At 36.7% G+C, this 72,089-nt stretch overlaps 1 protein-coding gene across 1 annotated transcript; it reads left to right on the top strand.

Moving 5' to 3' along the window:
• Positions 1-8,547: 8,547 nt before the first annotated feature.
• On the top strand, positions 8,548-39,859 carry KLHL4 (kelch like family member 4; the record flags this gene model as incomplete). The annotated part of the gene is made up of 11 exons (XM_079541795.1): positions 8,548-8,969; positions 25,057-25,230; positions 25,516-25,652; positions 27,315-27,511; positions 30,110-30,322; positions 30,698-30,884; positions 33,622-33,846; positions 35,454-35,616; positions 37,993-38,205; positions 39,073-39,244; positions 39,800-39,859. The coding sequence occupies 11 exons, from the start codon at positions 8,548-8,550 to the stop codon at positions 39,857-39,859; spliced, it is 2,163 nt and encodes a 720-aa protein (XP_079397921.1).
• Positions 39,860-72,089: the final 32,230 nt, after the last annotated feature.

A 72,089-nucleotide genomic window follows, 5' to 3' on the forward strand; every position in this document is an offset into this window, starting at 1 on the left:
TAAAAAAATAAAAGAAAACTGAAAATGTAATATCAACAGTCCTGTGCACCATTATTCAAAGTATGGACAAAAATGAAATACTTCAGATAAAAAATTCACCACTTTAGAGGTAGGTGAGAAGACAACTGCAGATCATTGCAAAAAGAAAATTGTTATACTGCAATAAGAAAAGAACCCAGAGTAATCTTCACATTTTTATTACAGCTTCTTGCACTCTACAAAATCTGTGAAGACTATGTTATTAAAGATCCTAATATATAAATTATTTGCACTGTCCTTAAAAAGATAAAATATGTGTAATTTTCAGGAAGACTATATACCCTAGCAGTACAGAAATGCCTCTTCTGCAACATATAATTGTTAGTACCTAAGTGAGAGGTCTGCAAGCCAGAATGATTAGGTTTGTGTCAGGCAGAAAAACAATGAGGTATATTCCAGCATACAGAAAGCAATTTCAGAAGGAATGAAACACCTAACGTGATCAGCAAGAAGAATTTATTAAGAAAACAGTCAAATAGCTTTTCTTTTCCCACTGGTTTCTCACATAACATTCTCATTAACATGAACCATAACATTATGAAATAAAGCATTAAAAAAAAAAACAAAAAACACCACGATCAATGATCTACAGGCAATTACGCACCAGACTTTACTGTTTGTTTCAGTGCTAAATTAAACCTTGTATTTTAAAGCAACAGAATTCAGTAGGTATATTTTTCCTGTGTTCATTAATTCCACATTAGCGCTAGCACAACTACAGACTTTGTTATTTAATTTATTTTGCATTTAAATTGTGCTGGTAAGTGATAGTCATAATGTAATCTTAAATGTTGGTTGTATCAAGAACGTATTAAAGCCATCAACTACTCACTAAGGAGAGGTACTATCAATAACTTAATTCAGGAAACTCAGTAAGCCAAAGGGCCAAACATTGTCACTCCAACTGTATCAAGTACAATGAAATGTGGCCCAAAGCAGAGTGCAATTACCTCATGATCCTCGATGTTAAAATTGAGACCTGAAAACAATTTGATATAAACAGCCTTTTAAACTGGTAATAATAAACCAACAGTGGCTGTCTGAATTTACAGTTGTGACATGCTAAATTATACTATTTGGATATTGCCAATTAATTTCAGCAGAAGCTAAATTTCAGGAGGCTTGCTGAGCTTAATTTTTTTTCTAAGAACAGCTCGCTGGTAATGTATTTGCAAAATGATTTAATACACTGCAACAGCTCTCTCTTTGCTATCTCAAGAATTCTTACAAATAATGTATACAACTGGAAGTACCAACTTTATTCAAAGAAAAAGAGGGCTAACTTCCATTTCCAAAGCTCATCTGTGTGCATGTATCTCATCAGTAACAGATTTTTCTGCTCTGCATTTATTTCTATGGTTCAAAAAGGGACTTTTTTGGAAATAATGCTATTTGACACAATCACAGAAATACCCGAAACTCCTGCTAACTGACACAGTGCTGGAGGCTTTCTTTCTTCTGAACATACATTATTGAGCACCTGCATCTCAGTAAAATGTCCACAGCTGAGCTGGAAGTATAAAACAGAATTAAAGTTTTTATTCTATGGGCTGCTTGTCTAAAGATCCTAACATAGCAACTTGGGTTGGTACACCTATAAGAAATGGTCTCAGATAAGTCACTGATTAGTCTCAGATAGTCACTGATAGCAAAAATCACACTGAAATTCACATTCAAGATTAAGAGATAAGAGACTGGACCTAATAAGACTATTGATAAAGTTCTGGAAGAATTAGTATTAAAACAAGAGATGCTGCTTTCTCTGTCCTATTCTGTAGCTTCATTTTTCAACCATCTTTCATGCTAAATAGTAAAGTTTAATGTACTGCTAGGTGTCATTTCCTCTTTCTCTTTTCAACTGTATTTATTTCTTTCCTCCCTTGGGAATGTCATTCCTCTCCCTGCATTATGTTATCACTTGCAAATCTGATCACTGTGTTGTTTAGTACCTTTTATTATTATTAATGAATATATATGAAGGTAAAACATTCTATATTTTACTCTGTTTTCCAGTTTTCATATAATTGCACGGTACTTATATATACAAAATCAACGTGTTTTCCACAGAAAATATGAAAATACTAAACATTTCTAGTATTCCCAAACATTGATGCTCTGTTGTCTATTCTAAAAAAAAAAAATGGAAAACTGACAGAACCTAATTTGTTTGCATGAGAAAGTTGGGATATAGGTAGATTAAAACCACATTTATGTGTTTTTATATTCTGGGCTAGCATCAGAAAAAGTGAAAGAGCAGCCTCAAGGCATCTTGGCAGCTGACAACAGCTGGAGCCAGGCTGAGCAACAATAAGATTGTGATGTGATTCTATATGGCTTTTTGACAAAGTAAGAACTGAGCTAATGTGTGCTCTTGCAGGTGACAGGATCAGAAGGATGCCTGGTGGTAGGATGCTGTGAGATAGTTTGCTATGGAGGATATTGCTTTAAAGCACCTTTTCAGATGAGCTTTCAAAGCGATATCTGTAATCATAAGATATTTAAAGTATTATGTCACTTGCACTGTTATGGCAACACAAAGGACAGATCAGAAGTCGAGGAAAGTTGATAGGAAAACTGATGACAAATGGAAAGGAAAATAAAGAAAGGAAAAAGGTAGACACTATGCTACAAAACAAAACAAAACAAAAACAGAAACAGACGTATACAAGAATGCCTATTTTCACATCCATAGATGAAGCAGGCCAGTTTTTCTGAACCTGAATATGTGTCTGTGGTTGAACCAAAATGTGTACTGCAAGTTAGATAAATCCTTCAGAAATAATTGAAATGACTGCCTCAAACCACTCAAACACCTGTGCCAATGGTTTACGGGCTGGTCTGGCCCAGTTCCATGACCAGTGGGGCAGAGGAATTCATAAATCTGAGCCTATGGGAAGCAGAAACAGCAGACCCCAAAATAATTAAAAACAGCGACAACAATCTGAGGAGAAACAAATTTACTAAATACGGTATCAGAATGCAAGATAACACACTATAATACAATATAATTAGAACTGAAACTAATGAATCAATTATTTGATTTATGAGAGTGTGTCCGAAAGGTTGAAAGGCCTCACTATAATGCTGAGGTGAGATGCGCTGTCGGGTCAAGAAGTGGGGACGAGAGAAAGCTGAAAAAGGGCAGGTCGGGTGATCCACGAAAGCTTATATCCCCCCTCTAAATGCAAAGTCCTCTGGGGTATGTAGTTCTTTTCTGGGACAGGTGCCTGAAACTGGAGCATTAACTCTTTAACTCCCAGTGCACTACATGATGTTGTGATGTGAAACACCAATAACCAAAAATAATAAAACTGTGACAACCTGCCCAATGGCAGGTAATTTTTCCATCAATATTCAAAGAACTCCGAAACCTCTGTTAGTGATTTGGAGGACAGGCAGAGCCACATTCTGAGGATCTTTTCCTGAAGCATATAGTGCCATTCCTGAGTCTCAGAAGCCATTCGTGGGATTGAACACTAAAAGTAGCTAAGAATTATTACATTCTACACTGCACTGAGATGCAACTGCCTCAAGGGCCTCCCTCTCTTAAAATTAAAGACAGCATTTAATACTTTATAAGCAACAGTGAACAAGAGTCACATTCAGAAACTTACCAGGGAAGACTGACCTTGGGCATAAGTCCTTATTCTGTCAAAGCTTTGAGATGACTTATGATAAAGACTTATACTGACAAGTGTCAAATCTAAATACTAGGTTTTTTGGAGGGTATGTCAGATCCTTTCTGTACTCTTTAGTATCTGATGATAATAATTGGTTGGTAAATAAGAGTTGTTAGTGAATAAGCAAAAAATTGAAGTATTTTCTACTTGACAATGGTATCATGATTCTTTTTGCAGTTTTGGAGAATTAGTGCCTGCTTTGATATAGCTGTTATAGAGAATAACAGCAATTAAAAGTTCTGTCAACCATTCTACTACTTAAGATCCTCCCTCCAATACCAGCACAAGACAGCAATAGACTGGAGTGAGTCCAGCAGAGGGTCACCAAGATGGCTGGGGGCTGAAGAATTTGCCCAGTGGATTGCCTGAGGGGAACAGGGCTTGTTCAGCATCACCCAGCAACTACAAGATCCAGAAATCTGAGCCAGGTTGGGAAAACAGGCAGTCAGCATAACATAAAACAGGGGAAGTTTGACCAATGAAAAGGAATACATTTTCACTATTAGGGTGCTCAAACATTAGAACAGTTTTCCCAGAAGGGTTCTGATGTTATTGTCTTAGGACAGGAATTTGGACTACAGAGATTCTGAGGTCTCTTCCAACCTGAATTATGCTATGACAGTTTGATAGAAAAAGATAAGTCTATGCTTCTTGTTTCACAATCTGATAGGCTTGCATAAACAGTTTCGTGTTGCCTTGAATACCTCCACAGTTCTGAACACCACATTTTCACAATTCCTTCATTTTTGATACAGATTATTAGTAAAATAAAAGGTTCTATAGAAAAAATGTGCAATTAAGCTGGCGGTATTTACAATGGCTGCTCTGAAAGTAACAACTCCTATTTTATTATGCTGGCTCATGACATCAGAGGTGCATGTTGGTGATACGGCAACAGTAGAGGCTGAACCTTCCCACCAGTACTCCATTACATTCTATTGTCATATTACAGATGGCAGCAGAGGGGCAGTTTGACAAAATGGCTTTTTACATGGAAACTCTATAGAAAATACTCTTGCAAAAGATAACAGGCAGAGAGAGAAGAATGAACTAGAGGAATACTTAGAGAATAAGCAAAAAATCACACAAGTTAAAAAAGAAAAAAGATAATCAGGCTACTTCTCGACTTGTAAATACATTAGAATTCAATTCTGCATGTATTTTGAGAGGGTGTGACATTTGCGTGCTGCTCAGAGTCAACACAGGGGAAAAGGGATGTTTCCTGTATTTCTAAAATACACAGTGCATTTTTCCTAGTACTTCTGCTGTTTCTAGAAAACAGCAAACCTATTTCTAATCATTTCTGGCCTGAAATTTTAGATTATTAAATCAGTTATACTGTTTTATTACAGCATATTGAAGTTTTAGCCAGTGTGGTAATAAGTTGTGTGAAGAATAATCTGCCCTACCTGAAACATATTCCATGCTGACTCAGGCTGACTTTTTGAGCAAAACATTCTCTTCAGGAAATCTGTACTCAGTTTTAGCTAGATACACTCTACATCTGCCAAAACATGTGCTGAGTTAGTAGGAAACAGAGTTATTTACAAACTGAAGTTCTGTTTTCCCATTCTCGAGTCAAATCCAAGTAATAGGCTTATGATGACATCTGCAAAAGGATTTAATGAAAAGAAACCAACGGAAGCTTTGTGAGATGATGAGAAATGGTGGATTCAATGTATCAGAGCTGTTGCTAAGTGGAAATATCAGAGCTGCTTGGGTTGGCTCAGTGGCCTTATTAAGTTTGCAAGAAACCATGTTTTCTGTTCACCTTCACAAAATTTTATCATAAATTATCATAGAGAGACTGTCTCCTTAAAATAGATCTTGGATTGCAAGGCCATTCAATGTAGATGCAATCCTAAGGAATATATACAGATACCATTAAGTATTTTTACTTTTATAAAAGTGAGCAGTAGAACATTCATAAGCACGTAGCCTAACACTGAAAGGCTAAGTAATATTAAATCCAATATTAAATAGATGTAATGCCAAAAAAACAACATCAAAATCAACAGAAAAAGAACCCAAAAAACCCACAGCCTTAAACATAACTTGTATGTCTCCAGGAAAATTTCAGGCTGTTATAAAGTTGTCATTAAAGCGAGAAAACATCTTACTCTGACTTCCGAAAACATAATGGTCTCTCTTCCCCAACGGCCAGCATTTCTGTTTTTTCCATTCACTCCCTACAAATTCTTTAAAATCCCTGAAATTAGGGAGCGGCTTCTTTATTTGTCTGCATTCTCAGCAAGCTTAAATTGAAACCGCTTATTAAATGAACAATCAGGCCTTTATATACTTCTTAATATAACTATTAAGAAGTTGAACAAGTTTTCTTATTTCTATCCATTCCTGAAAAACTGAAAATGAAGTTTTTAAAAACTGTGTTCCATTAACAACACTTACAGCCTGATATTCTAACAGAGACATCATTCTTTCATATTATTCTTAAGTACATATTATTCAAGAATATAGTTTGTATTAGTGAAGAATTGTTACATAGAGTATTACTCAGTAGTGGATGGCACAGTTTGGAATGCTGAAGTGGCAGTCTTTGCACATGTGCAAATCACAGTGACAGAAATAACAGCGGCACCAGACCTGCTGAGACCCAGAGGCTCATGTCCAAGCACGAGCTGGCCCTCCTTCACTGAATGTTCATGTGTACGTTTAACTTCAGCAGCTCAGGCACACAAGTGAGTTCTGGCAGCTGCTGTGAGCAGTAACCCATAGCAGAGAAGTGGGGTCAGCACTGGAAGCATTTATGCCAAGGCTAGCAGGGGCCTCTATTTTAACTCTCACAAGTAGGAGTACATTATTTTTTCATATGAGAAAGGACTCTTATTAGCAACCAAATTTTGCTTGTTCTGTCCTCCACAAACACCTGCCCTCTTGCCAGAATTACAAATACATTCTGATGTAATAGTTTAGCCTCAATGTTTAGACTGGATATATGGAAAAAAGCTTTTTACAGTATGGGTGGTGAAGCTCTGGAACAGATTGTCCAAAGAGATGGTGGAAGCCCTGTCCTGGAGACAAGCAAGGTCAGCCTGGACTAGGCTCTGAGCAATCTGATAGAGTTGTAGGTATCCCTGTTCATTGCAAGGGAGTTGGAATAGGTGCTCTTTAAGAGTCCCCTCCAACACAAACGATTCTATGATTCTGTATAGATGTATCAGATACATCTCTCAAATGTCCTCTCTTCTCAGCTTTTCCCTTCTTGCCTGTTATGGCCAACTTTTTCTCATAATTTCTTTTGTCTAAAGTCATTTCTTTCCCTCGATGCATCTAAATAGCATAACTTTCTCCAACTATTTTACAGTTTCTCTTTTGCCCTGGAATTTTTCCATCCATTTCATGAGACTGTGTATCATTTGATATAATTTGCTTGAATCTCAGGAATAGGAGAGAAACTTGGCAGCCCAGCATAAGAGCTGATGTTTCTTAGTTCTATTATCTCAATTTGCTGATTCTTTACAAAACTCTACTTCACATTTCACTGTTTGCACTACATGCAGCCAGAAAAGAGAAGGCGGATTTCAGTGTTTGAAGGTTCAAAACCCCATCAGTGGAGTTTAGGAAATAGAAAAAACATCACAACAGAAGTCAAAAGGAGGTCTGAAAAAGAGATGTAAGATGTAATGGAGGGAGGTACCTTCCTTTAATTCTGAATCCTGTCTTACTGACTGCTTTACAATTTTTTGTTTCTGCGTACTGCTTACAGATATATACATCATTAACAGCACACTGTGAAGAACATAACAAAAAAAAATCCTATTTATTTATTTATTTTGAATTGCAAAAACAGTGCACGTACAAGGCAGGGCAGTTCTCACAGCCCTGTCTCTTGATGAAAGGATGAGAATATGCCATCTAATAAATTTGCTGAAAACATGCTGCATTGTACATTATCAAAATAAAGATGTTTAAAAAAAAATAATCACACTCTTTTCATTGTCTGTGTGAAACTAAGAAGAGGATGACAAGAGGTGTTTACACAGGCACTTAGCCAGGAAGCTGTGTTTTCCACAGATACAGTCATTCAGGGACCACATCTCTGATTTTATGAGCTCCCTCTCTCTGTTCTCACACCCCTGCAATCATGACAAGAAATCTATCTATAGGTGAGAAAATACATAGCTCTGCAGAGCATATTGAAATGCTACCTCTTTCCTTTAGGTAAGTGCTACCACACTGAGGCCATTTGTAGGAATTTTACACAGCAAGACAAACAAATGGAAACCTCTTAAGGAAACACATGAACTGCAGGATAGTTTCACAGTGAATCCTCACAAAAAATCTGTGCAAGGAGACTGTAAAAGAATTCTCCATAAATCTTCTGTGAAATGCAGCATTGCTGATTAGCAATGGAAAATGCCGTTAGACAGAAAGCCTTGTCACTTTATTTGTATGTGCTCTTCAGCATCTTAAGTTGCAGCTTAGGATCCCTCAGGATCATGTGAGGCTAGGTTATATATTAGGGAGCTGTGCTATAGTGCTGTGTGTAAGCCTAGCAGCTGGGTACTGTTATGGTTGCTGCTTTCCTGTGCTAAGCTGATTTACTTGTTTAAGGTCTGACCTCATCATCCTGTCAGTATGGATTCCCACCTATACAGTTAGCAGCAGCTTAGCATCGGCTCTAAGAGCTTGCAGTATATTAATCAGGAGAGAGAGCGAGCTACCGGTATTTGTTCTTTTGTTGTCTTTTCTTAAGAAGAGGAGTTGAAACACAAGAGATAACAAAGAATCCATTTCCTTTCTAGAAGAATAGGCTTTTGTCGCTTTTTTTTTCCTTTTTTTTTTTTCCTTTTTTTTTCCTGAAACAATGTCAGTATCTGGAAAGAAAGAGTTTGATGTGAAGCAGATCCTGAGGCTCCGCTGGAGGTGGTTCAGCCACCCCTCGCAGAGCTCCGCAGGCACCGGGGGCTGCCACCAGCAGGAAGGATATGAGCACAGAGGGACACCGGTGCAGAACAGGTTGAAGAACCACTCTCGGGACAGAAATGGGCTGAAGAAAAACAGCAGTCCTGTCCACCACAATATATTGGCGCCTGTGCCCGGTCCAACTCCAGTGCACCACCGATCGATTCAAACCTGGCACCAACAAAACCTCATAGAACAGCTTCGATCAAATGAAGATATTCCCAAAGCAAACACAGAGGAAAACTGCGTCAAGGAAGATTCAAGTAAAACCCCACAGGAGTTGCAGATGATCACAGAGGAAAATTCAGATGAATCTGCAGAGAGGTAGGAGTTTTAAAGTCTGCACTTCAAAGCAGTACTTCTATCCAAGTTATTCCCTAAAACTGCCTTTGTTCTTAAGCAGAATTCTTTACTGCGTTAATCTCACTTTATGCATGTGCACACCCACACTCATACAAATAGAAATGCATTCACATTAAGAAGTGAAGGATTGTGAAATGTAGAGGTTTAATCTGTCATTTCAGAACCTCAAAAAAAAAAAAAAAAACAAAAACCCACCAGCTTGTCAAATTTTTCCTATCACAGTTTATGAGATGCTAATTCTTTGTCTTGACTTACTATGTGTAAAGACAATGAAGAAATGAGCCTTCTGAAATGCTGTCCTCATTCTGACTTTAGCAATGGGTGCAACTTTGACAAATGAGAACTGCTGGAGATGCGCAGTCTGCGTGGTTGCCATCGGTTTGTCAAATTCCTCACTGCCTTTTATCAGTGCCTTCTTGTCAAGTATACTTAACTTTGAACTAAGTGGAAAGGAAGCATCATTACTTGCTTTTTTGAAGGTTTCTTTAAAATAACATTACTTTCACAGCTTGTTTGGCACACTAAGGGACAAATATTTTGGACTAGATGATCTTGCAGGTCGTTTCCAACCTTGTGATTCTGTAATATTTTCTGTGCAGTCAGGTTAAAAGATATTACAGCTATGCCAGCTTGAAGGTCTAAGAACAAAGAAAGAGCTATTTTTAAGATGTTTGTAGGGAGAAGAAAACAGGAGCACAAGTTATTTGGTTAAACATGCCATTTAGATTGATGATGTTTTCAGAACTGATGTCAGCAGTAATAGCTCCTAGAACAACAAATTTACTTCTCCTTTATCCCTACTTTGACTCAAATTACGCATTTACAATGCAATTATTTGTACCATTAGATAAGATTGCCATCAAGTCTTTGGGAATAATTTCAGATATTTATACTTTACTTAAATAGAAATCCATCTCAACTGAAGTTATAGTTTCTTTCAGTAAAGCAAAGCTGACAGTTTGTGTATTTTTTGGAATTGCTGTTTTTCAAGTTGTACATCTGGTATAGGGAACATTTGCAGACTGAACAGAAAAAAATGCCTTTCAAAATGTCATTCTGAAAATATGGATGCTATGTAAAATCATTACAAAATAAAATCAATGAGGTAGGATTGTTTCGTATGCTCACTCACGTACTAGTTTGTTGGTATAACTTACTTCAAATAACTTTGTATTTCCGGGGGGGGGGGAGGAGCAAACATAGGTGCACCTTAGAAAAAAAATAATTTTAGTTTGAAAAATATAAAGAATGGTGAATAATCAAGATAAGTCTGTTGTCTGATGAAGAAAGTTAAAAAAAAAACAACAAAACAACATAATTCAGTTTGGAAGGTACTGAGGCACTGTCTTCTAAAATGAGATGTGACATTTTCTCCACCTATATAAAAACTTTATGCCAAGACTCATGAAATGTTGTTCCTTCATATTCATTCAAATTTTCGTTCTTCTGTTGAGTTGTTCAAATTTTCAGATTTTAGAAGAATTTTGGGAATGTGTGTCATAACCTATTGCTATAGTCATGTGTGTTTTCTGTAAAGTTATCAGGAAAAGCATCTTATGCATGTTGTAGGATAAAGGAATCCTTAAACACCTTAAACGCTGACTTTATAAGACACTGTTTAGAAAGTCAATTGCCACTATGTGTTTCACTCTAATCAAAATTTTATTTCAAGGAATTAAAATATATTCTTAAAGATGCTATAACATAGCTCCAATTTCTTAAGTATATATCAGAAGAAACTGCTGAGCAAATAACCTGTCTTTCTCTTTTTCTGTAGCATCCAACACACGGCACACAAGAATTAATATGCTAATCACTTGGTAGAAAATCAGGCATTTGGAAGTTCCCTTAACTGCATCTTCTTACACTCCTAAAGTCAATGAATAATGAACCATGTAATTATTGCCTCCATGTGCTCTTTTGCATTCATACCTGAGGATACTAAAAATGACTTCATACAAATTTTCCTTTTATTCTGTAAAAGGAATCTTATCTTCTGAGCATTGACCCTAATCCAATCATTTTACCTCTGCCTACTGAAGTTCCATTTTCAGCTGGACTCTAGAGAATGACAAGCTGAACACACTGCTACTTGCCACTTGAACATTCAAAACAGTGGGAAAGGTTAGGAAATCAGGCCAACACTTAAATCTTAAACAGGATACGTGCACAATTTCTACTAGCAACTTAATTCCTTCTACCAAAAAAAGCTGAGGAAACATTAGAAGAATATTCCTTATTTCTTCAAAATAAATTGAGACATCTCTCTCCAGAAACCTCAGAACTTACTGACTTCACTATATAGGCAGGATATGTCAATTTGATGAAATATGGGTTGTTTACTGAGGAAAAAAGGTAAATAAAGTTCCAAAGAACTGTTCCATTTTGAATATTCTACCATGAATACACTTAATTCTGTTTTCTTCAACCTTTTTGGTGCTCCCGTACCCAAACAAAATAAGTAGCCCAAAACCTTTCTGACATACAGGCTCCTTCCTGAATACTAGCCCTTGACAAATGGCTGACAAAGAAAATGGGAATTTAAGGGATAAGAACTCATTATTTTTTCAGTAATGATACCCAATTAAGATGTGACCAACCAATAAATACTATGTGCATAACAGATAAATAAATTGCTTATTGACATAAGGTTAGGATAAACTTCCCAGTGTGCTTGGGACTGTCTTCTTGCTAGAAGAACACACTTAAAAAGTATCAAACATATTCTGGAAGCATTTTAAATGGTGCTCCTTGACCTGCAAAAAGATCCTTATGAAGTTTGCACCTGTAGTTTTGGAGACATACGGATTTTATGTGCCTAGACTGATTCTCTCCAACTGACTCCTTGAATAAGGACCTTCACACATGTGAAAAACAGAGAAACCAGTTAAAACTGAACAGATGCCAACTTCTTTTGTTTTTTTGTACACTGTATTTTTTGCTATAAAATACTGTGGGATTACTGGGATAGTCATAAGGCTAAACCTGCAGAACACGGACATGCAAACAAAGAGTAAAAAACATCAAATATTTCAGGTTTGGCTTAAAGGAAGTAGGAACTTAAGTGAGCTCTGAAACAATGTGTGGTAAATAAACTGTGAATTGCTTCTAGTTCATAAGGCATGGGCCTACTGTATACTTTATCTAGCCTGTTGATAATTTCAGATTTCTTTTAACTATCTGGAACTTGATGAAGTTCAAGTTTTCCAGGGATATCAAAATTCCTTGAAGAAATCCTATTTCTTTCAAAGAAAATGGTCTGGAAGTGAACCGTAGAAAATCCCAAGATTTCACTGTTAGATTTTGTTTGATGATCGACAAAAACTTTATTCTCATGTGCAAGATATGGAAAAGCACTTGTGCAAAGAAACTAAAAAGGAATTCATACCTCCTAATAGGAAGAATCCATGATATTAAATTACCTTGATTACTTTGCTTGATTAATTCTGTACTCACAGACATGACTGTACTGATCTTACAGTGCAAGAAGTATACCTATTATTTATTTACATTATGCTATGTTGCCACATCAATTTATGCACACCTGCTGGAAGGTATGTTATGGTTCTGTAAGTATACTATTGAAGACCATGTAAGCTGGCAAAGTGTGTGGGTACCTCTATTCCTTCTTACCCAAAGCAGTGGAATTTCAATAATGAATATAGCATCCATTCAACATTTTTTTTAATGCACTTCTTGTAATTGTGTGGCTGAAAAACCTCACAAATCCACTTGGTTGACAATCTCCAGTTTTGGTAAAGATACATGCTTTCTAATTTTCCATATGAAACAAAATATACTTCTAATTAATTTTACTACACTCTTTTGATGTCATAATCCAAGCAGCTGATGCTGATGGGTGTACTCAGATACTCAGGAGGAGCACCTTCTTAACAGAGGCAATGCATTTTCTGTAGTTACTACTTGCGATCAATTATTTTGACAGTTCCTTTTGTGTAAGACATGAAAATTCATGTCATCTTTTTTTCATTGCCAACAATATGGAAATAACTAACAATTCTCCTTACTATCACTGACACATACATACATACATACGTACACATATACACAAGATTATTTCACATACTATCAGAGATTTCCCTAAAATTCTTATTTCCATTAGCAGATAATAGCCTTGGCTCACAGTACAGTGAAATAAAAGCTACTTGAAATAAAAAATACCCTTTTATTTGTTGCAGTAGCCCAAAAGACATTCAACAGGACACATTATCATAGAATATCCCAAGTGGGAAAAGACCCACAAAGACCACTGAGTTAAGCTCCTGGCCCCACAGGAATCTAAAAACCAATGTCTGAGAGCACTGTCCAAGAGCTCCTTGAGCTCTGCTAGCTTGGAGCCTGCCTGCTGCCCTCTGGTGCAGAACCTTCTCCTGACCCCTAACCTCCCCTGATGCAGCTCCATGTTGGTTCCCTTAGGTCCTGTTGCTGTCACCAGCAAGCAGAGCTCAGCGCTGCCTTGTGAGGATCTGCAGGCAGCCATGAGGCCTCCCCTCAGCCTCCTCTTCTCCAGGCTGAGCAGCTGCTGAGCTTGTGATTCATGAGAGCCCTGCACCAGGACATGTTCCCTAACCATCTGTACATTTTTGCAGTTCTTTGTCCCTAAATATAGTACTTCCAACAAATCATCTTATTTTTATCAGATAACATCTCCAGTAAAATATTACTTAATTCTGATCCTAAATAGAAGCTAAGAAAATATTTTTGTTTTATGGAGAATTTTGCAGTTTCTTTAATACTTTATATGTTGACTTATATGCAATATACGTGAAAAAGATGATTTTATGTCAGTCTGCTATGGACAGCCAAAACGCTTCATTACAACCTCAGGGAAAAGCAGAAAGTAATTGTCTGCTAAGTATAAGCTTTAAATAAAGGTCAAAATACAAATTTGAAGCTTGGAACACTGGAAATGGATTATTTAAGATATTGTAGCCAATCTCCTCTCAGAAGTGATGGATATACAGTCTATGTGGCATTTCAATATTTTAATGCAGTGAAAGAAAGGTTTGCAGCTGGGGAAAGAGGATGGCATTTTTGTCAATAATGTTGGAAGAACAGCCCATTGGTAACAATGAGATGCTGCATCTGCTGGTGCCAAATATTACTTCAGTTTTACTTATGAACTGAGAAAAGACATAGATAATTAGTGGAGCTATGGTGAGTTTTGATAGTATTTTACTGTAACTCTCTCACAGCTGTTTGTAAAAATAGATGAGAGTACTGAGAAAATTTTCTTGCGACATCTACTGTTTGCTAAAAGTAGAAAATTTGTGAAGTTCTAGTAAGTGGCATCTCATGCAAAACTGAAATCAAAAAGCAGAATTACCCTTTTCTTTGAAGTTGTTAAACTGCAAGGAAGGACAGGACTTTTCAGGCAATGTGAGAATGTAATGAACAGTGACTACTGGAGTCATTTGGACTAAACAAATGCTATTGCCTCATATAGGATCCCTCGGTACAGAAATGAGAATCAATGCCTCAAAAGCTTCTTCAGCACATTTTATGCCTATTTTCTCCTTCTACTGCAACATCATTGGAGAAGCTTGACACACAGGCTTACACTTAACATGCATAGCTTTCAAAGATGAATTATTAGACAAGGGAAAAAATACCATTTAATAGTAATTTAAGAAACTATGACAATTCTATCAATTTCAAACCAATTTCTTTATGATTCAATTATCTTCTCATTTCTTCTCCATGCAGCCTGCTCTCAGCAAAGACAGCTGCTAAATTACTTCTTAAAGACTAATTACTGTTCTTAAAGTCTCTGCCTAATGTCTCCAAAAAAAGTTAAGGAGATGATTAAACACATGTGACCAATGCAGAGCATGTTCTACAGACATACTGAACATGTGCAACTGTGAAATCAATAGCATGTGAAATCAATTGTACAATTATTGAAGCATTGTTGGGAAAGGGGGAGTTTGCTTGATTTGAAAATTACAGACAGAAATGTAAAAGAAATGAACAATTTATGTTCATAGTTCTAAGTAAACAACTCAGACATGCACAAAAAACATATTTGCAATACTGCCATAAGGAACATTACTAAATCTTTCACAGTTAAAGAAATAAAGAGATTTGATGCAATAAATCAGCTAGAGTTAGCCCACTGCATACTAATTCGTTCAGCTAGAAGAAAATAACGATACTATATTTTAAGAATAACTGTATCAGGTGATATAATAAAGAATATGCCTTGTATATAATATCTGTAGGTATGCAAGATAAATAAATACAGAAATGCTGAAGTACAGATTTACAGAATGAGTTTAAAGGGAGTATAGGAACTAAACTGAAAAATCTGTAAATCAAAACTGTAAAAGTTTCTTCCTGTGTGTAATCAGGCCCCACATCAGTGACTATGCTCAGACTCCACCACTCAGCTCCGACAAATCTCCCAACGCTCCTCCTCCCCCTTTCCCAAGGAAATGCTTAATAGTCAAAATTCAATTCAAAGCTAATTAAAATAGATAGAACAAGAACTCATGGCCTGGGTCTTTCCAACAATTCTGCTTATCCACTAACTACTACCATAAATCATCTTATATTTCATTCTAGAAACTGTTTTCATTTTATATGATGAATCAGGATAATTCACTAAAATTCTGTCTACTGCTCACGGGCAGAAAGATAACTAAAAGCATGTAGAGGACCTTGTAGATATTATATGCACGTGAAGTTAGAAAATATGATACAGTATTTAAATGACTTTGCTTTAAAAACATTTTGTCAAGAAGTAGGGCACAGATATAGAAGGATACCTTACTTAGAAATGAAACAGAACAAAATAGAACACTGTCAATTATTTTCTTCATTATTTTATCAGCTAAAACATACTTAGGCTAAATAAACGTTCATTGGAAAAGAACGAGTCCTCAATCTTTCTTTGGTTCTGCTACGCATGTTTTGAAAATTGTTGGACAAGAATCTTTCCCAAGGACTAGCAATTGACTTAACCAAACACAAGCTCTCCAAGACTGCTTCTAACTTGTAAAAGATATGACCTCACGAGTAGCTGTGTTAGGAATTCAAAATCAACATCCACTGATTCTATCTCAGATTTGCTACATGTTTCTTATATAAATGCAGGGAAACAATTTAGCCTCTTGGTATTACTGCTTGTTCGTAATAAAGATAACCTTGGATACCTATTTTCTTATGAACACATTAAGAACTGGTTAGTTTTTTCAAGCACCACAATTTGCCTAAAACCTGCTAGTAACATGCAAACTTTAAACATGTACATTATAACTGGTGCATTATACTATGTAATTCTCAAGATAATACCACATAACGTATATAGCTCCCATGATTATAATATCACAAAAGTCAGACTACTACTTCAACTAGAAGTTTTCTGTTGCAACCAGTGATAGCGACTACCAGCACAGTTATAATAAAGTGTTTTGAACAGCAAACACAAAAGGAATACATTTGACAAAGTGGAGAGCTGCTGTCACCATTTGCTATGCTTGAGTTTACCTCATTAATTAGAAGTCAAGAGGAAGGGAGGCACTCTTGCAAGACAAGCATTTTCAAAGCCTGTTCATTTTAATAGAAGTTGGGAAAATGAACCTTTTTGAACAGTGAAAACACACCTTGATTTAAATGGAAATCATAAGCAAACCACTAAGAAATCCTAGGAGCTGGAGAAAAGCTATTTTGAGCTATTACATATGGTTTGCGTTGCCAGGGAAACCTCTTCTACAGTGTTCATTTAGCACAGATGCCCAGGAAAGCTCTGCGTCTCCTTGTCACACCATTTCAGAACGTGAAGAAATAGAGAAGCACATAGACACACATGCAGACAAAAATATCTCAGCAATTTAATCTTAGTCACGTTCTGTGTTTTTGGTGGGAGTTAGTTTTTTTTTTCAGTTCTTCCATGACCACTGTGTTAAAGAAAAAGCTTTGTAATTAGAAAACTCTGTTTCCAAACAGGATGTTTGTTGAAATATTACCTTCAGTTGTGATCCATTTGAGTTCACATACAGATAGCAAGCTATGTAGGCAAAGGCTTTGCCTGTGCCATATACATAGGGAAAATACAAGGAGTAAGTCTGGTGATGCCATTTCTGACCCACCCTTCTGACCCCTGGCCAGATTTGACTTGCCAAAACACATCATATAATCTGCTTTATTGCTGCAGCCGAGCAGGCTTTACTTCAACAGTGTTGGTCATGCTCCCTTTACCTCTTTAGACCTCAGTTAGGTGATAGCCTAGAAAGCAGTTGCAGTCTGCCATGACCAAGGACTCACCTGCCTCTCTGTTGAGCAGGCAGGAGAGCTCAGATCACTTCCACAAGCACTTGTTCCAGGGTGTGTATTAACTACACAAATACAGCCCCAGACTAAGGCAAAGCACCTGGACAAACATCGAAAGTCCAGGCAAATGACTTTCTCCTCCTGACCAGGTGGTCAGATAGAGAGGTAACACAGGGAGTCAACAATAAGAGAAATTTGCATGGTGTTTTAAAAGGAAAGAAGCAAAAATATAAATCCATAGCTACAGTGCTCCCTTCTGAGTTTTGAATCCTTGTTTTGCTATGGCCTGAGTTACTGTTCTTCCAGTGACCTAGAGCTTCTGTGTGACTGAAGTTTTGGGCTCTAAGTGACCTTGATACATGTCAGTCATTTATATAATCTTAATACCACCAAACTTGGTTTAGACTGGTTAGGAAAGAGGTAGAAATTGATTTTTGTTACAAAGTAATTTAATTCATGCAATAAAACCAGCAGTTATTTTAGACATCACACTACAGCTTTCTAAAGAAAATCCTCCAATTTGTCCAATATACCTAATAATTCTGTGCTGCTTCTCTGAGTCATAAACTGTAATTTAAAACATATGTAACACTGAACTAAGACTGCAAGAAGAGCTTTAAATCAACCATACCTACATATCAGTTAGCATAATACTTGTTATAAGCATTTAAAGATTGAAATGCTTGTTCTGAGTCACAATATTAACTCTCACAGAGGACATTACTGAAGATTACTCCCAGTCTATCTAGCTAGTTTACAGAAAACTACATGCAAAGACAGAAATTCCTTTCTATGTGATTACTTACAAAGAAACCCCACTATTCTACATTAAAGTACCATGGCTTAGGAGGGGCTTTTGATCTCTCTCTCTGAAATGCCTGACCTAGTAAAATCATCTGGCAGTACAGCCAACTCAGTCTCTTGATAAATCTTGTCATAGTGGGTTTATAGGTAACGTTAAGACAGGTTCCTGTGAAGTTACAGCCTTGAAATCATGAAGGAGCCAGACTGTTCAATCAGAACACAATGAAGCAGTTTGAGAAAAGCACAGAAAGGAACAAAGTTGTAAGTCAGCACTAATTTTTTTGTCCTCATTTGTTTTTTCATTCACTTAAGGATGGCAGACTCATCTATAAAACAAATTTAGTTTGGCTTGGTGCTACACTATGCCAATAAAGTTGCTCAGTATGAACTCCCATGAGATGCCATAGATGTGCCAGATGTGCCTCTGACTTCCTCTTCAGAGGAATTCAATATGCATCTCAATTACTGGTTAGCTGTTTAAATTAATGCTTCCTTACACTGTTCACTTAGAGTTACAGTGAATTCAAAACTGAGTTGAGCACATAAGCAGGCCTTCTCCTCCGCATGGTCTCTCATCAGAAGTCTCTCTGAAACATGCTTAATGAAGTAAGAATCATGGAACTAATTAGTTTCATCTGGCAGTAATCATGGTTGGGTTCAAGCAAAATTTGTTGACCGTACTTTGTTTCTGTTTTCTGTCCTCTAACTAAAAATGCCAAATCCAGCATCTAGTCACTATTTTTCATTTTGCAAATTTTGACAACTTGAGATAATGTCTTTTTTGTTCGTTAGGGAGATGCTATTAAATTACCTAAACATATTATCACCAGCTACATGAAAGTTGAGCAAGGAGTAAGCAACTTCACCGAATTTCTCCTTCAAAGAGTTTTAATTTTCACCAATATAATCTTATAACATAAATACTGAGTTAGAAATCATGTTATCGCAGCGATGATTTCAGAATTCTTATTGGAGTCTTCGAGTGTGCATTGATTAAGGCAACAGAACATTCCACATAATTTATATTTTTTCTTACATGCTAAATTTTTATGAGCAACGACTTTCTTATCTGCCTTAGGTAAAACACAATAACTAAAATATTTTGTTTAAAATCAGAACAAAGGTGAGATTTTATATGGTAATATATATACTTGTATATTTTTTACTGAAACATTTCACTCAGTTGTTATTCTCCGTTACACAATGGAAATGAACAGTGTTAATTCTTTTGGAGGATCACTCTGAATGATGATTTGAGATAGCATTAATTTAAATGATTTGTCTGAGACACTTCATCATTAAATACAGATAGATTTCTATTATAATAAAACACTCAGGGATATACATCTAGTGCTCTCTCCAGACTGATTAGATATTAGCAGAGTCCCAATTTTTATGAGTTCATCTCATGCCACTATAAAATTTATAGTAAAATTTCATATTCAGATTATTCTGAATCAGGAGGAAAGCCATTATTCAATTTGAAAATCCCCACTACATTGCAAATGTTAACACTAACACATCACTGTGATAAAAGTCTCTATTTACACTGTATGGCCACCAAGAATCTGAAGAAATAGCTGCTGAATTTTGCTCCTACAGTCCTTTCAGTGATTTGAACAATGTGCACTGGATCACTAGAAACTCCCACATTCAGCCTACAAGTATTGCACACAGGGCTGTGGCACTCTCAGGGGGCTGCACTGCTGCAGTGTGCCATTGGGAAGGCAGCCTGGGGCCTGAAGTGTAAATCCTCATCATAAAGGCCTGCAAAGTGCTGAGGTGTTTTCCAGTGAAATTATCCCATCAAAAGCATGCTTCCTATTCACAGGATAATTTAAATAACTTAGTCTCAATTCATTTCATTATGAATCATAAAGTTATCTTAATGTCAACTGGAAAAGGTGGTAAGTTTCTGTTAAAAATTGCAAAAAGAAATTATTAAGGATACGCTGTTTTTCAGATATCCAAGTTCTAAAGGAATTGTCAGTGTGAACTTTCAAAGGAAGTTGGCAATCTCTCTATTCACCTCAGTAACTGTACATTTGGGTTGTTTACTTCTTCCTTTGCTACAGTTATTTTGTTATTCCATTGCATGTTAATGTTCCATACGCTTTAAGATCATAATTTTTGATCCACAACGTTTTGCACACTATTTAGATGTTATATTTACCAGCAACATCTAAGAAAGGAGACAACTACAGTAGAACTATTAGGAAAGATTGAATATTAAGGTAGAGGTTAGGACAACTACTGACTGCATGTTGTCAGCAAGCAATTAGTACAAGTGCATCAACTTTATTTTATGCTATGTTCAAAAATGGCTTTCTAATAGAAATATTTTTCTTCATATCTCAACCAAATGATATAGGGGCCCTACGATTTGGCATAAGGAGATAGCATCTCTCAACCTCCAGCTCCACGGCACCTCCCAACAGCAGGTCAGAGCTCAAGCAGCTGCATGGGGGAGAGTCTGCCTATGTGGGGGCTGACTGTAGCTTTCTCGAATAAGCACAAACAAATCAGAAGGAAAAAAAAAAACGATGAGTTGCATTGTAAATATTGCTGTACAAACGAACTGATGAAGTTGCAGTTTTGTCTGACACTTGTCACTGCTAAAGCACATCCAATAAACCTCAGGGTCGAACTCACACGGATGTTCTCAGCTGTGATAAAGGCCTAAGATGCCTAATGTCTCCTAGCAATGCCTCTAACTGCCACCTAGTTTGCTGTTATGGATGGGGTGAGCTAGAGCTCAAAATAATAACCTGTAAGTAACAGTAATGACTGAACTGATGGTTGAACTGGACTTCACAAGTATTAGAAGAAAAACACTTAGGTGCTTTCAACAAATATCCAACACAAGAGTGGTCACTACAAAAATATAAACAGCCTCATCAAGAACAACAAATCAAAATACGCATTTCATTATCTGGTTTTCATGCAATATTATGCTTCTAAGCTTCCTAATCATTAAGGGCTTTTCTTTTTGTTTTTTCTTTGGCCACAGGCACAATTAATGAGGTACTTTAAGATCACACTGAGTTTAAACAGGACATGGCAATTAAATGGCATTTATGTTTTATCATGTTATAATTAAATAAAGATGAAAAGTGAATTTATCATTTATAAACTGATTAATGAAGTGTGCCGTGTTGATTAATGAAGAGTACTTTATGAAGACAGAAATTGATTTTAATATAATTCAGCAATTTAAAAAATAGTAGAGAATAGGCCTGGAACAAACCACAAAACTTGTCACTTCCATTCCCCTAACCAAAGGAAAGATTAAATTTTCCCTCCACATCATCACCTCCAAGTAAGAGCTTTTTTGGGATACATTACAATCTAGCTGTTACCTTATTGTAGCTTGTTCAGGTAATTACTCACATGCAAGTATGAGCAGGTCTTTGAAAAGTACAAATCTGCCCCAAAGTCAAAAAAGTTGGGGGAAAGGTAGCACTTTCTATTTAAGTTCTGTTCCCCAAATTTGTCAATTTGCTATTAGTTAACGATGTGATGATTATACCCTATTTCTATTGTATACCTGTCTGTAATGAAAATACGGACCAGCATCAGATGCAGAATTCAATTGCAGTTCATTGAGAACATCTTCTGGCATGGAAAAATTTTAAGTACCTATACAAGCTGTTGCTAACTATTTATTACACTTAAGACATGCCATCCTAGCTTGATTTTGAAAACGTCATGTGAAATACTGTCAGAAGTCATCCAAAAGCCAAGATGACTTCTGACATCTAATTCTTTTCTCCCAGTAAGCTTTGTTATCTTGTCATAAAATAAAAAAAAAATTGCTATGATATGATTTGTTCTGAACTGCCATGCTGGCTGGAATTTATCTCCTTGTTGTCATTTAGATACTTAATATTGTTTGATTACTTTTTCAGGTTTTCAATTTAGAAGGTCTGCTCAAATATTTTGTGTTCCTTCCCTTCCCTTCCCTTCCCTTCCCTTCCCTTCCCTTCCCTTCCCTTCCCTTCCCTTCCCTTCCCTTCCCTTCCCTTCCCTTCCCTTCCCTTCCCTTCCCTTCCCTTCCCTTCCCTTCCCTTCCCTTCCCTTCCCTTCCCTTCCCTTCCCTTCCCTTCCCTTCCCTTCCCTTCCCTTCCCTTCCCTTCCCTTCCCTTCCCTTCCCTTCCCCTCCCCTCCCCTCCCCTTCCCCTTCCCCTTCCCCTTCCCCTTCCCCTTCCCCTTCCCCTTCCCCTTCCCCTTCCCCTTCCCCTTCCCCTTCCCCTTCCCCTTCCCCTTCCCCTTCCCTTTCTTTTCTAAACAAAAGTATCATATTTTCACTATGCTTTACAAGTCCTTATGGGAAAACTGAAATTATTTCACTTGGCTCTCTACCTAAGATGAAATTAGTGCAGCGCAGCAACTTTGAAATCATTTAAGTATAGATTTACCTTTGCTCTCTCCAGGATAATCTGAAATCTTAAGTTCTTAATACTAATGCCATTGGTGTTAACACATCTCAGCATCCTAGTCAGCACTATCACAAAGGTGGCATTAAGCTACTCAGGTTTCTGATTCTTCAGAACAGTTTTTAGTAATTTCCCTTCTGACTAATTGAAAACTAATTACTTTAGTTTTCACAAGGCCATCACAATGTACCTCTGGAAATCTAATTACTTAATACACTTCAGATTTTTTTTTGTCCAAACTCATACACATCTTATAGAAAACTAGTAATTCTCCATCCACTTCATGCTTCTGGGTAGATTTGCATGAATGGTGAGATCTCTTAATGTGTTGTGTTCTCATGGAACAAGACAAGACAGGTAGATACATTCAAGTTAACACATCTGCAGCTAGCTTGCCTATCTCTGTAATGCAGTCTGCAGCACCTCTGATTTTATTTCAACATCAGACTTACTGATATTTTTCTCGACTTCCTCCTTCAAGGTACTTGAACCTCTGTCTTCTTTAAGTTCACTGCATTTTTCCTCCCTAGATTTAAATTTTTGAAGCTCTATATTTCAGTTATCTGCATATCAGTAATAGTCACACACAGAAGAAAACAGAGAAATATCTCAGAATTTAATTTACCCTCTCCATATTATACTATACTTACTATTTTGAATCAGCTGGTGAAAATAAACCATCAACTACAGAATTATATTTACAAAGTTAGCCAGTGTTGGTTTTTGTTTTTTTTTTCCTTCTAGTACTCTTCAATCTCTGAAGACCTTATTTTTTTACAGTAATTATATGGTTGGTGTTATTTCTGCTGCAATTAAAGGTCACTCTAGGACATACAAGGAAAAAAAAGTACCCAGAACTGAGTAAAATGATTGGACTGTAAGACTCTTTTCAAATCTTTACTGCTTGAAAATGACTGTCCTACTCCCAAATGCATACGTTCTATTGGAAATTGCTAATTTCAAGAAACTGGTACCGTGCATTTGCAGTAGGGATGAATGAATATTACTCTGGCTGAACTCTGACACATTAAGGATAAGAGCAATGTAATACATTAAAATACAGTACTCAAAATGAATATAATGAGACTGAAACAAAATATGTTTGGAAAAAAATGTTTGAAGTGTGACAGAAAGCTTAAGAGATAAATAGCAAAACAAGAATGTTACAGAATATGAAGTTGGCATCAAGTAGTTGGTGCAAAACTAATGAGCATATAATCTAATTTTTCAGCTTCTTCATTTTCAATGAAGCACTGAAGCAAAACAAACAAAAAGTATAGTCATTAAACTGAGACAAATTAATTTTTGTAAGCTGCAAACTACAAAGGATACATGTTATAGGTGAACTTGATTTGCCCCTTTTTCTTAAAAGAAAGAAAAAAGAAAGAAAAAAGAAAAGAAAATGCACTTGACATTGTAGTAAAGAGCTTCAAAAGAAAGATAGAGCTTATTGCATTGATTTGGTATGTTTAAATACGTTTGTAAATAGTAATAGAATCTGAGTTTGCCCAGAGAGAAATATACACACATTTGTGCACATCTGAGGGTTTGAGATGCATTGGTTCCTCAGGTGGTGCACACGCACACACACACAATAATATAATACATATTATGTAATATAATACGCTGAGATACTGTAACTAAAATATTATAAGCTGAGAAGCCATTATCTATAAAGTCTAGACTAAGTAAAATAGTGCTGCAGATTGTGGCATTAGTGATAAAGATGCATATTAAGAAATGCACTGCTATCTTACAAGAAACAGGTGAAAAAAAAGCTTTTCTAAGAAAGTATCAATAATAGTTCAATCTGCAACATGATCCATATTAGAATACAGTAAGGAAAAAGAATTATATAAATAGGTTTTATGGGTATTTATAAGTGGGACATCTAACAGAGTTTTGTAGTGGGAAGAATATGTTTTTATAACACACATTTCCTTGAAAAGGAATTAGTTTGTTATTTGCATTCAGATTGTAAAGGTAACAGAATCTACTAATTTCATCAGTTTTTGGTTCAGTAATTTGCCTAGAATTATATGTCAGTTGTCAGATTGTCTTCTGATTAATTCCCACTTCATACAGTAATAAAGACGTACAAAGTATGAAGGAAACAGAAATAAGACCTAAAGAAACATTATAGACAAACTTTCATTCCACAGGCTATTTCAGGTAGAACAGATTGCCATTCGCATGTTCTGTCTGTGAGTGGTCAGCAGGTTGCATTTATCATGGTGCATCCTGGACACAGGATGGGTAGGAAGCAGAAAAATCAGTAGCACCACCTCACCACAATAATTTTTCCTTCCTTGACCTCAGAATTTATAGGCAGTCTTGCGAATGAAAATTTGCAGATACCAAACCAAAACAAATGTAAGAAGGCATAGCAAGACCAGAATCCTAAAAGCCTTTATAATTGTAAATGCTTCCGTGATGCCTTTTTGAACAAAACTTAGGTAAAGAACATAATCAGAGCTTGTAAGGTTGCAGTCCCTGTATGTGCTCTTTCATCACAGGCTGTCTACGACCAGCAGCTCACTGCTTGGCATGAACACCAATGGCTCTGAGGAGTACTTCCACTCTACAAACCACGCAGAGCAAACGTTCCGCAAAATGGAAAATTATCTGCAGCAGAAACAGCTGTGCGATGTTCTTCTCATAGTAGGAGACCAGAAGATTCCAGCTCACAGGTACCTGCCCCACTTGGGTTTACACGGCTTCAAAGCCTGACATTTTCAAACACTAGGGAAATGTACGCCTACCCTGTCTGGTTATAAATGACCAGTCACTGCAGAAGTAGGTTATTAATTACCCTTTTAACTTTACTGCTCACTACTGTACGATTCAAATCCTACAGTAAGAGAATGTTTCTAAAACACACACACGCCATTTACTACACAGTATTATTGAATTCCATGCTTCTTATGAATATTACGGAATAACGTGCAGCCCTCCTAAAATGCTTCTATTTCAAGGTTGGTTCTCAGTGCAGTGTCTGATTATTTTGCTGCAATGTTCACTAACGATGTACGTGAAGCAAAACAAGAGGAGATCAAGATGGAGGGAGTGGACCCGGATGCGCTGAAGGCTCTGGTGCGTTATGCCTACACAGGTAAGTCCTCCATCACCCACAGCTGCTATGTAGATATATATCTCCTGCTTGCTTTCCCTCTGTTTTTGGAATTTAACCTTATATTGTTGGACCTCAAAGGGTTGAACCAAGTAGCCAAGAAGACCAACTCAGAGAAATGTGAAAATGCTTTTACGAGCGCTATGCCAAGCAGGGTAAAGCGACGCAGAACATAACTGCTGTGTACTATATATCACAGTCAGAAATATCCAGATCATTCAAACCTGTGCAATTGCTTCTGGATGTTTGTGTATTTTGTGTTTAGCAAGATACTCAGGAAGACGGCAGCCATCCCAGCCAGAAAGCTAAAATGCAAAGCCCTTTCCTCTTCCAAGCTATGAAGTTCTGTGGCAAAACACACACAGCTCTTGAAAGGAGAAAATTGCTTCTCCACAAAGTACTAACACTAAAGCAAACAGAAAAACAGCTTTCTGAATTTATGAACATTTGCTGATAAACTGATCCACCTCCTCCGTTTGCACCTATCACCAGTAACATTCAATTTTTCCTTCTCAACTGATGTCCCGCACAAGACATTCCTAGCTAGCTTTTGAGAATGGAATAGCACAATTTACATATCAAGACAGGGAGGCTGGAAGACATACTATAGGTATGTATCAATATTTGTATAGTACTCATACTTTAAAAAGGGGTTAGAATAACTATAGATTAAATTAAAACAAAGACTCCAATGTAATTAATATAATGGTATTATAATAAATGTCAAAAACAGAGGACTTATTCACTTGCTAGGTCAGGCACTTCATCAATCTTGACTGTTGTGTAAAGAGACAAATCTCAAGAAAGATAAGCCATCTGCAATTCCAGATTGGAAACAGAAGTTTCTATACACAAAATAGACCCTTTATGTGCTTGTGGGTACAAGCAAGAAGATAAACACAGGCAGAAGGGAATGCTGCATAACATGCATAAGGCACTGAATAAACATAAATCACCCAAGGAAATAGATTAGACCGAATGCAAAGAAATGGTGGTGGGCTGCTTATTATCCACATGTATCTAAAAATCATCCCATCTAATTAAATTTCATCTCTTTCAGAATAGCATTTTAACGCTGGATATCAACTGGGGAATCAAAGTATCTACTAAGCATAAGAATGGATGATCTAATTAAATAAACACCTTCCAGTCTGTTTATGAACATTAAAAAAATCTCACAATCACATAATCATTTCATAGATAAATGAGGAAATCGGGTTTCCTGCAAGCATTTACTGTTAGCATTTCCTAGCTATTGATACTGAAATTCTCGTGTGTAATACAAATTTATGATATGTTTTTCAGGAACCCACACGTGAATTTTGGGAAAGGTTTTTGTCTAATCCCCTCTTTGTCTTTATTTCTTTTTTCAAGTAAAATCAGATCTGATAGTGTTAGAGTTTCAGTACAAATGTTCCAGTAATTTTATTCAAAATCCACCAAATCCTTTAAGTCTCTTAAGATGTGTTTAAAGACTCCTTCAGCATTAAAGGAAAATGAACCTGTGAATCACAGGCCACTTTTCAATTTATTTTTTTTTTTGCAGGAACAGAAAAAGTAGGGAGTAGGAAGATTTCAAGTAAATAAAGTTACAAAGAAAATGACCGAAAACTTGTATTTTTTCCCTACATGCAAACTGCACAGGTATTCTAGAGTTAAAGGAAGACACTATAGAAAGTTTGCTAGCTGCAGCTTGTCTTCTCCAGCTATCCCAGGTCATTGAGGTATGCTGCAACTTTCTCATGAAGCAGCTCCATCCTTCCAACTGCCTGGGGATCCGCTCCTTTGGGGATGCTCAGGGCTGCACAGAGCTCCTGAAGGTGGCACACACATACACTATGGTAAGTTAAAGAATCTACCTGTTTTACAATTAGAATGTTAACATCAAGTGTGAATATTTTCCCAGAAAACATATGGACTTTGGTGAAGCAGAGCAAGCTTTCTGAGCCTGATGCAGTGGCTGTGCTTTTCCTGCACTGGCAAAGTCCCTGACCTGGGGACATCTCTGCCTAGCTCAGACTCCAAAGCGAAATTTCAGGTCTGTGACTGTTACAGAAGCATTGGAAGGAGAGAAGAGTGTGCATAGAAAACCAAATATTCAGTAATGCTTCCTATTTCAGAATTTTGTTTTGTTTTGGAGAAGGAGACATTTACTGAACTGAAATTCGTATGATTGGCATGCATGTCTTTAAAAAAAAAAAAAAAGTAACAGGGCATTAACACAGACAATGTCAAAAGGAAAAATAGTAATGGCCCATTCACATGTTGTTGATTCAACACCAAGAAAATTCCAAAGCTGATTTTAAGGTGAGGCACATACACAACAAAATCAAAATAAAGAATGTATGAGAAAAATTTGGAATGCTAAAAAGAAGCACATCTTTGACTGAAGCATAATCCTCCTCCGGCTGAAAGTGAGAAATGAATATTCAGTGTGGAAACAGAGAAGCAAGATAGCTGGCTGTGAAACCAAATCAAGGGATAAATATTCAGGGCATCAAGATGTGCTATAGCATCTTTAAACACAAAAAGAATAGCAACCGCTACAGCTAAATGGATATAAAAAGAACTTCTTGTTAGGAGACACATGGCAGCTTTATGCTTGAAATATTAGCACAGTATGTCAAAACCAGTTTAGAGGCTTCATAATGCTAAGAGCATTCCAGGAAGAGACCGCACACTTCCACATGATGAAGTAAATGAGAGTGGCAAGTGCAGATTGAGGGCACTGGTTGTGCTCCTTCCTGTCACACTAATGAACGGTTTGCTCAGCAGCTATCTAGATTTCTTTTATATTTTAAAGTTTGAAAAAGGACACTGAAGCTAGAAGGATCACTCAAGCCCTACATAACAGCATTGTCCTTGCTGCTCCATGCTATTATATCCTCAGCTGAAAACAGGAAATTCCCCCTTCTGCTACCCCTTTTGTCTCACAAGTCCCAGCCACATGGGCCTCAACTGTAACTGTTTTAAATTCACAGACCAGATTTCTGAGCTGATTTTCAAAAGACATTGGAAAAAAGAGATTGTACCAATGCATGCACACAAACCGTTGTGGAAGAGGATAAACAAAACATTCTGTTTTGTATCAGGCCAGCCTCAACCACTTGAAAATGCGTACCTCAGGGAAAAGACTATAAAGATGTACTGTAAATACAGAAATCATCCCAATGAACTAGTAACATTTAAACACTTACAGAAGATAAGCTATAAACACCACATCCATTCAACAAAAACAGACACAAGGAAGCTTTTCCCTTCATCTACTTCAGCCATTGATGCAGAGTATTAAGTTTCCTGCCCAGTATCTTTACATGCAGATAGACATTGTTCTGATAAACATCTTGTACTATATTTGTACCTAAATGTGGACTGGCCTTCCTGTTCCTAATCTCTGAATGTCACAAAATATTAAAGCAGGATGTGCACAGCACAGAAAAGTTAACATATCCTCTAATCACTAGTACTTCAATATTTATATACTCAGTAGAGTTCTCTTGTAAAGAGTTGCAGAAAGCTGAGACTACTGAAAATAAATAATACAAACATCAGTAACTAAAATCTCTTCCTTTGTCCTATTTCTGATTTCTCATAGAATACATTTCTTCCAGATACATAAATGGAAACTAGTGGTTCAAATACGGGTAAAAGCCAACGTGTATTTCTCTGCACGTAACTTCAAAAAACAGCTAACAAAGTATTTCTCTGGAATTAGCATAAGCAAACATAAAATATTTCAATATCAATTCTAGTATTCTTGTACTGGCCTGTACAATGTAATACTTTTATGGAGAATAATTCTTTGAAAGGTTCAAATGATTTCATATTTGTGATCATGTCTGGAGTTGGTTGTTTTATCGTAACGCTAGATTATGGTATTAGACCACTTTCTCAAGATTTGCCCAGTTTGCATTTGCCCCTGAAGTACTGTCAGAAAAGTGAGTTTAATTTCCCTCCATTTTCTACTGCAGAGTAGACACATACAGTCAGCACCAGACACGGCAAAGAACTGCAAATCGGAAGAGTTTAAAGCTTAGAAGTCCACTTGTAACACAAGCTATACACTTAATTTGAATACCCACCTACCATTCATAACATACACCATATATCTTCAAATTGTGTCTCTATTAAGATGCAGTGTTAAGATCACACTGATGGTGAAAACTGCCAGTAGCAAATCCATACCAACAGGAATCCTGCCAACTGCAGCCATAAGCATGGTAGTGGTGAAGTTGATCATTGGTCCTCAGCTCTACAAGTCTGCCAGTCTCCCTCAAATGGTAGAAGGGGGTTCCTTGACTTATAGAATATCTATCATATTTCCCTACACCCTAGAACAAAACAGAACTACAGTATATGCAAAGACTATATTACCTAAGAAAAGGTTAATTCAAGGTGTGAAAATCATGACTGCATTGAAATCTATTCTTTCCTTTTAGGAACATTTCACAGAAGTTATTAAAAACCAGGAATTTCTTTTACTCCCTGCTAATGAGATTGCAAAACTCCTGTCTAGCGATGACATCAATGTTCCAGATGAGGAAGTTATATTCCAGGCATTAATGATGTGGGTGAGACATGATTTGCAAAACCGGCAACAAGATCTGGGGATGCTTCTATCTTATATCAGACTGCCTCTACTTCCCCCTCAGGTATGGAAATGAAGGGCTAACAGGGGCCTTAAGCATAAACTGAAAACAAAACAATACCTGTAGAGAAGTACTGCTTGCTGCTTCTGATTTGTTGTTTCCTGATGTGGAAGTTTTTGTTGGCTTTTTTTGTTAACTCCATAATAGGTATGATTATTATTTGTAATAGTAAGATAGCATGTAAGATAGAAAAAAAAAGTAAATCTAATGATTGTGCTCACAATTATCTTTATAAACATATCAGTCTCGTGGTATCTCAAAAGTACATTTCTTTCCCAGATAGCACTTTCTTTGTAGCTACATAGACTTTACTTACTGAAGTGCATCCAACTTTTAATGATGTAGATACACATAAGATCATCACTTTTCATTTCTTAGTTGCTAGCCGATCTAGAAAATAGTCCAATGTTTGCAGACGACCTAGAATGCCAGAAACTTCTCATGGAGGCTATGAAGTACCATCTCCTACCAGAAAGACGGTCTATGATGCAGAGCCCTCGAACAAAGCCTAGGAAGTCTACAGTGGGTGCACTTTATGCTGTAGGAGGCATGGATGCCACTAAAGGTAAGCTGAAATATTTATTTGTACTGAGTAATTGTATTACAGACACGCAGAGAATACATGACAGTTATTAAAAAGTTTGTTAGACAAACAGCAATTTAAAGATGGAAAAGGAGGGAAAAATTGCAGAAGTCAATCCCACATGTTAGATATTCTTCCTTCTTGCAAGCACCCTGTTTCTACATAATATACATACAGCCATAAGTTCAGACAAGATTCAAACAGTGATCTTAACATCCAAAATTTTACAAGAATTTGTGCAAAGTTTGACTTTACAAACCAGAAAAAAATTAACATTCAAAATATTTCAAGAAATATTTAACGTTATTTTAGAACCCTGCTGTTTTTTCAGGATCACATATAGAATTTTCTTCAGTTTTGTAGCTGAAAGCTAAATGCTATAGATATATTCCAGTTTTTATGATTTGATTTTCACAACTGCAACCGTTTTACAGCTTTACAAATTACACTATTCCATTTAGTAGGAAGTATATTAAACTACTTTCTACAGGACTCTGCTGCTCAGTGCCAAAAAAACTGTTATTAGTTTAAAGTCTAGTGACTTGCTGATCGGCATTACCTTTAGCTGTGCAAATTCACCATTAACAGAATCACAGAGCAGTTAATCCATTTCATGGTTTGGAAAAAGTTGCTGATGACTAACATTTCCTATGCAGTGCTACCTTACTACCCTCTGCAATCAAATCCAATGCAAACTGTGTTCACTGCGATTGTAACACGAAACATTCGTTCTCGGGACAATTTAGAAAAAGGAAGTGAAGCAATAACAACTAGTGAAATTTAATTAGCAATACTTGTTATTTATGAATGACATAAAATAACCAAGAACTCAAAATTACCCTTGAACTATTAAAAATCACAATAAAATTTTATAATAGGTTTTTTTCAGTAAAGATTATACAAGGAATGGGCTATTTCAGTCAACATCTTCATTTCCTGTTGGTGCCTTTTCTACTTATTACCTTGGAGTAAAGCCAGCTCTTTGAACTTTTGCCTTTTGATGGTTAGAAGAACAGCACTTCCTCTCCTCCCTGCTGTTCTCTATATCTCTGACTCATACCTTCAGCCTGAGCTGGACTGTAAGATAAAGGAAACAGAACCTAAGAGACTGTGAGGCACTGGAAGAACATCTCTGAGAAGGGGAGAACTGAACCTCTGGCTAGAATGTGCTTTCTGTGATAAAGAAAACAAGAACTCAGAGAGTGCCAGGTTTGGCTTTGTGCTTATCTCAGGTGGTATATGAAGTCAAATCTCAACTTCAAATGATCAAGAGAAGATCAAAGAGCCACTTTCAGACTAGTATTTAAAAAAAAATGTAAATGTGCCTAAACTTGTGAAGCCTACTTTCAAGCCTCAGTAAAAATTACAGCTACAGGGTATGAACACACTGTACACCTTAATATATTTTTCCCTTTTTCTTTTTTTTTTTTAAGAATGCGAGATACTTCTTTTTGAAGCTGAGAACTTTGGGGCACTCACATATTAGCATAAAATAAATGAGACAGAATCAAAGCAAAGAAGAGCAAGCAAAGTTTGTTCTGAGAGTTGCTCAGAATTAAATTTCTTTTATAGCAGATGGATCAGGTAGCTTCTTCCCTGATCTGTGTACCTGGAAAGGCACACAGAAGGCAACAGATGTATCACATAAACTCTTGTTTCACTATATTTGTTGAGTATAGCAGCTGAACTTCAGCAGGTTTTACTGAAGAAAACACTTCTAAAGCAAACTATCTTTTCTGCATTAGTGCATGCTTGTTTTGCAGTCACAAACCATTTATCCATGAACTGCCTATTGTTATCCTCAACATACAAGTTCTCTCGTTACAAATCTCAGTCAAGGAGCAGACAGGAAATCAGCTCTGTTTTTCTCATCTGGTTGCCTTCAGTTGAGCTGAAGTTGAGCTCCAGAGCGTGCTGCTTGTGCAACTGCCAACTGCCTCTTCCTGCCTCAGCACTGCTCAGCCGTTTTCCCTTTGTGCTAAATCAGCTCTCATGGGGGCAATTACAGCAGCTGAGTGTGACTGACAGGAGCCAGCAGATGGAAAAGTGTCAGTTTTGAATGGCAGGGAATTAGGGCCTTATGAATAGTTTCAGTAAAACCATGACCAGAAGTTCAGTGACCTGAAAAAACCGAAAAGGCAACTTACATATTACAGCAAACAATCAGTTACTGCAAGGCTGCACAGGTGAACCTCACAGAAGCTGCCCGTGGAAGGCAAATGTGCACTCAGACTTCAGCCTTCTGCCTGCCTCCACTGCACCAAGGAAACCAATGCAGACAGATTTATAGATGCACTTTTAGTTTTAGGGGGCACTACTAATTTAGGCAAAAACATGGTTAACAAGTATATAGTTGTGAGGTACCATACTCAGAAAGAATTAAGAACAAATAAACCAACTACCCTAATACTACTTAACTGAGTGACAGATTTAACTTATCTACAATTGTTCAGTACTAAAAATATAGCTGTAATTCTGCACCTTCCTATCAATGTTTTGTTCCTATCTATTTGATAATTACATATGCGTGCAATTAATACAGCTGTCCCACTATGTTTACTCTTGTAACTGAAGCTCTCAGGAAGATGTACCAAAGGTCAAAGTACAGAATTTCAGTCTCTTAAAATTTAATAATGTACAAAATGGATCAACTCCTGACTGCTGCACAGCGAGCAGTTCAAGGCTGTCTCATACTGCATCATATTATTGTTTCTAATAGGCACCACTACAATTGAAAAGTATGACCTTAGGACTAATAGCTGGATACAAATTGGTACTATGAACGGCAGACGATTACAGTTTGGAGTTGCAGTAATTGACAACAAACTCTACATTGTGGGAGGAAGAGATGGTCTGAAAACCTCCAACATTGTTGAATGTTTCAACCCCATCACCAAAGTCTGGACTATAATGCCTCCTATGTCAACGCACAGACACGGCCTAGGTAAGAGATGCTGCATTTGAAAATACTTTGGATCACAAACAGATTCATTCTGACTGACAATTTTTTTAAGCCTTTATTAAAATGCAGCAATATTTGCAGAATATATTTTTCAAAGACAAATTTGCCCATTGCCATAATTTTATGAAAGTGTTATCTATTAGTATTCGCCTAAATTATAGTGGTCTTCCAGGGTTAATTTTGCTTTTATAAAACTCCAGAATACAAGCAGTAGGGAGAATAATCAATTTTTCATACAATACAGCCGCCAAGGTGTATGTTTCCAATACAGAAACAACATGATTTTCAGCTTTTGAAAATAATGACTTAAGCTCATGGGTACCAAACACCTCTGAAAATCAGATCAGAGAGTTACCAGTGTTGAAGAAAACATTGCTGTTACAAAATCAGTACAACTTCAGTAATTTCAATGTTGAAATTACAAGTTCCATAGTGCACAGCTACAGTCTGACACCTATGGCCTTTACTGCCCAGTAATCCTAGTATTCACAGTGAGTTAATAAAAAATCTAGAATATTCTTCTGCAACAATAAAAAAATAAGTTTAACATTGAGACTGCGGGAGGGAATATGGCTTCTGAAAAACAAATAATAGTAAGAAGTAAAGGACAAGAAGGTAACACAGAATGAAGTCGCTATGCAGGGGCATGATTCTAGCCAACAAATAAGTTGCAGTAGTGAAGTCTTGAGTGCCCAGAGTCAGGCTTCTGTCTGTGTATCAGCCCAATTTGCAAAGCTGCCTTACGCTTACAGGTCCCATTAGTTTCAATGTGATTTTGTGGAGAGTTAAGTACATTTGGAAAAAAAAAAAATTAGGCCATGTATATTTAGACCTGAAAAGATGAATTTAGAAAACTTTTAAGCAGCCAAATTCCAACATCTTGCCTTACCTAAAAGGGAGCAAAGATCAGTGACAGGAGCAGCTTCCCAAAGGGGAGAGGCACCTCTTGCTGAGGATGGTAAATAACACAGGATGTGTTCACAGAGAGCTTTGAACAGACAGCCAAGTTCACTCTCCTGTGCCTCAAGGACAGCACATACAAGCCAGCTCTTATTTCCACTCACCAGGCACCAGAACAGTACAGTACAGGCAATGAGGCCAGCCAGCTGCCATCCAGTTTGGCTTCATGCTGGTGGGACTACAGAGCTTCAGCTGGCTCAGAAGAAGGGACAGGTAGTTGGCTGCTCTGAGCAATTTTTTCATTGGCTCAAGGTTTTTGTTTTCTTTTTGCTTTGTTTTGTTTTGAAAGAATAGCATTGTTTCTCATGTAGGGGGTGCAGATTTGATTCAGAACAAGGTCAACAGAACTGGGAGAAAAATTCCAAGAGAACATCAAAACTAAAGCAGCTTTCTTCTGATCTTTAGGCAAAAGATAATGCTTATTTTGAAAGATACTGTTGTACAAAATATTTTGTTTATCTTTGTTTATTCTTCTTAATGACAAGCCAGCTTTTAGTTAGCTTAATACCAGCTGAAATTGCTTATCTGTATACAAGCAATTAAAGCGAGAAGTTAATACTTTATAAGTCACCGAAATTATTAGATACAGTAATCTGTCCCTAATCTGTCCCTGTCCCCTATTCTTCAAGGAGTAGCAATGCTGGAAGGACCAATGTATGCTGTTGGTGGCCATGATGGCTGGAGTTACCTGAACACCGTAGAAAGATGGGACCCTCAAGCCCGGCAATGGAATTATGTTGCCAGCATGTCCACCCCCCGAAGCACTGTAGGGGTTGCAGCATTAAATAGCAAGTATGTCAACAGGAAAAACTCTCTGCTTTTTCATTTACTTCCTTCCATTGAAATGCAGTTTCTTATATTTTCAATCTTATATAAATAAATATATATATATAATATATATATAAATATATATAATAAATCACCACAAGAAAACAAAGAGAAAATGTAATGCACAAAAATAAGAAAGAAAAGCTTTTCCTCTATTATGTAGTAAACTATTTTCTAAATAGCAGACATGTTTTAAACACTTTTCAAGTTAAGGCAATTTGAAAATCAGAATTTTACCTGGACTATTGAGCAAATACCTTAAAAAAATCCAAATTTATGTTTGCATTTTGAAATCAGTGTATCTACGGAGCACCATTTGAAATAACTTCCCCCTCTTCAGCAAAGAAACAGGAAAGCCTAGTAGAATAGGAAAACCTGGTAGAAAACATCAGGTTACACTGACAAGTGTAGCTTGAGCCAATACTCCCTTTTATTTCAATCTGAGGTAGATAGCCTCTTAGTGCAGAGTTTGTAGGGGCCCAGAAAAGCTGCATGCAGAAATTTGTTTTTATCCTGAAACCTTATCAATGGCTTTCCTGCTCACTTCTTAAACTCCAGTGATTTATGAAAGAGAAGGATATAGAGTAAAAATGCAGATGTCAGATATTTGCAAACATAAATCTTCTTCATATACAAAAACCAAGCCTTTGCAATAGAACATGACAAGATTTTAAACATTTATTCAAAAATCTGAGAGGAGTAGAACTGTCTGTCCAAGTCCCTGTTCTATCCCAAAGGAAATGCTCTCAGCATAAGCTAGAAATTCCTGTGGGTGCCTTTCACAGGGATGTGCAGGAAACAACTTTGTCAGAGAGGAAATCCAGCCCAATCCCGACTCTGTTCTCAATCACTCTCGATATACCCTGTCTCCTGCCTGGCTTAAATCACGTCTGTTAGCTCAGTGATGTAATCACTGGCATAGCAGAGGAAGCCAAACTCAAACGTCCATCATTCAGTGCTACTGCTGCAGTCCAGCCAAGCAAAATGCTTCTCCTCTTTCTGTTTCCCTAAGGCATGCTGTATTTTTTCTATTCAATCCTATCAGAAAACACATACTTTCAGTGGGGCAACACTTCTGAACAATAGAAGGTCTACTGAAAACATCAGTCAATAAAGGAATATGTGATTTCTCCTCAGGGAATGAGACGATTTTTAAAGATCTTTAGATGATTCTGGGTATGCTAGGGAAAAAGAACAATCTGCTTGCAAAGTCAGAGATTTCCTCTCTCTGTGAAAGCTGTGTAAACAAGTAGACTGTATCTAAGAGTAAGGTATGAAAAGAAAAAAAATCCCATTCTCAAGTCTTTTTATGGGCCAAGCAAAAAACTGCACAACAGGACTCAAGCCTGTGTTCGACTCACAAACATTAGAAGACAGAACTAAAATTTTTGTATTGCTCTAGAAGTCAAGATTGTTCTTTTTGAAATCCTACATCAGAGCAGTGTAAAACTTATCCCAGTCACTGGAGAAAGACAAGCACATCTTAAGCAAAATTCAACTAACTGGATTTGGGTGACTTGCTCTGGACAAGCTGAGGTGCTCGCTAGGTCTCTAATTAATTGCACTAAAAAACCCTTTATTTCATAGCAGTAAGTAATGGCCAGAGTGGGAAAAGGATCTGAAGAGCCTGGCACAGTTGACATCCACTATGTATACTATCACAGTCTAGCAGCACCAAAGCTAGCTAGAAATACAAAAGAGATTCAGACTTCGTAAAATTGATTGACAAAGAGACACAAAGTGCTTCTTAATGAGGATTTCCACTGTTTCCCTTTATATGTTGCCATATTTTGTTTCAACAAGAGTTAGTTTGAATCTCCAGTAGTTTGCTAAGTGCCATTAATGCAGAAAAGATGAGAAGACCTATCAGTAAGGTAAATTCTGCCTAAAGATTTTCTTAAATACAAACACTGAGGAAAATATACTTAATATACATTTGTCATAAGTTTTTGAAAGATAATGATAGCATTGAAGTTTTCATTACGTATTAATGGTATAGGAAAATTGCTTAATGTCAAATATTTCATACGACTGACAAAGAAAATACTCCAACTGTGTTACAAACATTAGTAGTACTTCTCATAAATTTCATCTATGGCTTAACATTTAGAGAAGATGATACAGACTTTTAACTTTCTTACGTGACTGCTTGAAGCTACATTATAAAATGAAGAAAATACAGCATGAAAAACCCATTGTGCAGAGAAAGTTCCAGAGCAAAGTGGCCAGAGAGCAAATATAAGGCATACTGGGAATTTTAAAATGGTCTGAATAAAGTTAATAAAATATTCTTATTAAAAGGACTGAAATTGTTTGTCTTCCTGTGGGTAATTATCCCAGACTGTATGCAGTTGGTGGACGAGATGGGAGCTCCTGCTTAAAATCAATGGAATGTTTTGATCCACATACAAACAAGTGGAGCCTATGTGCTTCAATGTCCAAGAGAAGAGGCGGTGTTGGTGTTGCAACATACAATGGGTTTTTATATGCTGTGGGAGGTCACGATGCACCTGCTTCCAACCACTGCTCTCGACTTTCCGACTGTGTAGAAAGGTAAGGACATTTTTCTTTTCTAAACACTTCAGGAAATATAAAAATGCAGCAAGAGAAATCTCTTCAGAATTGGAACATTACCTTTGTATAACATATTATGCTTTGTAGAATAATATTTTTGAGCATAAGAACTGATCTGCAATGATTTTGTGCTAACAAAACAACTGCCATGTGAAAATTTCAGCTTGTTCTCACGTCTATTGGAACTGACCGAGGTTAAGACAACTCAACAATACGATGAACTTAACATGGGGATTTGTATTTCTCAGGTGCCAAAATTCAGCTTTGGGCTACATCTCTCATTTACTATAGGAATAAAACTTAAAAAGTTTTAAGTTAAAAAACTCAGGAAAAAAACTTTTCTTTTATCTCTTCCTCCAACAGTTTGGCTCATGTTGACCAACGTGATAAAAACTGTATGAGATACAAACTTTGCTTAAGATCATGAGTTACATTATTAACTTTGTGAGATTATTTTGTGGTGAAACGTTTCTGGAAATGTCACTGAGAAGAAACAGAAAACATAAATCTTTATGGTGGAAGAAAAAAATGCTCTGAAACGAACTTTTCTGACTCAATTGCTGCCATGGTATCATTCCCTCAGGCTTCATCTATGCTCAAAACACACTGATTGTTAATCTGATAGAAATGTATACTTTATCACACAAAGTGAAAATAAGGGCTTGAAGATCCCTCTAGTGGCTAAATAAAGAATTCAATCTTATTCCTCATGATTCTTTATACTAGTTCATAACATAAGCTAAACTCCAATATAGGGGAAAAGAAGTAAGCATCAGCTTTTAAAATCTGGAATATCAATGTATTTCTACAACATATTTTTCTAATTTTGATCATAAAACATTTCAGGTATGACCCTAAAACAGACACTTGGACAACAGTGGCTCCGTTGAGCGTACCCCGGGATGCTGTTGGAATTTGCCCTCTGGGGGACAGACTTTATGCTGTTGGTGGCTATGATGGCCACACATACCTGGATACTGTGGAGTCTTATGATGCTCAAAATAACGAGTGGACAGAGGTAATTAAAAATAGCAAGACCTATCTGAATAGGAAAAGCGAAAACTATTACATTGCAAAAGGGTTTTGTGAAAAATGATATATGTTAAGATGAAATAATGCTAATTAAAAGTATTTATTTAACTGGGAGTGCTTCTTTACCAAACATCATTAGAGCTGCAATGCCCTTGTTGGCAATGCCCTCTACTGGAGGGCACTTTCAACTTTTCACATTAAACACCATCAACACTGAGACCATAACAAAGCATTAAAACTGTCAGGATTCTTTTTTAGCTACACAGTCCATGGTTTTGGATAAAAGGATATGCAAGTTTTTTACAATAACTAAAAGCAACACCACCAACCTACTCCCCAATAGTCCTCAGCAGCTGCAAAGCACTTTTTAAAAAAAACCTCAGACTGTTTTCACAGTTCTAATTAAATCTGTTTTTCAAGTGGTACATTAGTGTGAATAAACATTTTGCTTTCCTTTTAATCTATAAGTAACTTACCTAGCCTGTCCATAAAAGTCTACTAAAAGTGCTTTGTCCTTTTTCACTTTCTTTTTGTTTTTAAGGAAGTTCCTGTCAATATTGGAAGGGCTGGAGCGTGCGTTGTTGTTGTGAAGCTGCCATGATGTCCATACATACTGTGAAACCAATCCGGGAGTGGAGTTTCATGAAAACTGAGCTAGAGAAGAAACATTTCTTCTCGTTTCTTCTCAACATTTAAATTTCATATGGGCAGGACAGCCCATAAACATCATAACAGTTCTTCATCATAGGGAATAATTATCTTGGGGCCATAACGATATTAGAGCACAAGACTGGAGTCTTCCTGCACTGCAAAATCCAGATAATTTTGAAAAAGTGAATTATTTTTTAATGCCTAATGCATAAAAATCAGATGATATGTTTAAGTGGTTCAGGTTTGTTACAGAAATTTATCTGTTATTTATAAAATGCAGTAGTAAGGTGATGAATGGATGTATAAGAGTTCATAAACCTTTTTCTTTTTTATGTTAGTGGTAATGCTAATGTTTATAAAAAGAGATTCTGTATTTTAAGTAAACAAAAATGAATAAAAGAGAAATACCTTCAAAACAAAACTGTACAGAAGGAAATAGTGGACCTCAAATGTATTTGGCAACAGAATATTCTCTGTAGAAGAAACTTCATTTCTAGATTCAGAAGTTAGATCATTAAATTAACTTGAAAATAATCATGTAATAAATCAAAGAGAAGCACAGAATGTCTTTGCTATTCTACAGTAAGGAGAAAAAATATCCATTTTTAGCAGTATTTTCAACTGGATTGTACAAGAACTAGTAGGGCTAAAATATCTTTGTTTTCTTATGTACGTGCCAACTGGAAAATCTCATTTGCCAAAACAATACTAATATAATTTCCAATCACTTTCACAGTGCATCTGTATGTGATATTTTAATTCCAACCAGTGTGTCAGGTTATTGGTGGATTTGTCTTTGCCCACTAACCATCTGTTAGCATTATGTTAAACTTACTTGGCTATTCATGGAATAATCACCATGCACTAAATTAAAATATATATATATATCATATAATTGCATTCACTGAATATAACTTACAAAATGAAATTTTTATATCATATTGATATGATGATCCTTGATCTCAGCTGAAGATTACCAGCTTTGTCATGTACAGTAGAAAATCACATGCACTGTGCAACGGTCTATACCACTAATACAAGCATGTTCATGTTTTGAGGTGATTAATGAATATTTACATGCATGAGGTTTTCTTTTTGTGTGCCAATTTTTAATGAAGTTTTCATTTTCTTTCAGTAGTTTCATTTTTGATAATTTCAAATGCTGTAAGTGTATTTTAAAGGAAGAATGTATGTAAGATATTCTACGTTGTAAAGCACACTATTTGGGCAGTATCTACTTCAGTGTTTGTTATATTGTTGTTTTGTCAGTATTAGAAAATTCAGAACAGACATGAAATCTCCCTGAAGACACAACTATGTGACTAACTTTCCTGACAGAATGTCTTTTCAGAAATCAGCAATATGGTATTTTAACAAATATATAGTATTTATCATATTGAACCATTCTAAAAAGGAAATCTCATAAGCATATTTATAAAAAGACAGAAACATTTTTAACTTTAAATATTAATTAAAATTATGTTTATATGAAGCATGCTACAAAAAAAATAAACTTAACTTTCTCTGCTAAGAAAATTTAATGATGTTTTAACAACTTTGCCTTTTTATTGTACGGCTCAAGAATAGAAAACAGAAGTACCATTTTTCATGGTCCAAAAGAACATAATTCTGCTTAATTCTCTCAATTTCACAAGATTTATTTGCTAGAAGTTTGGGGGCTTTTGTTGTTTATTGCTGTTGTTTTGGTTATTTTTCTCCTTTCTTTCTCCAAGTCAAAACTAGCCACCACTACCACAGGCAGCTTGTGAAGTTGTTTGACTACTTGGATTTTGTAACTAGTGATTGCACATAGACTTGTGCACAACAGGTGAATGTAGAACAGCCAATTTTATGAGAAATGATGACAAGGATTATCACGACCTTAAAATTAGAAGTGGTAGAAAACAAAAATAAACTTTAAACACACATGTGAATTAAGGCAATAAAACAGGACCATGAACTTTCCAGAGAAAGCAGTTCTGCAGCACTTTTAGTACTAAAGTTTGTTTTCTTCCACAATATTTGTACAGCAGTGGAAAGTTATGAGAAAGGAAGCCAACAGCTAGCAAAAGGAAATTGGAAACCTAACAGGAAGACAGAAGAAAAACAAACTGGAATGAATTTGGAGACATCTAGACATTATTAGGTGAGAGGGAGCATTAGAAATGAGGTGTCATCCCTGCACATTTCCTCTGCTTCTCCAAACATGAGGAGCTGTGACAGTTTTGTTAACATCTTTGCTTATCACTTACCCTGACAGCTGCAGGCACAGCTTCCCATGGGAAGATTTCATTTTATTGATTAGAATTAATTTCTGGAAGGATTAAACTGAACTTTTGCAATAGCCACCGTGGGTTTAATATTTCTAATTGGTAGTATGGTAAGAATAACTGCAGACAGTATGTGAGCCTCACCTCTTACTTCCCTACCTCATCTTACAGGAGAGAGGAAAAGGAAAAAACAGAGAACCTTTCACTGTCCCTTTCCCTTAAAAAGATGAACAACTGCTTTTTTTCCACAGTAAAGCTATATTCTGTTTATCTTTAAGATCTCTTGACTTCATCCCTTGTCAAAGGAAGCTGACAACAAAATGCTAGTTGAACCTTTCCCTCTTTTCAGCACAACTCCACAGCATTGTTCACACACAGTCATCAGAGTCATTAAGCATTATTCACCTTCCTCATAGCCATATCCTCAAGGCCCTCTTTTCCTCCATCACAGTCCTACATAAGCCAGAGGAATGACGATTTTTGTCCTTTTGGACATTAACAATCATGTTTATAGAATGTAGAGAGGAGGACTGCATTACGTTCACAACATCAACATTTACATGAGCCAGCTGTGTAAGACTAAGAAGGAAAAATACCTAAGTAATAACTGGAAGATAACTCAGAATTATTTAGAAATGAACTACTGAGTGTGTCATTTTAAGCACAGAAGGTGGTTTTTTGTTGTTTTTTTGTTTGTTTGTTTTGTTTTTTTGTTTTTTAAATAATATTAGAAAAGCTACATATGAAAACATGCCTGAATTTATTTCAGCAGGAAGTCTAAACAGAAGGCACTTCCACTTTCCTTCCATTTCTGCAAAGAAATGAATCTGTTGTGGTCAGACTCACTGTCCAAAAAACGTCTCCACTTAAAGGAATTGGTAGGAAAATAAAGGTTAGCCCCACATTTTTCTTCATCCTGAAAATCATAAAAAGTTGCAGGATGGGATGTGGAGACTAGAATAATTTCTGGCAAGACTGTGTGAGATTGAATAGAAAACCAAGTTATCAACTGCGTAAGGATTTTGGCTTTCAAGGAAGATTTCTTCCATTTTCTTACATTTGCTCTTGGTCAGACCTTCTCTTGGCAGCAACAGGCAGCATTCCCTGATTTATTGGAGAGGCAGTCTCTCAAACCCATAAAAATGGTCCAGGTTAGGATGTTTCTGATGCTCAAACTTACTGAAACCCCTTTGCTGAGTGAGGCCAGGGAGTGCGACAGACTGCACAGGGAACCAGTAATGCTCGTGGGCTGGGAGCTGTGTGCAGCTTTTTCAAAAGGCACAGCTGGTACCCACTAAGGAACATGTCCTCAGGCATGTGTCTCAGTGTAAATATATTTTCTTCTCTATTAGACATAGGTGTAAAAAGCACACAGAAAATTAAACAAGCAAACAAACCAAGCTTGGCAGCTGGATGGAATACTAAAGCTCCTGCCTTTGAGAATGAAGCACCCTTCACAACTGTACGAATGATATATATAAATATTATCAAAACAACACACTAAAGGTTTTGGCCTCTAACCAAGTTTTCTCTTCTCTTCTGGAAATTTACCTTTCTTCTGAACTCCATAATTCCCTATCTGCATTGTTTGCAATTATTACATACTTGAAACTGTCTGGGGTAAATTCCTTTTATGTTTTCTTGTTTTGGTCCCCTCATGTACACTTATAGAACCGCTCCCCTCTGGCCACATCATTTTTAACCTTTAAAGCATCATAAACATCTCTCTATTCAATTGCAAAACAGATTATTACAAAAGCATTGCAATATCCCTGTGACACACTGCAGCCAGGAAAGCATTTGGAAATGCAGAAAATATGAAGAAAAATATCACATGGGGAAAAAAAAAAAGAACACAATTTTTAATTTCTGCATAAGACAGTCTCTAAACCACATTCTCAGCTCATCGGTGTTAGATGCCTTAGAACTGCAGAAAATAGAGATCAAATAGCCCACATCCAAAAATGCATCAGACCTATGCCAGCATTCCCGCAGTCTGTGCAGCAAGGTGGGATCTTCCCAACAAGGTGACACCCACTTCATTCTGTACATAGGGGTTTTCTTGTTGCAAGTTGCCTTACATTTTTCTGACACGGCGAGAAAGACACAAGCAGTTACAGCACAGCCCCCCTCACGACCCGAGCCTTCCGTGCCAGCAGGTCGGATACGAAAGGCCCGGGCGCGCAGACGGAGCGCTGAGCGCGGAGCTCCGCCCCGTGAGCCCCGGTCAGGCTTACCGGGCTGCAGTGCAGGGCTTGCTCAGGAGATGGCGCGATGCGATCATTTTTAGCAGGCCCTGCCGCCTACCGAGAGACTGAAGCTCCCTTGTGGTGGCGTTTATCCATTGCATTTAAGTAAACTCCCCTATCTCACAATCCCGAGAGCCCGCTGCAGCTTTTAGAGAAGCTGTTCCCCATCCCCGCACTTCCCCCACACGCTCACTCGTAAGCTGACCTCGTAAGAGCAATTCTCACACCAAAGTTACAGCGAAGCAGCATCCCGAAGGATCCGTGCCCCACTCTCGTGCCTGTCCGCGGCGTGGCGCGTTCAGACAACGGCTGTGGTTTGGCTCGCTTTGCGTTTGCTTGGCTTGCTGAGCGCGAATCATGCAAACCGCTTCTTCAGTTGTGAAGGCTCCCGGGAGTTCAGAAAGGTTCTGAACGTACAACACGAAAAAATGCAGCTCGTGAATTGTTTTTCAGTTTACAGCCAGCTTCATATGATTGTACCCAAGACAGCTCCACTTGCAACAAAAATTTTTAATGAGGAAAATATAAATCCTTATGGGTGGGAATGCTAAGTGTATCAGCACTCAAAAACTTCCCTTTACTGTGCCATCCTAAAATCGAAAGGATAACTATTCATTACTGAACAGTCCTGATCTCAGCATTATTCTGAGCTCAGGGATTTCTGACTCTGCTCTATTTAGGCAAGTAAAAACCATAAACAAAATAATATTCTAATAAATACCAGTATTATATTGCAAAACTTTCTGAGTATGCTTCTCCATTTTCAGAAACCGCCCTCCTCCCCCTCCACACACAAAACGTCTTGATTTTGGAAGCTTGATCTCAGAGATAAAAGCAGTAGAGATGAAAGGAGACACAAATCCAGGTGGATTTGATGCCTCAGCTTCCCAAGCTGCGCATCCTCCAACTCAGCCCTTATAGAAGGCAGAGCCAATATACACAACAGCTACATCAGCAATCTGTCTTTCCCTCCTCATCACCAACCAACCAGAAGTCTTCCAACTTCTTCCAAAATTTGAAAGCATCATTTCTCTAGAGAATGGCTAGGCTATTCTACCCATTATCTGCTCTTCTATTCTCACCAACTCCCTAAAACAAACATCCTGCCTTTAAATTCCCTGGGCCCCTACATGCAAACTGCCTGGCTTTCCTACCTTTGAGCTTGCTGTCATAGATTTAGCTCAATAGTTATGCGATGGGACCTTCACATAACAATGTGCAAGATAAAAGGCCAGTTGTCAGTGAAGTCGTCCAAGGGGGAATAGTTTACATTGCAGGCATTCAAATGTATCTTCATCTTTCTTAAAATAAAGATAAAATCAGCATTTTTAGATTTAAAAAAAAACAAAAAACAAAAAAACCTCCAAAAAACAGAACACTGAGTGTGTGTATAGTTTCCAAACAACTGATGATAATTGAAAAAACATATTCTGTCGAAGACATTTCTGATAAGAATTGATTATCAAAGACCTCATTAATTTCTTTCACTCTACACAGTTTGTATTGAACAATAGTAAACAAAAAGTCTAGTGATGATTGTGTCTTTACAACTTCAAGTATTACACTGATACTCAGAAAAACATGTGCTTGCCAGATTCACAGTTGGGAGAAATTGTTCCCCATATAAAGAAAAATTGATTTTAATCACACTTGGTAATCAGATTCTTTTGTGAAAAAGGGGCCTGCAGCTGGAAGATGGAATCAAACACACTTTAAAAATACAGAGAAATCATTGTGGCGTGATTTTTTCCCAAGAAACATTGTACACACTTCATTAACAATATTCTACAAAAATGAGAAAGATTGGAGAGAACAGGTCAGGCACCAAAACAGACATTGAAGAGTAGGAAAAAAAAGCAAAAAGAAAACTCAAAGGAATAAATTAGAAAAGACAAGGAACCTCTCAAAATCCATTTCGTCTTTAAAATACAATATGAAATCTAATTTGATGATTTACTACTCTGAAGTAAAGGACCATGAAGCAGAGCGGAAGAGGTTGAAAAATATTCAAAAATATTCATTATAGACGTTTTTCCTGTTTACTTTCTACCAACTGAGTGAGAACAGAAAGCAATGTGGCATTTGGAATTTGTTTCCCTCTATATTTGGCATCTTAAATATAAAAATTGTTTGCACATTTATATAGATTCATATTTCAGTCATTTGGCATGCAGAAATAAGAAAAGTTAAAAACCGTGGTTATTAAATACTAAGAAGCTGTTACTTGATTTAGCAACAAAAGATTTAAGGCCCTTAACTGATACTCAGCTTACAAACCTCAACAAACCCCCAAAGTGATAGATTCACTTTACTTTTAGCGACAGGCTCATCCTCTGTGAATCTCACTTTACATATACTTTGTCTGCTAGCTGCCTTGTATTTGTTGTCTTTTGTTCACAGTCAAGTCATTTTTTTCTTCACTAGGTTGTCATCATAAAGTACTTATAATTCTCTTAGGACTGTCAAGTTTGTTCAGCCCTCAAGCAGCAGATATAATGCGAGTTTCACTACACATGTTTGCTTCTTGTCATAAACGCACTGTAGCTAGAGATGAAAGTAAACTTTTGCTGCACTTATTTCAGTGATATCATTTGGCAACTGATTGAATAATTGCCACCACCTTGAAAGGTTTATAGTCCTATAATTTATTTATATATATATTTTAATCTTCCCAAGAAAACAACCTTGAAATGTCTTTATGTAGTTTGATTGCTTACTTTTCTCATAGGCAACCTCCTTTTTTCTTTCCACACCTAGTACATCTCAAAATGTTTGACAAAATGGCATTAAAGTAAACAGACGGGCAAGTGAAGAATTCATTATGAATTCCACAGCATCTCATATCCAACTTTGACTAATGGAAGATGTTTTAAAGATAAAAAGTTAATCTGGAATGAAATTATTGTCTCTGTTTCTAAAAGTGCTATCAGTGAAATGTTTTAGTTGGACACAAGATGTGCTAGAGGAGTCTCAGCACTAAATCACATTGGAGGACAGTTGTAGGGGTATAAACAGAACTGTATAGACATATGCTTGGATATTGTTTGACAATTATAAATAAGCTGCTGACATGAGTGTTTAACTAATATATACTAGATACTCATTTTCCAGATTTTTTTAAAAGTCAGTTTCTTCTTATTCTGATATTTTGTTTGATATCAGAAAGTTCCTTCCTTCAGTTTCCATAGGAAGCCAGCCAGCCATACCAGAAATTAAAATTAGTGCATTATCTCTCATAACACCAGTTACCCTCATTTTTACCTGTATCAATAGACCAAACCAGTGGGGATAGTCACATTCAAAAATGGAATAAGAAAAGCTTTCAGATTTTCAGCTCATAGTAATGTAATTTATATTTACACTGAGGAGTGACTGAGCTATCATGCCACTTCTTATATCAACATAAATGTAGGGGAAGAAAGGATTTGAGTACTACAGCACACGCCCCTTATGCAGTTTCACATCAGATCTTCCAGTACAATGAATCTCCAAATCTTAATTTAAAAGTGAGCACCTAAATTAAGATTAGAAGCATTTGAAATTGTGACTGACTAAAGGACAGAAATGTGAAATGCAGTCTCTCACTGTGGAAAACAAACGGATCAAACAAGAACAAGCAAGCAAGCAAGTTGTTTGAAAAGAACCAACCAACACAAACGCATGACATGCCTTTTGACTTCTAAACCTCAATTAACCAATACTAGAATAATAACCATTCAAACTGAGACGATGAATTCTATGACCTGAACTATGCAATAAAAGCAAGAATTCATCTAATATGTGCTGTAAACCTTGTGAATGGATGACCTCATTGGGATGTGTTCACATTTCATCTTGGGAAAATTTTGTATTGCATTAAACATCATATCTTTAAAACTCCCTACAAACTCCTGGCATTCCATCTCTGTTTAGTGGCATGCACAAGACTCTTGTAATTGAGTACAGACCAAATGTTTTTTAGTCTCCCACAGGTGAGATCTCAGAAAGCCACACAGTCTAGCAAAAGCACTCCAAGCTATTTTTATAAGGCAAATCAATTTTTAAATATGGTATTGAATTATAATATGGGTAATTTCATTTCAACTTGATAAAAATATCAGAAACAACAGACTGTTTGATAGCATAAACGAAGAGGGAGGAACAAACTACATTTGTACAAAAGAGAAACAGGTTTGGAGTATTTGGAAATCTGACTTCCTGAAAATAAATCTGAAACAGAATTTCAAATGAAGGAAACAAAGATACATCATATTGCTGACAGCACATCCATTATTTCCATGTTTTTAAAAAGTTTAAAGCTTGTTATGTGTCTCAATAGTAACAGATTCAACAGCAGGAAATTGTATTACTGAAAAAAAAAAGCATAAGGCCCTTTTTGCAAAAAGAAAATACTGTCTGTGCATGGTAATTTTGCAGTGGATTCCTATTCAGAGGTGGAAAAGCGTGACCATTTACTTAAAGCAGTAAGGTAAGAAAGACATTTAGTTGGAAAGATAACATATTAAAGCCATGATATGCTAACCAGGATATTGAAATGCCTCACACTTTTGATTTTTAGTGTAAATGAATTAAACAGGACTGTTTCCCAGTAACTAGATACTGATATATCAACTGTCTAAATTCATCTTGTCTCCAAATCTTTGGCACATTTAGTAATGAAATTACTTTTCATTTATTCGTTAATAGGAAAAGCATTACTGTGAGACTGAGCTATGATTTTAAGCATGCTAGATTTTTATTTTTTCTTTTTGTACTTATTATGAGTGGGAATTATCCACTGCACTTCAATAGCCTTTCATTTTGAAAAGAAAAAAAAATAAAGATGAGTATCAGGAGACATTCAGAACTTCAGGACTTTGCAACCAACTCTAATCTTCTATGGAAAGTTTTTAATTGCCTTAATCACCACTACACTATTACATTGTGCAATAGAAACAGTACAGCCCTTAAACAGAAGGAAGAGATAAAAGGAGATGTTTTCACCTCTTCTAAATAAGGAGAAAACCAACACAATGAATCAAATAGGAAATGAGCCGTGGTGGTGTTCTGAGCTATTTACCAACAACTGAGGTGAGGACTCTTCACCATTCATCTTCAGTGTTCAGACTGTGTTATAAGATGACAGAAAGCTACTAAGGAAAGCTAAAACTTTTGTTGTAAGATGGCCACCAGCTTTAAACTGCTAATTAGAAGTGTAACTTTTAATTCCAAACAATAACTTGATTCCTGCACAACCTTGCACTTTAGACATTCTTAGTAAAAAATCTTCAATCAAACAACTTCATAAATTAAGATGCTAGTTGTCTGAAAAAAGCAAATGAATGAATAGTCTTAAACACATTTGCAAGATGGAAAAAAAATAAATGAAAAGGTTAGATACTGCTAAAAATTATCTTTAGAGTAACAATTAGGGAGTTTCTCACCACTGCTGCTTCCCACCACCACCCAGGCCCAGCGTTCCTGTATCAGCTCAAAACTGCTGAAGACTTGTTTCAAGCCTCTGTAGACCACAGAGTACATACCACGTGTGAGACTGGCAGACCACTGCTTGGAAAGATTAAATTGTGCTTCAGGATACTGACATAAGCAGTACTGAAAAACTTATCTTTTTGAATTCTTTGAGTAATTTTGGGGGGTCTAATGCACAGCCTTTAATTACTGATAGTATAGATCAGCAGGGACAGCTGGATGTGGATGATCGGTTCTTAGATGCTCTTGGGAAAAATTGAGAAAGTTCAAGAAAGGCCACATTGGTCTTTACATTTGTTTTACTACATCTGCAGAGCCTACAAGGCCCATAAAGAAGGTGCTTGGGGACTACATTAAGATCTGCTGCAGCCTAATGACATCAGTGAGATGATGTCTGAGAACAAAGACATGGCAGAGAACAGGAGCCAAAAAACCTCATCTCTCTGTGAAAGACACCAGGACACAAGGCACACGAAACCTTAACTTGTGAGCTAACATCATCTAGAGGCAGATACAGGTTTGCATACGCAATTAAAGAAATGCTAACGAAGATGGCATTTGTGTCCTACTCAGGATGTCCAGCAACATGTAGAGGGGAATCACAAATGTGTTGAGATGGGAATTGACCTCTGGAGGTTGCTCTGCTGCTCACAGAAGGGTTAATCTGGAGCTGGCTGCTGTGCAGATTCTGGATGTCTCCCTGTGGAGGGGGCTGGGACCACATGGGCACTCTGGGCAAGCTGCAATGTTTGACCATCCTCACTGAAATACATACCAAAACACCTGTGTTGCATGTCCGTGCTCCCAAGGATTCAGAACTAATTTCAAAGTTAGGTATACTTGAGAACCTATGACTCAAAGTTTCCCATTAATTGGTCTTGAAAGGTTTTTTTGTTTCCTTTTTTTTTTTTTTTTTTTTAAATGTTGGTGTAACACTTACTGTCTTCTGTGCATATTTGTAAAGCATAGCAGATATTAAGACTCTGAGAAGTTCTGGCATCTAAATTCGAGCATACCTGGAAGCTTCTCAGGATAGCAAGGAGCCATGGCTCCAGGCTCAGAGGTGAATACAAAAGACTCTTATCTTACTCCTTCACAGTCTTTGAGCAAACAGAGGAAGCTGCAGAGGATCTGCAGAGGATCTATGTTTCAGATGAATTTTGTCAAGAGAGAAAATAAATAGTTCTATTTTAAAGAATTTTCACACTCCACTAAATATGCCTTCGATCATATTCATTATTAAACACGTTACAGACTACAAAGAAAGGAGAACTCACGGTTCAATGATGTCATGCTATGATGCTGCAGATTAGAATACAAGCACTAGAAAGTACTAGTAAGCTGTAACATCACAGTAAAATCAATAGGACCTGACTAACTTTGAGCGGGTGTGCAAAACTGGTCAGAAAGCTTAACTGATGCCTTCACATTTTTCTGTTTTATGATTTTTCCTTTTGTACTGAACAATCACAACAGAGTCACAAAAGCTTTTAAATAATCTCTATTTTTTTCATCAATGTATGAAATTCTGGTAGGTTTTCAAATTTCTCTTCACAAGTAAGAGCAAGCATTTCTCTGAAATCCCACGAAACAAAGTACACATAGCCTTAATGGGGATTACTGAAGCATCAAGAAATGTGTTACTCATATATTTGTATCAGTTCTTGTTCTTACTCTGTGCCTATTACATAGAAATATAATTGCAGCTTAATAGACTTTTTAGGAATAGTGCAATTTGTACAACATATAATTTTTAATGTAGACTGATGTTATTTTCTAAAAAAGTAGATTGAACATTTTATAGAGTAAAGACTGTAAGCAAGTGGAAACGTAATTCAAAGCTAGAGAAGAGTTATGCTACTGAGTGGAAAATGAAAAGTACTAATTTGCATTTCTGTAATCATTAATAGGGGTTATGAGGTGTCAATTATGTTCCATGTGTGACCTTTTTGGTTTCTAGGTAATGTACCTCAATTAATTGTCTGTGGCATCATAAAGCACCTTTTCCACTGTACCATGACTATGAAAAGCAATAAAATTCCTCCTTTGCAGCTGAAGTATGAAATGCACAACTGACCTTAGCACTTAGCAGTAGCTCACTGATGCTAATGCAGACCTTCTATTGGCATAAATTACAATGCAGTCAAAATTTGAGTGCTTGGTTAATGCATTCCTAGTTCATGGTAGATTTTTGTAAAGTCACAGAAATGACCATGCTTTGAATTTTCTGTTTCACTCCATCAGTTGAATTGCACATCGAGAATTCTGCACTAATAAAACTGAATAAGCTGCCTCAAATTCCAGTGTAGAAGTTGATGTGAAAGGGAAAACTGCAGTTCAGTTGTATTTTTCCTTTCTTAGAAACATGAATCAAGCAAAAAATCTTGATGCTGACAAACATTACAAACACAGATTGATGTATAATATTTGATGGGCATCATGCAGTATTTCCTCCCCAGGAGCACTATGCTGTAAACATGATGTGTAAATGTAATCTGTGAATTGAAGTCTATCCACAATATATTAATTCAGTAGTTTGCAAACATTTGTGTGATCAAATTTTTGTATGATTTTCTCCCGTTTTTTTTAAAGGAAAAACAGAACTATCCAAAACACACCGATAACTTCAAACTTACTAAAGAAAGAAGAGTAAGATTTTCAGCTTTTAAAGTTATTCATCTGCAAAATCATATGGGTAAAAGATGACAAAAAACAAGGGAGGTAGAAAATGGAAGAAAATGGAAGAAAAGCTGAAATAACTGAGTATTGTAACAGTGCAAAAATCCTCCACGGTAGGTTTGTGTCAAAAGGCATACTGGTTACTAAACAGTTGATCTGGTCAAAGAGAGGATCTAAACTCAGTCCTGTTCCCAAAATGTTCAAAGTGTTTAGAAGTGATTTAAATTCTAAGCCATGATTTATTAGCATACGCTGGTTATTAAATGTTGAAGTAATTCAGCAATCAATTATTTTTTTTTCTAATATAGTTCTAAATTGTAATTGCATTATCATTTTAAAAAGGGACGTACACACACACACACACACACAAGCTTTCCTCCTCCTGCTCCCAAAGCAAATAGTACAGAATCACAAATAGAAAATAGACCAGATTCAACAGAATGTATTATCCTTCTCAGACTTCTAAAGCTTCAAACAAACGTTGTATGTAAATTCATTTTCCAACCTGATAAATCCCGAGGCCTGAGAAATTCTCTAGGGCTTCAAGCAAATATCTTCTGACATTAACAAAAACTATGTGAATCAATGGTGAGATATATACTGAAGTTTATGTTTATCTCAAAGATTGCTTTTCAAAGCCAACCTGTCAGTAGCAGTTTTATTTTGTTTTCATTAATTATTGACCCAACTGTCTTTACACAAAGGTAAACATGGCAGAGAACCAATCTCAAGTTCAGAGGCACAAGACTATTCAACAATTTCACGAAGCATGTACTGGCATAAATGTGAAGTTGATACTTCTGGCACTTTTAAAGAGATAAAATTGTATTAAGTGAGTCGAAGTGCAAACAACATTCTATAAAAGTTTCAAGTAGTTCCATAAGTACTACCATGCTCAAACACATCATTAACACAGACAGTATGTATCCAAAGATAGATTCCACAAGAATACTTCGATACTTTGATAGTCAGAAATAACACTACTGATTCAAAAACAGTTAGAAGTGGAGATAATTCCAGTATAGCACACATATTTTGCCTTCCTACTTCACTACCACAGCACTGTGTAAGCCATATTAGCCATGAGTATTCTGTTGCTGAAGTAAATCTCTATTAAGCATAAATAAAATTAAGTCTCTTTGTTGAGTTACTTCACCAAACAGAAAAATTCCACATATCCTGTGATAAATAGTATGGGAGAAACTAAATAATGCCTATTTTCATGGTAACAAACCAAACCAAACCAATGTCCTTGCCATATTAGAGAAAATAATGTGGTGATTCCAGTGGGCCCAGTACAAATAAAGCTACTCCCTTTGAACAGTTCCAGCAACTTTCAGAGTAACTTTTCCTTCCACAATACCACATGTGACATTGGAGAATGTCCATTTTAAGAGGAAATCAGTACCAGTAGAGTAAATGATGTGTAAAATTGAGTAGAAAGATCTTCACTTTTTCTCCATATTTATTGTTGCCAACTGTTCTCAGAATGGCAAAGGATTGACAGAGCATTCAGTAGAAATTTCCATCCATCTGTAGCTTGTTTTCATTAAAAAGTATAATTTTATGTCAAGTGAATTTATGTTCTGTTCTGACATGCATTATACTATAAGTCTTTGATATAATAAAACGGTTTCTGATCACTGGAGTTTGAGAGAGATTCATTCATTTTGCTTACCTTATTCACAATATGCCCTTCATTTCATTCTTGAAGCTTTACTGGGGAGGAAGAGTAGTTCTGCTAGTAAGACAACCATAAATCTTGAGCTCCTGGTGATTACATTAAAAAGTTTATATTAATATTGAAAATCAAACACTTCATTACTTCTAATTACAACAGTCCTGACTGTTTCATTAGAAAACATCTAAAGTGAAGCTGCATACAAATAAATTATGTTTTTATGGCATTGATACTTCATTGACACATATATGCATATGCATACATCTGGATGATACTTACAGAAAGAATAAGAAATGCACTGAACAGCACTTTTCAATTTTTCAAAAGTCTCTCTAAACACATGAAGGATTTTACATTCCAGTAAAAATGGACCTGAAGATGTAATAACGGGATATCTTTTTTTTTTTTCTTTCAAAATTTGGAAAGGACAAATTTATTTATTTATTTATTTTTTTAACAGAGAAAAGCCATCCATTATGGAGAAAACCAAAAACTCAGAAATCATGGAAAGCTGACAGACAGTACTCACAGAGATGAGAATACTGAGCCTAAGGAAATTGTAAGAAATAGATCTTAGCTTCATAGTAATCACTAGTTTTGAAAGAGAGATAAAAAAAAAAAAAAAAATGTTTAGCTACATAGTTCTAGTGAAAGTGCAGTGATAAATTATGAACTGTGCCACAATAATGCTCATACCAAACAGGAAATCAAGGGGGAAAAAAATAATAAAATTTGATGACCTAGAGAGGTCACCTAATTACTTCATTTCCCTAAAGCACATTACCTGGGCTCACTATTAGTATATTTTTAGAAGACTACAGCATTGAAGTCAATCTCCCCAGGAAAGCTTATTCCTACAGTTATTCAATGAAGTTCTCCGCGATGTCCAAGTGTTTAGTGTTAAAATTCCAAGCAAAATCAGCTATCCACATTTCTGAAGTCCCTTTCAGGTTTCTCCCTTTTAATTACCAAAATTACTTCAAATTTATATTGTAGATCATACTTTTGAGGCTTTTAATCATTCCTGATTTTTTTTGGATTCTCTCCAAATTTATGATGTCTTTCTTGGAAATGAACGATAGGTAAAGCCATATAATCTGTGTCAGATATGCCATAACTTGCCAGTTATGAAATACGAATTTCCCTTCCACAGAGGAATTACTGACTTACAAAGAAGAGGAATTACAACTTATTTTGTTTGTGAAACAAAATAATCTTTAGATCATTTTCTGGAAAAATATCATTATTTAGCCAATTGTTCTCTATCTGTCTGTCAGTGATTACAGCTTCTGCTGTAGGGTGCTGCTGCAAATTTTGCATATTTAGCAAACAGGAATAACTGAACCTGGTCCAGTTCAGTCCATGCCAGTGTATTTAGGCTACTGCCTCCTCTCCAACGTTGGCAAAACAGATTTCTGGGGAAAAGCAGGACATATGTATGAGATATTGCTTTTCATATTGTTGTTTTTGTTGTTGTTGTTGTTGTTGTTGTTGTTTTCTTTTTCAATCGTGTACATCACTAATGAAAAATCACAACCAGAAGCAGGAACAAGACAGACATTGTCACTGTAACACCTGCTATTTTGATGAAAGCTGAACATGCTAAGCAGCCCTGAACTGGACACAGTAATCAAAGACCTTAGAAGATAGGGCAAGGACACGATTCCTTCCTGAGAAGACAGGGAGGAAAGAGCTTTTGGAGGTGGAAAGTAAGAGAGAGTGGAGCATTTCAGGTCAGGGCAGCTTAGAAGCTTTCATAGCTTTTGCTCCAGACACCTCTTTGCTTTTCCCTGGAAGAGGGAAGCACAGCTACTTTGAACATCAGAAATCTGAGAGGAGATCTAAGTTCAAACTACAGGAAGGTGAGTGAAATACACTAACATGTGAAAGCAGCCAGAGAGTCTAAGTCTGGCCTGTTAATGCATTTTATCTTCTGTAATATTATTGCGTTATTGCAAGTCCCTATTTTGAACAAATCTACACTTTCAGTCTTAAACCCTGTCAGGTGACAACCATGAACATAATCATTCTAACAGGCAACAAAGCACTCTTTTGCTACAAGGGGCATCCTGAATACCTGGAAGAGAACTTCCTAACAGATTTCAGGTTTCTGTTTTTAAAACCCAGCTACCAAGTAGAGTGAGGCACGCCTGCAGAAGATTTTCAAAGGGCATTTGGGCAACATGTATCAAAGGGATCCAAAGAGGACTATGCAACTTCAGCAGACACCCTGTCACCTTCTGACGTGTTGTGAGGAAGCTGGGGAGCACGCTTTCACTCTGAGGATCCCAACAGAGGGACAACGCATGACAACAACTGAACAAATAACAGTTCTGCTCCAATAAGCAATCTGCTACTATGTGCTGTGAGACTCTGAGGATGTTGTGCTTTTCTTCTGTCTACAGTTTCCCCAGGAGCAAAAATTCAGTATGAAAGATAAAACAAATCTTAAAGAAATGTTTCTTTATAGCACAGTTTTGATCACATCATTTCTGTATTTAGAAATTCATCTGCAGGTTGCCCAACTTGATTGGTAAATAAATCACTTCATGTTGGTAATAGCCAATGAAAGAAAACAAGATCAAAAGGCCAGTTGCAGATAGCAAAGTACAAGTATGTGAATTCTACTCCAAGAATTATCCTGTATTTTAATTCCACAACATCAGATATTGATCCACATAGGAGACTCTTCTGACCTGTAACATTTTTAGTTCACATACAAGCCCATACTATGTTCTGAGGAAGCAAAGGAAAACAGAAAAGGAGGTTTTTGCAAGCAGTTAAACTCTGCCTGTGCTGATGCCAGGCCTGTGAGAAGTGGACACTTGGTGGGTTTCTGCTTCTTTTACTTCCCCACAGCTAAACACAATAAGGCAACTCTTCCGCACAGCACGTAAATAAAGGCTTCTTTTAGGTCCATATCACTTTCCTGCAGGATGTCATGACTGTGTTCTCTGAGGGCTTGGGATCAACTACTGATGTTTCAGGGAAGCCGAATATATTTACCTGAGGTTCCGGTGGGATTAAGGCCAAGATGACAGCAAACAAAGGTGTTATGGAAAAAGAGTCAGCATAACTGGTCACAGGCCCACAGGCAAGACAATGTCTGAAAAGCAGTGATACGCTTTTGAAGTTACCATAGCTCTTATTGCTTTTACAGTGCAACGTCAGTCTATATACTGCCACCCCAAATGATCCAACTAATCACGATAAAGAATTTCATTCTTTGTATTTGATCCTTTTAAACTGAAGGGTTTTGCAGACTGATCCCTACTTAGTCAACTACATAATTAAAACTTTAATTTTATAAATGCTACTAATTTAACTGAAAATTACTAGTGAAAGATTATCTTATTATTGCATGTAACTGTCACTTACATGCAAATCAGCCACCCATCTGGACCAACTTTACAATGCATTTTCTTGTCAAGGCTCATTAATACTATTACACAGAACTCTGTGATAACTCTGTTTTATTGAAGCCATAATGAATGCTTAAATTCACAGCAAAAAGAAAATTATTTCATTATTTTCACATCACAAAACAGGTTGTTTTTTTCCTTTTTTCTTTTTTTTTTTTTCCCATTTTTTTTCCCCAGAAGCACAGTACAGTGCAGTACAGTGCAGCTGGCAGTCTTGTTCCTCTGAAAACGCCATATCAGAATCCACACCACTAGATCAATGAACTGTTGGACAGAAGCACTCAAAATCACCTCCCTTCCCATTATCATGCTTTCTGGTCTTCCAGGCACAAATTACCCATCAACCTCCTTGACCTAGTTCTAGAAACACTGCCGTAAAGAGCACCTGTCAGAGTGATGCATGTGCAAGCCCAGTGCAATGACAAATAGGAAGCAATAGCAGTTATCACAAAGAATAACAATTTAGCTACAAATCTGGCTGAGCATCAGACTAGTTTGATTTCCCACTGCAAAATCTAAAAATTGCTACTGGATAGGACATTATCATGCCAAATCTTCCTGATTCACCATAGGACAAATTACTAGCGAGGTGTGCGACTGCAGGATTATCCTCCAGCCTTCTAAATGCCTGACACCAGATTACTTTCTTCCCCAGTAAAGCCTGCAAAAGACAGCATGGAGGAAATTAAAAAAAAGCCCTCTTATCAGATCAACTTCTAGGGTAGAAATTCACAGCCTGACATCTTCAGGGTACTCAGCAACTGCAGTCCTTACTATTTTCTGTTAAAAAATAGTGCTTAATTAAAAGAATACGCGCTTCCAAATTGTAATTAGTCATATATGAAATCTCCAGAGATGTAATGTTTGGCTTAGATTTTATGCTTATCTACTGTTTCTAGGCTAGGGGGACAAAACAGATTTTCCTACTCGACATTTAGTTTGGCTGTAGTAAAACTATGCAACGAAAAAGGATAGACAAGAAATTAATTGCCTGTGTCCATTACCATGGAGCCCTGAAGTTATCACTATAGAAACATTATGGGGAGCCTGCCACAGCGATAACAGGCTCGTGGCACCACCGTCACTGCGCAAATTGCCAGGGCACAGGGCAAGAGATGGAGCCAAGAGGCGAACGAGCTGCTCACACATAGTTGTGAATGGACTCTCACATGCTCATTTGTGGGTTTAGCAAAATGGAAATGAAAGTATTTAATAAAGGCTTCCATTTCCTTTAATGAATTACTGACTTAAGTTCAAGGGGGTCTTCAGAAGTCAAAGTGGCTCTGTCTGTGGCGACAATTTAGTCCCCTCTTGAACTCAAATGAGTGCCATAAAGTGACTTGCCTCCTCCCATGTGAATGACTTGTTTCAAACTCAAGCCTTTGAGTGCTTATACTCTGAGATGGTGAGAATAACAGTCCTGCAAGGGCTGCACATAGAGAGAAATAGTAGCCAAGACTGGTGCCTGGGGAAAGGACATCTGCAGAGCAGGCTGACTCAGTGAAGAGGTACCACAGGGAAACTTTCGCTATGAAATTCATGCAGCAGTTACTACTTTACCCTGGCCCACATTCTAAAGTGACAAACTGCTTTGCTGTCAGAGATTTTCCAGAACACTGATTATTGGTTTCATTCCACTTCTCCCTTTGGAAAGGGAGGTCTGTCTCTGGAAGGAGGAGGAAAGGGAAAGGCAGTAACTGCAGCCAGAGCTGGGAGCCTCTCTTGGTAACTAGCCAAAGGATGAAGAGGCATCACATCCCAGGCACTCATATTTTCTTTGTGGGGGAGTGTGCATGTGTAAGCTCACAAGAAATATATCCATACATCAGCAGAATTCCCTCCCAAGTCATGCAGAACTCAGTATTCTATCATTCAATTTCTCTTCGGCAGTGAGCAAAAATGCTTTCCAAAAAACACAACAACAAAGTAAGTGATTATAAATTCCACAGAAATCTGTGTAAAGGTTTGTCATTTTGAAACACTTTGTATATTTATATATAAACATATAATATGATATATATATATGATATGTATAATATTTATATGATATATATAATATTCATATATATATATATTTATATATATAGTTACTCCTCTATTTCAACTTATTGGAAAACAAAGTAAGGGTAAAATAGATTGTTATCAGAAGAATGGCATTCTTTAGATGTGGCGCGTGCAGTACATGAATCCATGACAAGGAATGACATAATTCTAAGAATTATAAACCTACAAAGTGCCACTGTGAACGTGCAATATGCACTCAGAGTGGTAGTTAAAACTTTTAACATTTCCATCAAAGTTTCTAATAACAGGTGTTGATCGTTAGCTTCCGAAGGGCAGGCGGACATCCTAATGGCTTGGTTTTTCAGAAACATCTGTGTGATGTAGTGGCATTATATCCTCTTTTCTCTTTTATGTTAATGCAAATTGTCTCTCCAAAAATCTGTTTTCAAAGCATATGTCTAAATCTGTCATTATGTGAAAATCACACGGACGTTATGGCATTTCTTTACAAGATTCTTAAGCTTTAGTAGTGAATGTCTGGAAGAGAGAGCTGGAATCTTTCAACAAGTGTCCACTAGATGGTGGAATAAGCTAAAATATTAAATTACTTATTGAAAAGATGGCAACAGTGATAAAATGACAGCTTCTGTTTTTACTAAGACTTCAGATTTTTAATGATACTGAGATTTTCTACTTTGTTCTCCTCATTCGAATTGCTCTGTTTATTTAACTTATTAAAGTTTGAAAAGAAAGGTGCATTTTATTGTTTGCATTCAAAACTTAATTTTCATATCTTTTGATATGAATTACATTGCAATTTTACTGAATCAAAAGACCTTCATTTTTATCACCTCTAATAATTTTTCTTGTTGTTTATGTAAAGTATTTAATTAAGAAAGAAAAAACCCACAGATATAGAGTTCCTGTGATATCACTGTTAGCTTGATTCACCCCATGCCATGCATTAGCAGGATGAGGCTTGATAGACTCACCCACTACACATCAACGCTGCCATTGCCTTAGCAGAGGCCAAAGCGACAACTACACAAAGACTTTCTGCACGTACTTCCTCTAGAGTGTGAGGGACTGAGGTTCATAAATCATTCCTGCTCCAATACCAAGAAACGGTAAAGGAAACAAAAGCAATTCAGTGTTCTTCATTTCAGACTATTAGTAGTCAGCAAGCAATCAACAGACTTGGTGAGACTGAAGCAACAGCAATGCACAGTCAACATCCAGCCCAGCAGCTCTCTATTATGGAAGGAACACGTATAATTTTTTAATTTTTTCTTTGTATAAAGCCAAAATTGTCTCCTGAATTACATTACTGCTGGCTAGGTGAATCAAAGCAAGATGAAAGTGGAGATAAAATGAGTATTCAGAATGCACCACCGTTGCACGTAGTTTCTATCAAAAAGCAGCAGAAAGACCTAACAACTTAAGGACCCCTGTGCTCCTTCCTATTTGTCATTACCAAATCTGAACAGTAATGAGGCCCAGTCATTTGCTTCCTCTCAGACAGAATACCATAGTTTAAGCATACAGAGCATTGCATGAAAAAAGTAGTGTGAGCAAGCATTAAAAACTTTGATCAAGGTTCTTTCAGTGAAGCAAGCCACTGTGCAGCTACACAAAAAATGCCTATACAGGCAGTATTTGGTTCAAGACTTCTTAATACCCAATATCTCCAAACTTTCAAGCAAATCCCCTTCCCATGGAATTGCCTGTAAAAATCAGTTGCAGCCAATTCACAGAGTTAGATTTTCCCTACAGAATTCACTTCCACAAGAAAAGCAAAGACTGTAGAATTAGACAAATTCTGTTTCAAAAGTCTGCTAGTTATGTCTGCATACACAAATCAAGATGTAAGACACACTCCCTCACAAATATAATGAAGTATTCCTAAAGGCTGCTTTACAGTTTCACAGAGTAACCTCACAGGAGCATTACTTATAATGATTTCCAGAGTGTAAAAACTGAATACAAACTGTTGAGATTGTTCTCGTGTTTCAAGTTATCACTTTGATGCACACACACGTTTCAAGTTCGCCCTTGTAGTGCAACTCCATTTGCATCGTCCCTAAACAGATATCTGCACAATTAGAGAATCTGACTTTGAATGTTGTGGCCTTCAGTAAGAAATTGCACGGTTTCTGTCATCTGTATCCAATAAGCAGCAAACATCTACAGCGTGCTTAAGTTAGGGAGAAAGCTTATGGGACATGAGGGAACTAAGAACTCATATAAGCAAGAATTCACCTAACAAAATATTTAAAAAGAAACTCTTCTTCTCTGAGTACTAAAACAGGTAAAAACAGAGGCAAATCATCAAGAAACAAGGTGGGGTGAAGAATCAAAATCCAATGAAATAAAATCATGACTTTCTGAGACAATGCCACGACTCCAACCACAACTAACTGTGAAGTAATCTGACAGACAACTGAAAATTAAATAGGTGAACGACTAGTAATTTTTATTTGGACAAATTACAAAGGAAACATTTTCCATTGAGTCTCTATTTTCAGCTCTAAGCATTCCTAAATGGAAATGAAAAAAGGCAACTGGTTTTAAAAATGTCTTCCAAAAAATCCTCCAAAGCTACTTAGAAAAAGCAAAAAATTGACAATTAGTAAAATTTATTCCTAATATTTTGATGTAGAAAACAGAGCTAGAATGAAATTAACAATTCTTAATCTATTAAAAAGAAATTAAGTGAGATTTCAGGACAGAGTAAGTACTCCTTCATTTACCAGTATATACATGCAAGCGAATGCATGTGTGACAGTGAAAGATGCCAGTGAAAATTAAGGGAAATTTGGATGATGCATTTAAGCAACTAAGTATCATTCACAGATAAAGGCTTGCCCTGGGAAAAACTGCAAAATATGTTATGAGGGAGGAGGAATGATCATCACAAAAGTAAATACTGTACTCACTCAAAATGTTTAGTTAATGATGCATAAAGAGTAGAATAACACCACCAAAAGAGTTTTATCATCTTTCCAAGCAGGGAAATATTTGTAGACCATATTTTCACATATTCTATGACATTAGATGAAAAGGACTATACGTTCTTCCTCAGAAGTCCATACGGGGAAATGATACCATGAGTTAGTTGAAGTTAGACTGTAGAACCCCACAACCCAACAAAAATCCCCAAAACACACAACACTGAGCTGCACGAACCTCAGCGCAATGCATGCTGATGGACACGGGGAGCCGTGGAAGCCCGGACACACAGGAGAGGAGGATAGTAGCAGAGGGAAGAAAAGCCCAGATCTGCCTTGGTTTCTCTGATAAAGCTATGGTAGAGATGCTAATTTAAAAATAGTACAGTACTACTAACCATGTGTATTTTTTCAAAATACAAGTTCTTATAACAAACAGAATAACACAGTAATTCATCTGGTAGCAACATATGCTGCATATCAAATGCTGAAAAATTATTTTTAATTGGGATATGTTGCGTGTGTGCAATTTGCATGCACACAAACACAAATGTTTAGATTTGATTTTGTTTCTTTGTCAGTGAAAAAAAAGAAACTGAGCTTTTTTCTTTATCTATGGTAACTGCCTTACAGAAACACATTTCCCAAAATGAAATGGTGTGAATATTGGTTAGCTGTAAGGCCTTCCCAGGTAAGTCCCAAACCACTGAAGTTATCAAAAAGATTTCAAAAATGAAATACTATTTGTCAGTCTCTTCAGTTTTAAAGCTCTGTAGCGCTTGGATTTATTTCTTATTGTTCTGATATTGGAAGTCTTGCTATTTTACTCTTAAAACGACTAGATTGCTGTCTCCAGTAAATGACCAATCTCATACTTCTATCTTGACATCTAATATTTCGCCATGTTGAAAAAAAATAGCATCTTTGTCTTCTCTGAGGCTGTAGCCATTAAGCTCTGGCAACTCCATTTAATTTTGCAGGGGATGCTCTGTCTCCAACACAATGTCTGAAGCTCTTTTCTTAGGTCCATCTGCATACTCTGCAGCATGTGTATGAGTGCCAACAAAGGTGTGCAATCTGTCAACTTTACTCAAACACTGATGGTTTATTATCCCTTAATGTTTTAACACCAGAGCTACACCAATTAAGAAGTAGCTAGATCCCCCTGTATGTTCCAATGAGCCTCTTCTCCTATGTGAGTAACTGCTGCAATTTTCTTTCTCATTTTTACCTTCTGTTAGTCATAGGGTAATCATGGGAAGCACTTTTCACCATTAATTCAAGTGGTACGACACTGTTTCTGGATAGAGAACATACAATTCATTTTAAATGGTAACATTTCCATTTGACTACTTCAGAGTGAGAAAACACTTCAAATCTTTTGCAGCTACCTAGCGGAAAGGATTACAAAAATTGCTACTATAAAGGAGTAGAGAAAGAAGAGGAGATGGCTGTTGGGCTAAGGTAGCATGAAACTATTGCCACTCAGGCATCCAGTAAACTTTAATACACAAGTGAATTTTGGACCAAGTTACAAAGAGAGTGAAAGGAACATGTAAATCAGAAATGCTAGAGCAAAAAAGAAACTATAAACAAGACAAATATACGCTAGGAGAACTGGTTAAACTATATAGAACTGTCCTTAATCAAACCGGTTACTAGAATGCTATGCAAAGTTCAAATTTTTCACTTCATTTTAATTCTCAAGTAAATATTTTTTTCTTAAAACTTTCTTTTAGCAATTATTTCTTTCCAGTATGTATGCATCACAGAGGTATGCACGAGCCATCCATAAAGGTGCAGTTTTCAAAAAGAAGATATACACCGCATGAAAAGCCTCAGAATGAGTGATGTATTTTAGTTTTGTATATTCACACAGAGTAAATCACATTAAAAACTAAAAGCTCCACAATCAAATCAAGAAAATCCAGGTGGGTAATGCTTATAAATAAAGAAAAAAATCAGAACTAGTCGCTATTTCTGATCAGCATCATGATTTCCTTTTCTCATTTAATACTTTTCCTATAGCCCAACAGACGTAAGTTCTAAAAAATTGCTGTTTTTTATTAGTGTACTTTAGGAATGGAGATCTTCAATTTAAACATTAATACAATTTAACTGTTACAGCTCTCAGTCCCTCACATGGTCTTGAAGCAGACATATTCAAGATGGAAGTTCTTTTAGCTGCTGTCAGCCATCAGTATCTGTTAACTTGTTTCTGTAAGACTTTTCTGCAAAGAATTGTGTTCCTACTTCCATTCAAGTCACAGACTGCAGCTACTAGTGCTCATCAAGAGGTACTATATTGTACTGTGGAATACAGGTATTTTTAAAAATAACTTTAATCTTATGTAAATCTAAATTCTAGCTGATTATAAGCCCTTCACAAAGATAAATTATAGCAAACCAATCTTCTGCAAATGAAAATGATTGCAAAGCCAATTTTATGCATATCTACCACTCTTACAGTCTAAAAGAAAATAACTTGTTCTTTTCCATTAAAATATAATTGAAAACATACGGCATTCTTTCCTGGATAATTTACATAGAGCAACTAATGAAAAGTATTGCAGTTAGACTGGGCTTCAGTGAGAAGTAATATCAGAAAAGTAATGTCATCGCAGCATGGTTCTAATTACTCAATTTTTAACCTAATTCTTAGGGCTTTTTAGTAAATGCCTGACTTAATAGTTTTAGCATGCTTTGGTTAATCTAGGACTCAGATGAAAAAGAGCAATTGTTTTTAAACATTATAACAAAGACCCCCTCCAGAAATGTATTCACCCAGTAACTCTGAGATGCTTTTCATAACACAGCTTCCTCCTTCTTAAAGGGCCCACATGGAGGGCAGCTGTGGCACAACCTGCATGAGCTTTTGCATAGAGGCTGGACAAATACTGGGGCCTGCAAGGCACTCTACAAGTTCAGACATAAATAATTCCTGAGATACATCTCAGCCCTACATTCCTAGGGTTATACAACCTCTAAATAAGGTTACTAGTTAGTTACACTGGAAGCAGGACTTGTCAGCAGATTACTATTTTAAGATACATAAGAACTACGTAAGGAAATGACATTTCACTTTCCAAATCTGTTTTTATGGAAGTGAGACTGCTGGAAAGTAATAGATGTTGCAGCTCTTCAGAAGTGCCCTTTGGGGATTACTGCTTGCCCTTACTCTGTGAAGAACCTTAATGTGCTTTGGCTTATACAGTGACCTCACGCCTTCAGTTGAAATCCCATGGTTATGCCATAACATGCTCTCACTTGGAGATAATAGGCATATTTAAAAGAAAATATCTTTTATTTCCTGGTCAGTATGCAATGTGCTCCCACATGCAAATTTACACATAGTTTCAAGTGATAGGCACTGTAACTGAGCTTTACTTCAGGGCAGTAACTTCTGTGATCTGCACATAGACCACAAACTTCTATAGTTCTTTGCATCTTCTTCTGATAACAAAGCTCTGTTTTCTGAAATTCTAGCAATAGAAATAGCTACAAAATAAATATTTACTGTAGTCTCAATCTTTTGCCTTCCCAAAACAAATTTAACTGCCACCTGATGCCCATTTACTACTTTCCTTGAGACAGTGCTCTCCAATTACTTTAGTATTCATTTTATTAGTAATAAACAGAAAACGGCTTATTCCAGACAATTTCTGCTAAAATGCGTGGCAGCAAGCCTAGCTACCTTTCATACACCAGCAAAGTATATAATCATTTTCAATAACCTTGAATTGTCACAACTTCAAATACTTGCCTATGCTCCTACTCCTTTCTTTATTGGTTCTCCACCTGAACAGTTGCTTCCTCTTGTATGTGTTTACTCACTTTCCTTTAACGTATCTATTTATGTTTCAATATTGTAGAGGATAGAAATGCCCTGCTTTTTCTTCTAGTTATTAGAGGCAAAAAATCCAGGTAAAAATGCCTTTCAGTATGCTAGGATCCATTTTACACAGTTTAACAATTGCTGTAGTATCAGTGCTGTTGGTATCACAACACGCATTAGAAACTCTTTAGGATCTGCCTATAGGGTCACTGAATGAGAATGACAGGTCAGTGAACTGAAATGATCTCCTAGTCAGCGAGCAGATAACCTGGTCACCCACATTTACTGCAAAGAAATGCAGACCAGCTCCACGGTGATTACAAATGGCTGAAGCTGCTGTCACAGGTGGATCAAACCTTACATTTTCTCTGCAGAACTTGCACATGGGTGTAGTTGGCACACAAACACCACCTCTGCCAGTCACCTTTCCTCCTCTGCTGAAGTTTGGTGACAATTTCAGACAAATTTCATTTAACTAAACACACCGTTGCTTAATAAGAATCATAATCATGGTGACTTCCATGACATTAAATGCTTCAGAGCTGCCTACTTTACATTCAGTTCACAGCCCAGAAGATAATTTCTAATTTCCTTATGTCTGAAACCAGATCTCTTTAGGAAGTACTATGAAGAAGTCATTATACTACTTTCAGAGCTATTACAGTTTCTCCCTGAACACAGTCATTCTCCGCATAGACCATGAAGACTGCAAACAATTTAAAATCGTCGAACTTTTGAAGTGCCTCCATTAATTGCATAACTACAAAATCAAAAAAATTAAAAATCAATACGTAGCAAATATCCTCTGGGAATTGCAGACAACATTCTTGTTCAGCTCTCACACTACCTTTTCTTCCACTCCTCCAGCACCAAAATACACATCAGTGATCTCTTTTCAGATGGTTCCCTTGTCTGTTCATCTTTCTCTACTGGGAACAGCAATAAAACCCCCGAGCACAGCACAGGGCACCATAATCCTTTTAACAACCCCTCCTGTGAGATTTAGCAACAAAAGGTAAGTGCAGATTGTTACCAGAGTCTGGAGAACACAAGAAAACTCTACTCCTCTAACTATGCTGAAGTCCAGGGTTGTGGAAACCCCAAATGAAGTGAATGGGGGAAGTCAGGAACCTCAAGCAGTAAAAGTGCCATATCACAAATTATTTTCCTACCATGTCTGCAACATCATCTGTGTTACTATGCCATATCAGCACCCCTTGGAAACAACAAGGTCTGCTCCAAAAGTAATGCCTCCTATTTTATTATGTTGGTCCGTGCAATCAGAGGCAGATGTTGGTGGGATGGCAGTAGAGGTTGAACCTTCCCATCAATATCTCTTTATATTTTGTTGCTGTGTGACAGATGGCAGCAGTGGGGCAGTCTGACAGAATGGCATCTGACACGGAACACTGACACTTGCTGGATGTATATGAAGATGAAACAGTAGATGTGAGTGCAGTGAGATGGTGGGTCATGCATTTCAGCAGTAGCAACAATGACATGAAATACAAGCCATGTTTCGCCATGCACAGCTGTCACACCACCAAACAAAGAGCAGCTCAATCAACTCATCTGTGAAAACTGACTAATGGTGGTGACTACATTGAAAAAGTGTCTTGTAGCTGAGAATTTGCTCTGTCAAATGTCCTTATTGTGCTCTTTGTTAGAGTTACCACAGAAATAAATAGGAGGCATTACTTTCGAAATGATCTACATATATGCTTGAAAAACGCACTCTAAAATAGACATAAAAGCCGGTTGTGAGCCACTGTTTTTCTTGAAGTACTAATATCCATTTCTGCTGGATAAGAAAGCTTCTTGTATTTTCCATATGATGTGTTAAACAAATTACTATAAATAGGCATGATCTTTTCCCCGAAATTGTATTTCCCTGATGTTTAGCCAGTGATTCTTCCAATTATCAAGCAATTTATTTCCTGACTAAAACATGCTCTTCTTCCACTTTTTTTTTTTTTTTTTTTAGCATTTGCACTGATATGCGCAGGGCTTCTGACAATGAGTAGAATCTACTGTTAAAGGTTTTTTCGGACCTTTTAAATTACTATAGAAATACTGTGTGCACTTCTTTCTCTTCGTTTCTTGTATTACTAGTTCCTAGTATCTTTCGCTGTCAATTATGTGACGGAATTAGAAAAATAAACCTTTATTGTGGAGTGAAAGTTGACGCAGCTATAGGGCTCTGCAAATAACCACACAGCTACTTGGAGTCTATTCACGCAGCAGAACACATTATGCTGTGCTCTGCGTGCTGGAGCATACTACAATGCCTGCTGATTATGGTATAATTGACACGAGCCTTGCCCACATTCCACAGTCCCTAGTTAACATTTGAGTTTTATATTACATAAAATAGAGTATAAGTACATTATGCATGTATAAAAGAAACTCAAATAATAGTGGTTGTTACAATTGCATATCCCTCAGCACATTAAAACATTCTCTACAAAGGAATGTTAAGCAAAGAAAAGCTTCCCATTTCCCTCCTTCCTCAATTGTCTTAATCATTCTAGAAATAGAAAATAATCAGAGGAAATATACTTGCATAATACCTGTTTCACCACATATTTTCACTAATACATATAGCAGGAAAAGGCTGAACTTAAGCAGAATTTTATGAAAATGTGGGTGAATCAGAAGATTTTAATTTTGTAAAAGAAATTTAGATGTCTATGAACTGAAGATTTCTTAAATTTAAAAATTAAAATAAATGAGCTGATATCCTCAGTAAGAAAGTTTTGTATGGCTTTCATCACATACTTTATAGCAAGGGGATATTTGACTGCTTGGCGCTTAAAGAAAGACTGTGTTCCATGGATGTAATGAAGAATAAGATTGACTTCTATGAGCACAATTTGTTGAAATGCTTTAAGAAATTAGATACAAAGAAATCTGTGGTAAATCATAAAATTGTACCTAAATTTCTACAATCTTACTGAAAAGGGAAGTAATTGTAAGCCCCAGATGCACCAATTTACAAATTCATCTTCAAGGGCACAACACAACCAATGCAAATCTAACAGTATGTGTATAGACAGTAACACACAGGAAAGTGTCAGATTGGGCAAAAATGTAGACAGTTATTTTTTTTCATTCAGTAAACATGGAACACCTTTAAAGGGCAGCATTAACACAGACAGATGAGTGCCTCCCCTTAACGCTGCTGTCAGAAAAAAAGGAGAAGGGAGTGATTAAAATCTGAAAGCCAGGAACCCAGACATTCCCAGGACAGGCAACAATTTGTAACAACTAGCAGAAAAGAATACTGAAGGAGAAAATAAGTCAGATTTGTCAGATAAAGTCATGATTCAGCAACTCTTCATTGTTAGCCCAAAGGTCAAATATGCAAGGAAAGATACGGGAACACTACATTCTAGTGAAAAGCTAAATATACATTCACACAAGCATTGAACTTGGAAGCTATAAATTAAAGCAGGATATCAAAGCCTCCTTACATTTATTTCTTTTTTCTTTTTCTGCAGCATGACCAAAGGCAGCAGGCTTTTTTTTTTTTTTTTTCTTTTTTTCTTTTTTTCTTTTTTAGCTAAAATGACCAATAAAACCAGCTTGTAGCTCTCAGGGGCACCATGTAGTCAGATGCGGATCCTCTCTCTCTCTATCTTGACTTTTATGAGTTGATCATCATTTAAGGCTTCTTCCCACCCGGAATGTTAAATACTTTTTATAATTTTCTCTCAGGGTTTTGAAATTACTTCTGAATTACAAAGGGTGAAGGGATTAATCCTCAAACTGCAATTTGCAGCAGAAATCACCCTGATAAGAACATAGTAGCCTACGCTGGCTTTCACTGAGGCTCTCATAATCATACCATTAAAAATAAAGGGAAACAAAATCCTGGCTTTTGACTCAGTAACTTTATTGGAATATAGTTATGCATCATATCCTACAAATACTGTAATATATATGAATGAATGGAGACACAACATGCTGCAGCAGTATGGGTAGCTTTCTGTATAGAAGATGATGAGCTGTGAAAGTAATTGGCCATGGAGCTCATTTAAATATAACGAGTTATGACTAGAAAAAGATAAACTAGCTCCATCTAACTACTGAAAGTACTTTCTCTTTTGTAATCTCAAGTAGACGTGCACTTCTTAGCTGAATAACGTGAAGTTGCTCCTCAACCATTTTGTGACTAGATAGAAAAAAACAAAATGAAACCAGATGACAACCTTACAAATGTTGCTAAGCAGGCTTTGTTAAGAAAAACATATCATCAGCTACATTAGATAGTTGAGATTTTTTGGTATACAATAGTCCAGACATTTAAATGCTAGTAAGAGCATTATCAGTATAAACAGACTAGTATATTGAAACAACTTTCTTCAAAATTTATTCATTATAATAAAACAAAAATAATGCATAATAAAACAGACAGGAGTACTTATAGGTACAGCAATATTTAGAAAGTAGCCACAGAGAGGTTTGTTTTGTTTTTAACTAAACCACTTTGCTGGAGCATTTGTGCTCAGACCTCAAACGTGAGGAATTAAAAGCAGCAGCCTTTCAGAACTGCCATTTGAAATTGGCAAACTGCTACAAACTAATGGCTTTTCATTTTGATGAAAAATATATTCCTATAGGCAACAGCGTCTCAATGATTTTTTAAATCTAGAGATCTAACAGACCTTTCAATTAACTCCAGGAGTAATCTAGGTCATTAACTGATCTCCAGTGGCTGGGCAGTGTGGAAGACAGCAGTTACAAACAACTTTGCATCAAAGTAAACAACATTTTGGTGGATATTATCACTCATTTATGGAAACTGTTTCATTTGTCTTTACTCAGAATGTCAGAACATCCGAGGTTGGAAGGGGTTCTCCGCTCCCCCTACGCACTCCAAGCACACACAGTTTCAGTTAGATCCAAAGTCAGACCACGTTTTTCAGGGTCAGATCAGCTGAGCTTTGAACATTTCTAATGGAGATTCCACCATGCCTTCAATGATAGGGATTTCTGTAACTTGCTCAGATGCCCATTTCCCTTTATGAATGACACAGTACTAGTTACAATGGAATGTAAACAATATAGCAAAAGATTTTATATTGTGGCAAACAATTGATGTTCGCAAAGTTCAAGAAAGACTGCTTGACAGCTACATGAGAAGCATGGCTATAGGCAGTTCTGCTGGTTGTTTTTGAACCCATACAGGGATCAAACAACCACACTTACGAAGTTTTCACTAAACTGCAAAAGGACTTGTAATATTTTGTTTTGATATTAACTAACAATGTCATTCATTTTGGTTTCATAATACAGTCAAGTGACAACCAGATGAGGCGTGATCAAAAGCAGAGTAAGATTATTTTAATTGGTAGACAGACTCAATTGACTAGCCTCAGAACAGAGAAAAGACTATGTTTCAAAAGACATAACTAATGTTTGGCTGCAGAATTTACTGCAGGATATGTTCTCACAGAGACAGAGCTCATTATGGAACTCTAGTAAAATTCCTGCACAGTTCCGTTCTCTTTGTATATTTTAAAATTTTAAACATGCCACAAATGAATTAATTCATTTAAGTACACATGACAAAAACTTGCACTTATTTTCCCCATTGATGTAGGATGCAATCCCTTTCTTC

The sequence above is a fragment of the Tetrao urogallus genome (genome assembly GCF_951394365.1).
Source record: "Tetrao urogallus genome assembly, chromosome: 13".
Lineage (NCBI taxonomy): Eukaryota > Metazoa > Chordata > Aves > Galliformes > Phasianidae > Tetrao > Tetrao urogallus.